Source organism: Citrus clementina, unplaced genomic scaffold (genome assembly GCF_000493195.1).
Source record: "Citrus clementina cultivar Clemenules unplaced genomic scaffold, Citrus_clementina_v1.0 scaffold_4, whole genome shotgun sequence".
Taxonomy (NCBI): Eukaryota; Viridiplantae; Streptophyta; class Magnoliopsida; order Sapindales; family Rutaceae; genus Citrus; species Citrus x clementina.
In genome coordinates this window covers 25,226,962-25,288,546 of record NW_006262274.1, presented here as the reverse complement: position 1 = coordinate 25,288,546, position 61,585 = coordinate 25,226,962, and the positions used below count along the sequence as shown (strand labels likewise).

At 34.9% G+C, this 61,585-nt stretch overlaps 11 protein-coding genes across 24 annotated transcripts; 5 read left to right on the top strand and 6 right to left on the bottom strand.

Annotated features, from left to right (window-relative positions):
* Positions 1-91: 91 nt before the first annotated feature.
* LOC18044657 (vicianin hydrolase) lies at positions 92-3,044 on the bottom strand. 2 transcript variants are annotated; one of them, XM_006438983.2, is made up of 11 exons: positions 2,828-3,044; positions 2,538-2,607; positions 2,387-2,445; positions 2,207-2,282; positions 1,921-2,086; positions 1,404-1,775; positions 1,095-1,318; positions 925-956; positions 681-783; positions 473-575; positions 92-327 (listed from the first exon to the last, which is right to left on the bottom strand). In XM_006438983.2, exons 1-11 carry the CDS (start codon positions 3,011-3,013, stop codon positions 126-128), a joined length of 1,593 nt encoding a protein of 530 aa, XP_006439046.1. In that variant the 5' UTR covers positions 3,014-3,044; the 3' UTR covers positions 92-125. The 2 variants fall into 2 exon arrangements, with proteins under 2 accessions (XP_006439046.1, XP_024042436.1); XM_024186668.1 differs by having other exon boundaries at positions 1,404-1,724.
* Positions 3,045-8,286: 5,242 nt separating this feature from the next.
* Positions 8,287-11,607, bottom strand: LOC18044656 (box C/D snoRNA protein 1). 3 transcript variants are annotated; one of them, XM_024186666.1, is made up of 6 exons: positions 11,469-11,607; positions 11,021-11,265; positions 10,488-10,689; positions 10,041-10,109; positions 9,773-9,905; positions 8,287-9,597 (listed from the first exon to the last, which is right to left on the bottom strand). In XM_024186666.1, exons 2-6 carry the CDS (start codon positions 11,253-11,255, stop codon positions 8,971-8,973), a joined length of 1,266 nt encoding a protein of 421 aa, XP_024042434.1. In that variant the 5' UTR covers positions 11,256-11,265; positions 11,469-11,607; the 3' UTR covers positions 8,287-8,970. The 3 variants fall into 3 exon arrangements, with proteins under 3 accessions (XP_024042434.1, XP_024042433.1, XP_024042432.1); XM_024186665.1 differs by having other exon boundaries at positions 11,021-11,274; positions 11,473-11,607; XM_024186664.1 differs by having other exon boundaries at positions 11,473-11,607.
* A 2,681-nt stretch (positions 11,608-14,288) lies between these two features.
* Positions 14,289-18,168, top strand: LOC18044655 (probable serine/threonine-protein kinase DDB_G0276461). Of its 4 annotated transcripts, XM_024186662.1 has the most exons (9): positions 14,289-14,466; positions 14,731-14,812; positions 14,981-15,471; positions 15,662-15,827; positions 15,913-15,963; positions 16,060-16,242; positions 16,380-16,473; positions 16,653-17,425; positions 17,509-18,168. In XM_024186662.1, the coding sequence occupies exons 3-9, from the start codon at positions 15,008-15,010 to the stop codon at positions 17,857-17,859; spliced, it is 2,082 nt and encodes a 693-aa protein (XP_024042430.1). In that variant the 5' UTR covers positions 14,289-14,466; positions 14,731-14,812; positions 14,981-15,007; the 3' UTR covers positions 17,860-18,168. The 4 variants fall into 4 exon arrangements, with proteins under 4 accessions (XP_024042430.1, XP_006439043.1, XP_024042431.1 ...); XM_006438980.2 differs by lacking the exon at positions 14,731-14,812; XM_024186663.1 differs by lacking the exons at positions 14,289-14,466; positions 14,731-14,812 and having other exon boundaries at positions 14,885-15,471; positions 17,515-18,168.
* A 71-nt stretch (positions 18,169-18,239) lies between these two features.
* Positions 18,240-21,412, top strand: LOC18044102 (G-type lectin S-receptor-like serine/threonine-protein kinase LECRK3). Its single transcript, XM_006438976.2, has one exon. The coding sequence runs from the start codon at positions 18,859-18,861 to the stop codon at positions 21,244-21,246; it is 2,388 nt and encodes a 795-aa protein (XP_006439039.1). The 5' UTR covers positions 18,240-18,858; the 3' UTR covers positions 21,247-21,412.
* Positions 21,413-23,657: 2,245 nt separating this feature from the next.
* LOC18044101 (myb family transcription factor PHL5) lies at positions 23,658-26,014 on the top strand. Its single transcript, XM_006438975.1, has 7 exons — positions 23,658-24,104; positions 24,193-24,343; positions 24,432-24,508; positions 24,615-24,645; positions 25,435-25,495; positions 25,665-25,746; positions 25,844-26,014. The coding sequence occupies exons 1-7, from the start codon at positions 23,658-23,660 to the stop codon at positions 26,012-26,014; spliced, it is 1,020 nt and encodes a 339-aa protein (XP_006439038.1).
* Positions 26,015-26,189: 175 nt separating this feature from the next.
* On the bottom strand, positions 26,190-28,302 carry LOC18044100 (protein SRG1). Its single transcript, XM_006438974.2, has 4 exons — positions 27,970-28,302; positions 27,146-27,393; positions 26,704-27,028; positions 26,190-26,607 (listed from the first exon to the last, which is right to left on the bottom strand). The coding sequence occupies exons 1-4, from the start codon at positions 28,231-28,233 to the stop codon at positions 26,368-26,370; spliced, it is 1,077 nt and encodes a 358-aa protein (XP_006439037.1). The 5' UTR covers positions 28,234-28,302; the 3' UTR covers positions 26,190-26,367.
* A 796-nt stretch (positions 28,303-29,098) lies between these two features.
* Positions 29,099-33,750, top strand: LOC18044099 (protein EMSY-LIKE 3). 2 transcript variants are annotated; one of them, XM_024186661.1, is made up of 10 exons: positions 29,099-29,429; positions 30,562-30,770; positions 30,863-30,972; positions 31,059-31,314; positions 31,390-31,611; positions 31,692-31,760; positions 32,138-32,380; positions 32,465-32,533; positions 32,638-32,701; positions 33,311-33,750. In XM_024186661.1, the coding sequence occupies exons 1-10, from the start codon at positions 29,402-29,404 to the stop codon at positions 33,355-33,357; spliced, it is 1,317 nt and encodes a 438-aa protein (XP_024042429.1). In that variant the 5' UTR covers positions 29,099-29,401; the 3' UTR covers positions 33,358-33,750. The 2 variants fall into 2 exon arrangements, with proteins under 2 accessions (XP_024042429.1, XP_006439035.1); XM_006438972.2 differs by having other exon boundaries at positions 29,104-29,429; positions 31,062-31,314.
* Positions 33,751-35,103: 1,353 nt separating this feature from the next.
* Positions 35,104-38,835, bottom strand: LOC18045544. Its single transcript, XM_006438970.2, has 3 exons — positions 38,446-38,835; positions 37,785-38,295; positions 35,104-36,492 (listed from the first exon to the last, which is right to left on the bottom strand). Exons 1-3 carry the CDS (start codon positions 38,772-38,774, stop codon positions 35,491-35,493), a joined length of 1,842 nt encoding a protein of 613 aa, XP_006439033.2. The 5' UTR covers positions 38,775-38,835; the 3' UTR covers positions 35,104-35,490.
* A 1,924-nt stretch (positions 38,836-40,759) lies between these two features.
* LOC18045543 (protein N-terminal asparagine amidohydrolase) lies at positions 40,760-43,621 on the bottom strand. Of its 5 annotated transcripts, none has more exons than XM_006438968.2 (9): positions 43,438-43,621; positions 43,114-43,287; positions 42,966-43,030; positions 42,792-42,891; positions 42,638-42,676; positions 42,342-42,533; positions 41,868-42,046; positions 41,505-41,624; positions 40,760-41,130 (listed from the first exon to the last, which is right to left on the bottom strand). In XM_006438968.2, exons 1-9 carry the CDS (start codon positions 43,501-43,503, stop codon positions 41,025-41,027), a joined length of 1,041 nt encoding a protein of 346 aa, XP_006439031.1. In that variant the 5' UTR covers positions 43,504-43,621; the 3' UTR covers positions 40,760-41,024. The 5 variants fall into 5 exon arrangements, 3 of the variants coding, with proteins under 3 accessions (XP_006439031.1, XP_006439032.1, XP_024042494.1); XM_024186726.1 differs by having other exon boundaries at positions 41,025-41,126; XR_002906108.1 differs by having other exon boundaries at positions 41,040-41,130; positions 41,407-41,624.
* A 2,393-nt stretch (positions 43,622-46,014) lies between these two features.
* On the top strand, positions 46,015-48,634 carry LOC18045542 (RNA-binding protein 33). Of its 3 annotated transcripts, none has more exons than XM_006438964.2 (7): positions 46,016-46,502; positions 46,642-46,697; positions 46,836-46,878; positions 47,198-47,275; positions 47,665-47,778; positions 48,005-48,081; positions 48,208-48,634. In XM_006438964.2, exons 1-7 carry the CDS (start codon positions 46,086-46,088, stop codon positions 48,314-48,316), a joined length of 894 nt encoding a protein of 297 aa, XP_006439027.1. In that variant the 5' UTR covers positions 46,016-46,085; the 3' UTR covers positions 48,317-48,634. The 3 variants fall into 3 exon arrangements, with proteins under 3 accessions (XP_024041727.1, XP_006439027.1, XP_006439026.1); XM_006438963.2 differs by having other exon boundaries at positions 46,642-46,715; XM_024185959.1 differs by lacking the exons at positions 48,005-48,081; positions 48,208-48,634 and having other exon boundaries at positions 46,015-46,502; positions 46,642-46,715; positions 47,198-47,361; positions 47,665-47,732.
* A 6,115-nt stretch (positions 48,635-54,749) lies between these two features.
* On the bottom strand, positions 54,750-57,045 carry LOC18045541 (homeobox-leucine zipper protein HOX11). Its single transcript, XM_006438961.2, has 4 exons — positions 56,386-57,045; positions 55,723-56,180; positions 55,467-55,546; positions 54,750-55,297 (listed from the first exon to the last, which is right to left on the bottom strand). The coding sequence occupies exons 1-4, from the start codon at positions 56,822-56,824 to the stop codon at positions 54,949-54,951; spliced, it is 1,326 nt and encodes a 441-aa protein (XP_006439024.2). The 5' UTR covers positions 56,825-57,045; the 3' UTR covers positions 54,750-54,948.
* Between the last annotated feature and the right edge of the window lie 4,540 nt (positions 57,046-61,585).

The following is a 61,585-nucleotide window of genomic DNA, read 5'->3' as shown; positions in this document are numbered from 1 at the left end:
TTTTGTCAAACAGAGTATTTTGTGAATGTTTTGATACACTTTTGATGGCAAGTTCAAGTTTGAATCATCTTGTAATAATGGGGGGGGGGGGGGGCAAAAAAGAGAAAAAATTTGCGCTGAGTGAATCAAAGTTCATCAAAAGCGTTGGCGGGGGATTTAGGAGGAGCTAGGAAGCTCTTGTACCAAAAAAAGGAGTCCTTGGGGTATCTTTGCAAGTTATCCTTATGATCAACATAAACCATCCCAAATCCAACGGTGAATCCAGCATCCCATTCGAAGTTATCCAAAAACGACCACGCATAGTATCCCTTCACATGCACGCCCTCCCTGCAGCAATTTTTCAGTTTGAAGTGATATTTCCTCAATACATTACTTAATTAATTAATTTTTACCACATAATCCAAGACCGACTAACAGTACTACTTCTTCATTAATTAATTAATATATAATAATTTATTCAAAAAACACTCACTTGATGGCTTCCAAAAGATACCAGAGATGCTCTTGATAGCATTTTATTCTCAAATCATCCTTGCGGGCCTGAGCCTGCTCTACATCCTTTGCATCAGCAACTCCTGCAAAATTTATAATAGGAAACATTTTACATTTATATATACATATAATAATTATAATCATAATTATCTAATAATTAGCTATGATAATGTACTTTTTTAACTTACCGTTCTCAGTGATATAAATTGCAGGATTGTTGTATTTACTCTTTATATACAGCATGAAATCTTTGATTCCCTTGGGGTAGAGGAAAATCCATGGCAAAGTTGTCTGTAAAATAAAATTAAAAATAGAACAAGCATGCATATATTTATGATAATCAGTTTTTTTTTTTTTTCCTTGGATGTATATTATAAATAAAAAGTAATTGCTGTGTGATTAAAAGCAGAGACAAAGGCAGAAAAAGTATACCGGTGTACCAATGGGATTACCATCTTTGTGGGCTGCGGGAGGAATGAATAATTTCGTGATTAAATTACAATCATTTGCATGAATTAATAATAATAAAATTTGCAAATAAATATAAGTTTAATTATGGATGGATGGATGGATGGATGGTGAAGCCTGCAGAGACTACTTACTTGAGAGAGTGACTCGGCTATCTGTGGAGTAACTTATTGTGTCGGAGTTGGAGGTTGAAGAAGAAGAATCTTCAGCGTACATTGGTGCGTAGTAATTTATGCCAAGAAAATCATACGACCCTTTGAGCATCTCGGATTCGGTTTTACTAAAATTGGGCAGTCGACTCCCCACTAAAGTTGTCATCACCTCAGGATACTCACCATATGTAATTGGATGAGCGAACCTGCAGCAACCGCAATGAATACTGTTAATGAAAGAAATCTCAGCTTAACAGGTGTACATGTAGGGCCGTGTGGTGCCCGCCTCACCATCCGAAGAGAAAGTCTAGCATCCTGGAGGCCGCCTCTTGGTCAGCAGGTGATTCGGTTTTCGGTATGAACCATTGAGTCACAATTGTAATTCCAATTTCTCCCTTCTGATGACCCTGATACTTTTCCTTGTACAATTTGACAGCAGTTGCATGGGAAAGAAGCAAATTATGAGATACGATGTAGGGCTCTGTGGCAGAGTCACCGGCTGCACAATTACTTCCCAAAGAACTTGAACATCGACCCGGTGCATACACACCAATTGTGTACCCACCAATGCTGATTGAATTTGGTTCTGCCATTGTCGCCCACTGCTTTACTCTGTCACCAAATGTCTTGAAGCAAAAGTCAGCATAGTCTCCAAAATCTTTCCTGTTGTTGTTGTTGTTCATCAACAATTCAATATTATGATCATCATCATCTCATTCCATTAATTAATTTCACTATCTAGTATCTGCAGAGCTGAGCTAATCAATTAATTAATTAGTAGTGATTTTACAGGCGACCAACTACTTACACTATCTCGGAGCTTAAGAATCCACCGTATTCATCTTCTAGCACTTGTGGAAGATCCCAATGGAACAATGTCACAAATGGCTTAATACCATTTGCAATAAGCTCGTCGATGAGATTATTGTAGAATTGGACTCCTAACGGGTTCACTCCTCCGCTAATTTTCCCCTCTAAAAAGGGAAAAGAAAAAAAAATATCAATATCACGCATAGGAATGGGCGGCCTATATAATTAATTGGCATTAATTTGGAGTATTGGAGCTGGAGGAGTGTGAAATGAGAAGATCTTACTGGGCAATAGTCTTGGCCATGAAATGGAGAATCTGAAAGAATCCAATCCAGTTTCTTTCATCAATTTTATATCCTCCTGAAAGAGATCAATTCTTGTTTAATGTATACGATCCTGACGATCAGTTTTATATGAATTTGGATTTTTGAATTTTGACTTTTGAGTCGATCTGCCGAACTTACCTTGTATCGATGATAAAAATCAATTGCAACATTTGCATTGCTACCATCATGGATTTTTTCTGCAAATACACGTATCAGTAAGACAGGTACTTAATTTGCTTCTGATTCTAAATGAAAAGTAAATGAACTAGACAGGTTAGAAATGTGAAACCTGGGTGATTGTTGGCGAAAGTATCCCATATACTCGGACTTTTGCCATCTATATTTACGTTTCCTTCTGCCTGAATGATTTTGTTTTATGAAGGGAATTAATTAGCATGCAATAAATGACTAAGCGGCTACACGCACACACATAAATTAACTCAAAAGTAAAGGGGAGAGTTATATATACACGCACGTATGCACGAATGTGTTCTCTATATTTTAATTTTGTAAAATTTCAATTTCACCAATATTAACTACGTACAACAAAGCATGTACTGTAAACGGATAAAGATATACCGCGTAAGCGGATGTCCCGGCTCCAAATATAAAACCGGGCGGAAAATTACTCCTGTTGATTGGCATTTGTATCTCTTCTGCTTCTGCGGCACCATCAGCACTGCAACTGCGACTGGTGGCCAACACTAACAAGCCAGCGAGGGCCCCGATGCTACATATTAACAATAACTGATTTTGAATTGCCATGGTTCATGCTTCCTGCTCGCCGGCTGCTCCAATCTCTCTCTCTCTCTCTCTATATATATATATTGAAGATATTTATATTCAGAAGCAGTCCCTTTTTGACAGAAAATAAAATACTCATAGCTAGGATTCATTTAACTTTTGCAATTCCATAATCTGATTCGCTTGGAATTGCATGCTTGTCTTCAAATATCAAAATTATTATTTTAAAGCAGTCGGTTCTTGACTGAAAAATGACTTCCATTATTTTACTTTTTTATTTGTCAAAAGCTAGCCACCGCAGCACTTTACATTACATATAATAATTAAAGGAAAAACAACGCTACTAATAAAAAGCAAGTTATCAATTTACTTTGCTCTGATATCGGCACCACCGATATTTTTGCTTTTTGTGTCAAACTGTTTTGCGGCTTTTACCCATGCAACCGTTTAAATACTAATTTTTTGTCCACTTAAATATATAATTTTTTTTTACTAAATCTAATTGTTTATATAATTGCCCAAAATATAATAAAATTAAGGTTTTACTAAGTTACATTTCAAGTAACTTACAATCCATGTACAAATCAGTAAATTTATATCACCAGTTTTGTATTATTTTACATGGATTATAAGTTACTTTAAATATAACTTAGCAAAACCCTAAAATTAATAATAATGATATACTTTCTATAAAATGCAATTAGTTTATATTTCAACAGATGTGATATATATGTTATGTGTCGTTCATTAAAAAAAAATATTAATGAATAAATTTGACTTGTTTTATTAAATATCTCTAAAAGAATGGAAAAACACAAATTATATATATCTAACCAGTAGATTTAGTGAGGTGAGTCATAACTCTCAAAGCCCGCATAAAACTAATTTAACTTTCACAAGTTTATTTTTAGTTGGATACAAAGGGAAAAAGCAGATCATGGGTTACTTGCTGGCACTTTCCTTCTCTATGAAAACGTTCAAACTTTTTTGAGTGAGAAAAAAAGAAAAAGAAAAAAGAACGTTGGTACGAATTGTTCAATGAAAATAGAAAGATAATTTGAATACTTCATCCTTTTTTGGTAATTTTTCATCCTTTTGTGGTAATTATATATCACGCTAAACAATTGATTAAATCATCGTAAACATTTTGAATTTTCAATAAATTAGTTGTCTAAAAAATCAAATCAGATTAGAAATAAAAAAGCAACATATCTAAGGTCTCATTGGAGATTGAGGTTGAAACTTAATAAGTTGTGTATTTTATAATTTTTGACAAAACTAGTGTTTGGTAAATTTTGTAGAAGCCGCTTATTTTATAATTTTCTATATTTTGATAGTAAATTCTAAAAGTAAGTAGGTGGTTACTTTTATAAGTAACTTATTAAATAAGGCACGACACATTTTTTAAATACCTATTATAACCTTTATAACCTTATTAATTTAAAAAAAAAGACAATTATGTCTTATTTTCTCATAAACACTAGTATATAAATCATTATATATCATATTACGGCCACAATTAAATTAATTGTTGTATGTTCTATCCAATATCAAAGTTTTGATCCAACAAACTTATTTTTTATTATAAGAATCAATAAGTCTTGTATATGATTGCGTAAATTTTCTCTGAATTGTGAATAATTTCATATAAAACTTAACTATGATTTTTAAAATCACAATTTCATAACCATGGCTTTTAATGTTCAATCTATTTATATAAAAAAATTTCCCGGAAAGGGAAAGCTAGAGTGACTAAACTTTTTTATTTTCTTTTTCTTTTCCTGTCAATTATTTTACTTTAAACCATAATATCAAGTCTTGTTCTTTCTTGATCTTTCTCTCCTTATCTCCAATAATATTCTAACATGTAGTTTATCTCGTGTATGAACAAATTTAATAAAGTGCATATTCATTTCCGTAATAATGTTCCCATACAAGATTTATTTTCAAATTGATAACGTGTCGAGCAAAAAATTAATAATTGCTTGCCTTGCAGCCCAAGTCAGAACTAAAAATAGAGAGGGAACATCAGCGTAACATTAATCAGTTGTGTGTGTCAGCTAGTGTACATTTGCTTGCCAGATTTAATTTAACCCTAGAAATTGCTCCACTCCCATCATTGCTTATAGCAAAGAATTTGGTTTGTCGAAACATATTCAGCCGGAGCCAGCGAAACTCAAATGTGTAGGATTGCCTTTTTTTCCCTAATTAAAAATATTCATTATTTACTTTCTATGTAAAGCCTTGCTTTTCCTGTGATGCATCAAGTTAAGCATAAACTATCAGGCTAATTTTCTAATCATATCATTACTGTACACCTAATGGCCACAAAAATTGTCCATATTTGGCTCCCCCCCAAAAAAAAAAAATTCCTTAACTTGAGCTGGCCTTTAGTACTGCTAGTTTCATATATGCGTGCTTCCATTTTCGATATCATTGAAAATGGCAAAACAGAGTTCATACGCAGAGCTGCTTCTTAAGCTCATCAACTCCATCTTCATCATAATTAGCCTAACCACACTGCTGTATGGATTCTTTTGTTTATTCAGGTGGAAACAATCTTTGACAAAACTACACCTTTGGAAACCAAAATATGAGATTCCTGCTCGAGTATTGCTCGCGTTCGATGCATCAAAATGGCTGTCCGATAAGCTTCCTTCGGCATGGTAAATGGATACTTCCCATGTGATTATGTAATTTATAAATGCATCAAAAATTTATAATGCTGTGTTACATTTTGCAAATCTACATATTCAGGTATATATACCTTATACTAGCAATGGGTGCACTCCTTTTTCTTATTTCCTGTCTCGGGTGCGTAGGAATTGTAGCGAGGAGCCCTTGTTGTCTCTGTTTTGTATCCTCAACTATTTGAGAATGTTCGTCTATCATTTTCCATCGTCAATTTCAATATGTACATATCTCGTTTTCAGATTTCTGGCTTTCTGAATCGATAAATTCCTTAAGAATAATAATTAGTATTCTCTTCTCTTGGTTGTCCTGGTCCTGGCACAACTACTAACTTCTGCGTTGGTGTTGTTGGGTCATAACTCTAACAAGGTAATAATATTTCTAGCTGCTATTATATTATATTGCTTTTTCATTTATGTCTTTCTGCCTGCTGAACAAGATTTTTGAAACCTTTAATATAACTATGTGTACAGGATTTTCCAAGCGATAGAACTGGTAATTTACATTCAACCTATCAATTTTTGGACCGGAACTGGAGATTCGTCCGATGGATTGCTCTTGCTACTCTTACTTTGGAGGTAACATACATCGTATTAATTATCAGAAAAAAATTTCTTTTGGCGAAAGATATGATTAATCTAACTACACATATGTGACCTTGTGATCATTTTCAGGTTATTGCGCTGTTGCTGGCTTTATATTTGCGATATGTGAGCCAACAGGCATCATGTCACAGTCACAGACGCGACGAAGAGACCATAATCCATTGTAATGTTGTACGACAGCAGACTGGCAAAAAGATCAGGAAGAGCAACCCCGCAACAAAAAACCATTGAGTTAATTCCTTTAAGTTAAATTGTCTTTAAGTTTGCATGTGGAAATTATCAATTTGAGGAAATAACGGTTCCTTGAAAATTAAGAATATTTTTTGCTTTCCTGCTTCTATGTATTCACTTAAAATTGTAAGTTTGCAATAACGACTCCATTGGGGTTGGGATTTCAAATACGCAATTTAAGTTTGGCGTCAAAATCTCATTTTCCGGGTAGATTCTTCCGGGTGCGCACCTTCATCTCTACAACTAATATGTATAAAGCAAAGACTTGATAGTTATGTAATAGCGTATGTGAAGTTGGCCAAGATGGGAGGCCCCCGGATTTTCTTACTTGGACTTGAATAATCAAAATAGCGGCCGCAAAATCGACTATTAGCAAGAATGTGACGAGGAACGATCTGTCTTTGTCTCTTTGGTGAGGATCATCTTGATTTCAGTGAAATGAATGAAATATTCAGATCGGCCTGGACAGTGTTTATGAATTGCCACTGCCTGCAAATGAAACAGAATGTAAAGCATCTTGCTTCCTTGATGGTAATTGTGTGGTTGTGGTTCTCCAGGACGCCATGTATGACAAGGGAATTGGAAGGCTTTGGAAGAAGAAAATGCCACTTCAAATGGGAGATTGGACAGAAGTGGCATGAATAGAAAAAGTTTTTTTTTTTTTCAAGCAGCTTAAGTCAAATAGCTCTTCTATGCATCCCCCCAAACCTATTGTATGCGGAAGCCAAGTATAATAATCCTCCCAGGCCTCGCACGTTCCCCCGCAATTTTCATTTTTAATTTCCATGGCCACAATTTCAGACTTTCAGTGGTTATCTTCTCCACGTACAAAGAAAACTACTATAGATCCCCTCCCAGTATGAAAATAGAGTTTTCGGCAGTTTTTCACATATATACAGCTTGAAGAAGCCGTGCGGGGGTTCTTTTAGCACCGTTTACACAGGGGTATTAGCACCTGGTGACAAAACTAACATTGGTGTCAAGAAATTAGACAAGGTGGTGCAAGTAGGTGAATGCGAATTTTAAAAGTAAGTGAAATGTAATTGGTCAAGCTCACCATAAGAATCTGGTTTGCTTGCTTGGATACCACATTGAACAAGAATGTCGACTTCTAGTGTATAAGTTTATGCACAATCGCTCTATATCGAGCCTCCTCTCCGAATGTCTACGGCCTACCTGGCAACAAAGAATGCAAGACTGCATCAGGGATTGCTGGAGGACTCGTGCACTTGCATGTAGAATGTAGCACACAGATTATCCACTGTGACCTAAAGCCTCTTGCATGGTTATTTTACAGTCGAAACTTCCGATTTTGGACTTGCGAAGCTTTTGATGATCAACCAAACACAAACCCTTACAGGGATGAGGGAAACTAAAGGGTATTTACCGCCAGAGTGGTTCAGGAACATGCCAGTAACAGTGAAGGTAGATGTTTATAGCTTTGGAGTTATGCTGTTGGAGATCATTAGTTGCAGATGTGTGGAAGTTGAGATGGAGAATGCAACAATAATAACACTGGCATTAAGAATGTTATAGCAAAGGGTTACTGGAATATAGTTTGTAATGATTGCAATATAGTTTGTAAAAGAAAAGCCACCATTGAGGCCATCACTGAGGGTTGTTGCACTAATGCTACAAAGCATTCTTGAAGTCCCCTCACCGCCATGCTCTTTTGCATTTGCAGTTTGATGTTTCAAGTCATACCCATTTTCTGTAACCCTAGATCAGAATTGGCAGTTCTGCTATATCACAGGTTTCTGTGTGTAAATAGCACAAATATTTGTATAAAAGAACTTAGCACCTTGCCGGTTCCTTCAGGGCGTAGTGTGCCAATATGAATGTTACACTATTTTCTCTTCAACGCGAGTCTACAGAAATTTAGGTCTTTGTTTACTTCAAACAACAAAACAATGATGGTGCTAGAATTAAAATAATACAATACCGAATTTACAATTAACTATTTTGTCGTGTATATAAATATTGAATAATGCAAAAGTTTCCTATTTTCGGGCACTCTGCAACAGCACTTAGGGGAGCAACTCAACAGAAAAAACAACCATGCCAGAAACTCATCATCCTGTTGGCAGAAGCATTACAAAATGCCCACAACCTCTCATTTGCACTGGCAACTAAGAAATTCTATACCAACCAATAATTTATAGAATTTGCTTAAAACATCTTAATTAGAGACAGCTATCTCATTCTTAAACACCACATTTGGGATAACATGTGGTGCATGCATTTGATAGCTTTCTGCTAGATATTTAGGAAAGCATGAGCTGCTTCATCAGTCATGCCAACAACAGATCAAGAAGTTTGCTTCACAGCCACAGTCAAAGTCCTATGCACACAAACAATTTGGGTCCAAGAAGCAAGCAGAAGACTTAGGAGAGACGTTCCTTTCAAACTCCATCTTTTTCTATTATTTTAGAGGAAAGCAATGCCGATAAGCTATTCAGCAATCTCCCCTTCCTCCAATTCCTCCTTTGCTAAGTAATCTCCCCTGGAATTTCTAAGAGCTTCTATTTCTTCTACATTTTCTTCCTTAGCAAATATCCCATCCAAATCAAGAAAGTCATCAGGATTTATTTCAGCAATGATGTCTGAGTATACATCTATTAATCCTTGATCAAAATCAAAGTCAATTTCCTTAAAAACTCCTTGTTCCTCGGTCTTAAGGCTAGACTCTGAACTGTTATCTGCTCCCACTTTTGACAACAAAGGTGTATCCAAGTTATTTGAAAATTTCCTAGAAATTCCATTTTCATTGGGCATTTGGGACACTGGATTTGTATTTGGATTCTTCATAAGATCAAAAACCATAGGATCTGAAGTACTAATGTCTTCTTCTATTTCCTCCTCCCTGAAGGGTACACCTTTTGGGCTTTCACGATCATTGCTAACAGGATCCTTGAGCAGGCATTTATGAGGAACAGGTGAATCCTTAACAATCTCAAAATCATAGCTGGGTGAAGGAAGGAAAACATGAATAACAGGGTATTCCAATATAACTACATTGGATAATTGCTGTCTTATTGGAGCCTTTATGTCCAACTCCTTGAAAGGTGACTTGGGCCCCTGCATTAACAGCAAAATTATGAATGGTAGATCTTGTATAAACAGGAAACATCCAGTACAAAAGGTTCAAGAATGAACTGGGTTGGAGGGGATTTTGGCACCATCACTATCTGTGAACAAACACAACTCCAATGGGTACAACCAGGAAATATAAAATAAAGGGAGAAATGAAAACCTTAGGAAACTTGCAAATAAAAAATTTGATTTGGTCCAGCTGCTCCTCACAGAATTGCCTTAGCTGATGACTCCAAGGACCTGGTTTTAGATGATTCTCAATTACAGAGCAAAGGCTCCTATCTTCTGCCACTCTGCAACAGCACTTAGGGGAAGCAGTTCTTTAAGGATATTGCACTCAAGCATGAAACCAAACAGGTAGTTCAAAGAGAAAGAAAAATAACATAACAAAATAGTTTCCCAGAACAGGAGATAGTAGGAAGACTCACCCATGGTCGAATAAAACAACATCTGTTGAGTGGAACCTCCACTCAATTGTCCATGAGATGAATTTCCTCCTGAAACAAATCATAAAAAAGATTTGATTAGCTCCTAATCGGAATGAGTAACTAGCTCCAAATAATGGCTTCTTAGAATTTACATTTCATTTACATCCACACTTGAGAAACAACATAAGCACATTAATATTGTTCTAATTTTTAATAACAAAATAAAGGACTTTGAACACTAAAAAGGAGTAACAAATGCAGAGAACACAAGGATTAAACATGAATATTCAACCACGAACTTCAGGCAATGATTTCTTAGCAGAAGCTAACGATTGCAAATGTACATCATATTTAACAAAATATAATGTAGTAGCTAACCATAAATTCAACAGAGACTGGATGTCTCTTCATAGGCACAACCTTATATATCGAACAAATTACACTCACCTTTGGTCATATCGGGATTGATTCTTTTCCCTCTTTGTCATTCCACTAGGCAGAAATAGCAGTTTTGTCTTCCGGCTTGCAGCAGCACTCCTAAGACTTCGAAGATAGTTTGGTAGCTTAAAGTAAGAATACCCACACAATTTACCCCGCAATCTCCGGGCAGATTCAGAGACTCTTTTCATTTCCTCAAGCAAATTATAATCTAAGGAGAGAAATTTTCACAGAATAGAAAGTTATTAGAATTTCTTAAAAGATAACAAACATTATCAAGCATATTACAGTCCATCACCCATGAAAAGGGTAAAAACCAATGACACAAATTTTAAGGAAATAATCTACAGAAAGACCTGTGCATATCCTGATCCAAATAAAAAATCACATAAAGTTTTTAAGCAATAAGGAAAAGGGAATCGAAATCACAGTTTAAAAAAAAAAAGAAAAATTCATCAAGGGCTAGGAATCTTCAGCCTTGAACAAATAAAAGAGGGAACAAAAGCCAATGAAATTGATAAAATAACGGTGAAAACATGTACCTGAAAGAAGGATGTTATCGTTGAATTGAGAGAGAGGAACGAACTGGGTGACATTGCGGTTGCCAGAGCAGCCTGTTCGTTGCTTGTGAGCTTTGACGCATGCAAGGCTACACGTGCGAATAGAGCAACCCGGGCACTTGTACTTTGACACCTTGTATTTGCACTCTTGGCATATGGCTGCTTCTTTGGCTTTTGGGTTTTGGTTTGTTGAAGTAGGCCCTTCTTGGAACTCCATTATTCCTGAGCTGTGTTAGCTTAGTCAAAGTTTTGCACAAGTCACTCATTGTGTTTAAAGATAATAAAAATGCAGTCACATAAATTCCATAACTGTAAGTCATAAATTAAATTCTAGAATTTTGTCTCCAGAAGAAAACGTAGCAACGCACTGAACCAACTAAGCCGTCATATATAATTTTTTTAATCCCAAAAAAAGAAGGAAAAAGGAAACTCAAGAATAAAATCGCGGATGGCGCCTTGAAGGAGCAACGGAGCTTCGAACGGCAGTAGCAGTGGGGTGCAGTGGCGACGTCCTTGCACGGCTAGCTTCGTGAGAAGAAAGAAGATAAGCGACCAGGGTTTTATTTTAATTCTCGACTGTTGGTCTGCGATGCAATGTGGTGGAAGCTCTCTCTCTTTATGGGGGCGGGCTGGTAAAGGTCGAACTTGGGTCACTGGTTGTTCCTGGGCTCAGATTGAGTCCAGATCTATTCGGCCTATTGGCCCATTTCTAATACCAATTATGAAGAAAATGGAATTTTATTTAACCTCACAAGTTTTGACTGTGAAGGGAAAATAAATCTTTTAAACTAAACCAAGCACGGCTCGTAGCGCGTTGGCAACCCATGCACTCAAGGAATTTAGTTCTAACTTGTTGGGTTTTCATTCCCTTCTAAATAAAATTAGATAGAGGTTTATTTGTTTCTCCATCGTTTAGGGTAGAATAAATATCTTTTTATTAAATGAGGGCATAACTTTGGGCTTTGATATAATAGAATAATTAAAGATAGTCTCGATCAATTTTTGATTATAATATATCAGTTTATATATATATATATAAACTAAACCAATTGCACATCATATGTTTCCACACCTCACCTTATAATTGACTTGAATTACTTTTCAAGTTATCATTTGATTGACTTATGAGTAATTTAGCTAGATCTAAATTCCATAATTGCTATGTGCTACTTATTTATCAGATTATAAATTTATAACTTATAAAGTTTTTTTTATACCTAATAAATAAATATCACATCAAGATAGAGAGCATGGTACCTAATAAAGAGAATTAAAGGAAAAAAAAAATAAGATTTTGATACAAATTTTACATCATTGACTTCATGCAATCCAATAATAAATGAATTGATATCATTAAATGTTATTTTAATTTTTAGTATCCATTGTATTTGACTCGAAATGTGTCAGAATTTAAATTAAAATAGCTTCATCATTTTTTGTTAAATAGTGGTTGCACCGTAAAATGGGAAAACAAAAATTAAGAGTGGGCAAAATTAGGTTAGGATCAATTCGATTGGGTTTTTGATCAATTGAGTTGAAAAAATTTATCCAAGCCTAATCTAAAACTATAATCTTATTCAATTTAATAATAATATAATCGGATCAGACAAATAAAAAATTCAAGTTTGATTTCCAATCGAATCGGGTGGATCATGTTTTGTGTTTGAAATGTTTGATTTTTATTGAAATTAAAATTTTTTAAAAAATCATGATCTCTAATCTCAATGTTCATGCCCACTATATTACTAATTCTAACTAAAATCATGGATAAACTACTTCTTGTTGTTGTTGGATTGTATTATTAAGCATAAAAAATTATTAAATTTAAATAAATTTGAAAATAATTATAAATATGATATAATAATGTACCATGAAAAAAGTAACTTGAAAGAACTTGGCGATGATGGCTGCTGGTTGAGATGGAAGCAAGTTGTAGTAACTGTTTAGGTGCAGCAGATTGCATCTACTTGGTATCTCGTAGTTGCACTGGTGAGCCGGTGGTTGCCGGCTGCTGCTGAGTGTGCTATTTATGCTGTGTTTATTTTTTGGAGTAAGAGTGTGGAGTGTGGATTCCTACTCCGTGGGTCCCACCTAATTTTGGTGGGAGTGGGAATCCCACTCCCCCTCTTCCCTTTTTACCCTTATAATTAAAATAAATAAATAATATTTAATATAATAAATAATATCATATTTATTAAAAATAATAATTATAAACATATTTATTTTATTAAATTTAATAAAATAAAAATAAATATTATATTTATTTAAATAATAATATTATATTATATTATAAATTAAATTCATTAAAATAATATTATTAAACATTAATTTTAATAAATATGAATTAATTATTTAATTAATAATAATAAATATTTTATTTTAAGAAAATATTAATTTTGTACTATATTATCAATAATAATGTTTCATTTGTGTTGCTATCATTAATAATTTTTATTCACATAATTTAAATTAAAATTAATTAAAAAATTATGATTTACATAATTAAGAATATTAATAATTATTATTAATTTAAAAATATAACAAAATATTTATTTTATTTTTTAAATATATTTTTTTATTAATTTTTAATTACAAATTATAATTTTTTAAATAAGGGTAAAATTGTAATTTAAAACTATTTACTCTCAATTCAAGACAATGTAAACACATAAATTGGATTCTGGTTTCAATTCCATTCTCCAATTCCAATGTAAGTAAACAACCTATTCTCACTCTCACTCCACATTCCAAATTCTAGAATTCCCACTCCTCAAGATTTCCACTTCAATCTAAAATGTAAACGCTACTTTAGTAGTGAGCTTGTTATGTTGCTGTGTCGACTATCGTGCTTGTGTTGTGTGCAATCTATGTGTGCGCGTTAAGTTCATTTTAATTTTGGATTTATTTTTTTTTTGTGTGCCAACCCAACTTGATCAATTTAGGGTTTAACCCAATTTGATCATGATTCGATTGGATTAAGTCAATTAGTCAAATATCACCCGGTCGGATTAGGCAAGTAATTCGATCTGACTAAACTCGGATTTTTTTTTTTTTTGGGATCAAGTGGGATTAGATTGAGTTATTTACCCGGACATTGCAAATAAATAAATAAAATTAAAAAAAACAAACCAATGAGCAAGCGACACGTACTCAAAACGAAGGTGCGGTGAGATTGGGAGTGACCAAGCGGAAGCGGGTAATTCACGTTCCCCATTTCCCACCGAAAGTCCCCACTAGTATTTTATTTTTAATACTCATAAAATAGGTTTTAGCTTTTTGGTCCGGTCTGTACAGATCAAATCGAAAACAAAATCACGTAAAACAGAAGCAAAAACTCAGATCTTAAGCAAGCAAGAAACTCGGTTCCGTTACTTGTTTTAAAAGAAAAAAATTCTAATTTTGTTTCTTTATCCATTCTATTTCACCAGGTACATTTTCTGGGTCACTATTTTTATTGTTTATTGTTTCTTTTTCTGTGAATAAATTTCGGTTTATAAAGTTTGTAGATCGTGGGTATTTGAGTTTTGATATGGGATTCTTTCAGATCCATTTTTTATGTCTTGTATAATTGATTCTTATCTTCTTTAAGTTCTTTATCGTTAGATCTAATGTTGAATTTCCACCCATTGAATTTCTTTCCACCCAATTGAATTTTATTGAATCTTGCAGCTCATTTGGTCTTCTACTTTTAGTGCTAGATTTGTGTAGATGATATCATCATTGCAGTGAAAGCTATCCAATTCATTTGAAATTAATGGGACATTTAATGTTCAGGTTGAACTTAACGCATAGTTCAAGTTTTTATTTATTTTGTATGCACTTTTGATGTGGAAAATTAATTTTTCTTATGCTTCTTGTTAATATAATACTTTTATCAAAGAAAAAAAGTTGGAATTTTTATGACGCATTTGGGCTTCTATGTGGCTTCTGTTACGTATGCAGTGAATTTTGGTCCAAACGGTTACAATTATGTGGAGGTTCAAACCATTTATGCAAAAGGAGCCGACTGGTCTTGAAGGTCGCTCTATTGATGTTGGCAATCTTAAAATTCATGTCCGGAATGTCATTGCTGAGGGGGGATTCTCTTGCGTGTACTCAGCTCGTGATGCTATACATATGTCAAAGCAGTATGCTATGAAGCATATGATATGCAACGACGAAGAGTCGTTGGAATCAGCAATGAAGGAAATTTCGGTGATGAAATCACTCAAAGGACATCCCAATGTGGTCACACTCTATGCCCACACGATCTTAGATCTGGGTAGGACAAAGGAAGCTCTTCTTGTGATGGAATGCTGTGATAAGTCCCTGGTTAATGTGTTGGAGAACAGAGGTGCTGGATATTTTGAGGAGAAACAGGTTTTAACAATCTTTAGAGATGTGTGCAATGCAGTCTTTGCTATGCATTCTCAGTCTCCACCCATTGCTCACAGGTAATGTTAGCTTTAACTTGGATCCAGTTTGTTATCAATCTCAAGATTTATGTTTACTAATTACGTGACCCCTAATTTTCTTTTGTTGAAATTCTCATGTTGTGAAGATAAACACTTTTTTCCCCAACTCTATCTCCTCTCCATATTTTGGTATATTCTTCTTATTCATTGTTTTTTTTTCCCTCTCCAGAGACTTGAAGGCTGAGAATCTTCTTCTGGGCTCTGATGGATTGTGGAAGTTGTGTGATTTTGGTAGCACGTCAACCAATCATAAGCGTTTTGAGAAGCTTGAAGAGATGGGAATTGAAGAAGATAATATCAGGAAGCACACAACACCTGCCTATAGAGCTCCTGAGGTTTAGTGAAAGCTTGTGCTAATTTTGAATTTCTAATATCTAATGGTAATAGTATTTGATTCCTATCTTGCTCTTATTATATTAGATGTGGGATCTGTTTCGAAGAGAGTTAATAAATGAGAAGGTTGACATATGGGTAAGTCAATTGGACCCCATAATTCAGTGCAACTTTAAAAATATGTACCATTAAAGCTGCTTGTGGGAATCGAACTTGACCTGTCAATATTTGCAGGCTCTTGGATGTCTCCTCTTCCGGATATGCTATTTCAAAAATGCGTTTGATGGGGAATCAAAATTACAAATCTTAAACGGGAACTATCGCATACCAGAGTCACCTAAATACAGCTCCTCTGTTACAGATCTAATTAGAGACATGCTTCAAGCTTCACCGGATGACAGACCAGACATCACGCAGGCAAGCGCTTTGCTTGATTGGCCATTCATCTCCATGAACTTAGGTTAGTTTTAGAATGCTATGTCCATGCCATTGTAATGTGCAGAGATTCTAACATTTTGCTCACTGATGTTGGGATTTTCTTCCCATGGCGACAGGTGTGGTTTCGTGTTAATGAGCAGTTACCTGTTGGGTTACAGAAGTCATTGCCTGATAGGCCACCTGAAACGCAATCTGCTGTTGCAAATGAAGGTAAGGACAATTTTCTATAGGTGCTTATAAGCTGCAGCACTGAGCATGTTAACATAGTCTTTTTTCCTTGTTAACTTTCGAATTTGACCTTCAGAATCAGTTGTGAGCCTAAATGAACTTTAAAAATAGAATTTTGATATGTTGATAAGTGCTTTTTATAATTTTTTATCACAATTTAGCAGGTATGTCAAAGCCTATGAATAGGTCTCCTCCAATGCCTCAAAGAAGTCCACCACCTCCACCTTCATCTGTAGACCCAACCAGAAATATATCACAGCCATCAACTACTCCTGCTGTGAGTGGAGGTGGGGGGGTGCTTGGCGCTTTCTGGTCTACTCAACATGCAAAGGACTCAATTGTTGCTGAAGACCAGAGCAGATCTAAATTTTATGAAGAACCAACTATCTATAGTACATCAGGACATAGTAGGAGTCAATCTGATAACCATCCCGTGAACCCTAGCACTGTAGAAGAGGAAAATATACAGAATCATGCCATACGAAGAAATGTGCATGGTAAATCTCACAAGCCTGAGGATGGGCCTTCCAAAGATATCAAAATGAACTTTTTCCAGAAAGATACAGATACTCGCATTGAGAGGCCAAAAACATTGAAAACTGAGAGCACAGCTACTTTTCAAGATGAGGCTTTTAACTCTTTTGTTACTGAATTTGATACCAATAAGCTGAACTCTGCAATTAGTAGTAACAAATCAGAAAAGGAAGAGGCATTACAGAATGAAGTAGAAAGGCTGAAAGGGCAGTTGAAACAAACCAACTTGGAGAAGGCTGAAATCACTTCCAAATTTGAGAAGCTGTCTGCCATTTGCCGATCTCAGAGGCAGGAGATTCAGGAGCTCAAGCAAGCTCTTGCTGCTAGATTGCCTTCACCAAATAAAGATGCTGCAATTAATCAAACCTCTCCTGGAAATGAATCGTTTGCGACGCCTCCGGTATGGTTTTCATTTTGTATATATAATAATATTATTTTATATTCTTTTGTTTTGTTCACGTCCTGATAGTGTTTTGCTTAAAGCTGCAGAGAGAGAAGATTGAAGGAACAATTTGGGAACTGAAGTCTGAGTGGGGTACCCCAAGTCCAGAATCGAAATCTTGGCAGGCTTTTGCCGAGGATCCTAAGCCACAGCAGCAGAACACGGCCCAATCTGTTAGAACTAGAAACGGTCACCTTAACAAGCACACTGCTCAATCGACTTCTGGTTTTGACTCATGGGGTTTTGGAACAGAGAGTTTCACAGCTATCCCTGCTGCCAACAGCCAGAGATCGAAACCAATTACTGAAGGAAATAGTTCTCAGAGCATTGGTCGGTCAAAGACCACAGAGAACCAGCCATCTGCCCAACCAGCTGGATGGGCTGGTTTCTAATCTAAGCAAATCCGGGTGGTGCTGGTGAACCGTGATATCATTTTGCGTTCCTGGTTGGATTTTGGAAAAGATAAGGAAGCCAGAAATAAATGGTTTGGTGGTCTCATTTCATCTAGGAGTGCTTCTTGTTGTAGATCCTTATGCCATTGAACATTTGAATGTGTTTCTCTGATCTAAGCTAAGCTGAAGACTGCAAATATATGTATACTTTCTGCATGTCTCAATTGTTGTATGTTCAGTAAGAAACATTTGCTTTTGTTTTCTGTTTATGTTATTGGTAATGATTATCTGGCGCTAATGATTTTTATAGCTGCTTTTTGGTATGTATATTTTGTGATTTTCTGTTTACTGTGTTCTCTGCGTCCAGTAGATGAGTAGCTGCAGCTGCAGCAACAAAAACACAGCAGACAAGTCTGCAGTATTTGGGAATTCTCATAGCTTCTCTTTTTTATGTATATTTGTGGTTCATTTGGATTGCTCTGCACTTGGATTTGCCCCTCAGACAAGTGTCATGAATAGGTTGGGTAAGAATTTTATGCTCAAAATTCTAAATATAAGCGGGGTGAAGAAAATATGTAGAAAATTCAAAGTTGAAGGAAGTTGGGAGCCTAAAACTATTCATTCACCGAGCAATACTGAGTCCAGTAATCGAAGGACCAGGTCAACACTTCATTTTTCCTTTAGTTAGAGCTTGTTTCACTGCGTGTGCATGTTGAATAGTCTTGAGAACTTGGTGCGAAACTGATCAATTGACTTGGGACCCGACTCAAGGTCATCGAAATTGATAAAATCAGATGTAATTGGAAAATCGTTGAAAGGTCTACAACTACAAGGGCGTTGAAATGGTAAGAAAGAAAAGAAGAATATTGAACATTGACGAAACAAACGTGAATGAAGCGTCAAAATAAGGAAGGTATGGAAAATTCTTATACTAAAAAATTCTATATATTCTTGACCAGGGGTTAGAGAACTCTTGCATGGAAATTCAATCCTGTGTTGATGGCAATACCTTGTGTTCTTATTCATCACGTCTCCAGTCTCTTGTTGCTTCTTGCTCTGCTTTTTCCAGGAGTTGCTAAAGCTGCAAATATTAACTTAGAATCCTCCCTTCTTGCCACCAAGGATTCTAATCCCTGGAGATCCCCTTCAGGGGAATTTGCCTTTGGATTTCACCACATTGACAATCAAGATGTCTTCTTGCTAGCCATTTGGTTTGATAAAATACCCGAGAAAACCATAGTCTGGTCTGCAAATGGTGATGATCCTGCACCAAGAGGGTCTCAAGTCAAGCTGACAAACAGCGGTGAGCTAGTACTCTATGACCCACAAGGACATGAGTTGTGGCAGAAACCTAAAGACGGTAGTAAGTCCAGTTGGGCTACAATGCAGGATGATGGAAACTTTGTGCTTCTAGGAGGAGATTCTAATCCCATATGGGAGAGCTTCAAAGAGCCTACTGATACACTCTTGCCTGGGCAGATACTGAATAGCCCTATTAATATCACTTCTCGCAGAACCCAACATAATTATTCTACTGGGCGCTTCCGGTTCCTCTTGAAGGAAAATGGAAATCTTGAGCTTTCCTCTGTGTCTTTGACAACTCAAGTCGTTTATGATGTTTACTGGAGTTGGAACAGTGAAGCTTGGAATGCTGATTCTCAGTTGATCTTTGACAGGGCTGGATACATTTACATCAAAAAAGGGAACCAAAGAATCTACAACCTGACAAAAATAGGAACGCGTTCCATGCAAGATTTCTACATCATGGCTAGGATTGATTATGATGGAGTGTTCAGGCAGTATACACATCCCAAGTATGAAACAGCTTGCAATTTCACCTGGAGAATGGAGGAAAGGATTCCTCAGGATATCTGCGTTGCAATCACTGGTGATATTGGAAGTGGGGCTTGTGGTTACAACAGCATTTGTGCAGAAATAAATGGGGAGCCCAAATGCTTGTGCCCGGACAATTATTCTTATTTGAACCAATCAGACACATCCCAAGGTTGTAAACCAAATTTTCCACTGCCAAGCTGCCAGGATAATGGTTGGGAAACAAAATACAATGAGCTGGTAGATTTTAAATCATATGAGAACACAGATTGGCCATTATCTGATTATGATCTTCAGATTGGAAATGGAGTGAACAGGCAGACGTGTGAACAGTTGTGCCGCGAAGATTGTTTCTGTGCCGCTGCAATTTACAATGGTGATTACTGTTGGAAGAAGAAATATCCCCTTTCCAATGGAAGAAGAAGCGCAAGTGTGAATAGAATAGCTCTAGTGAAAGTGCCTAAAGTTGATGTTTCAAAGCTCTTGGAGAAGAAAGACCAATCAACTCTGGTTCTTGTTATATGTCTACTACTTGGAAGCTCTGTGTTTCTCAATATCCTTCTAATATTCGCCATTTCTGTTGCTGCTTACTTGTTTTATCATAAAAAACTGTTGCGGTCAGTTTCAAGTCCCTCAGCAACAAACGTAAGAAGCTTTACTTACAAAGAGCTCGAAGAAGCAACCAGAGGCTTCAGGCAAATACTGGGCAGAGGGGCTTTCGGAACAGTCTATAAAGGGGTCTTGGCATCAGACTCTAAGAGATTTGTTGCAATCAAGAAGTTAGATAAGGTGGAACAACAAGGAGAGAAGGAATTCAGAACAGAGGTGAGTGTAATTGGTCAAACCCACCACAAGAATTTAGTTCGTTTGCTTGGGTTTTGTGATGAGGGAGATCATCGACTTCTGGTATATGAGTACATGAGTAATGGCTCTCTGGCAAGCTTTCTGTTTGGGATAACAAGGCCAGACTGGAACCAAAGGGTACAAATTGCATTTGGCATTGCAAGAGGCTTAATGTACTTGCATGAAGAGTGTAGCACACAGATCATCCATTGTGACATAAAGCCTCAAAACATACTCTTGGATGATTATTTTACACCTAGGATATCCGACTTTGGATTGGCAAAACTTCTGTTGGCAGAGCAAACTCAAGCAGCTCGAACAGGCATAAGAGGCACAGTGGGGTACTTCGCACCAGAGTGGTTTAGAAAAGCCTCAATAACAGTTAAAGTTGATGTGTATAGTTTTGGTGTGTTGTTACTAGAGCTCATTTGTTGCAAGTCCAGTGTTGTATTTGGTACAACAAATCCCGAAGAAGCACTGATGGATTGGGTTTATCGTTGCTACATAGGAAAAAATCTAGACAAATTGGCAGAAAATGATGAAGAGGTAAAGAATGATTTGAAGAGAGTAGAGAGGTTAGTGATGGTAGCACTTTGGTGCATTCAAGAGGATGCTTCTCTCAGACCCACAATGAAAAAGGTTACACAAATGCTCGAGGGAGTCATTGAAGTGTCTGTGCCCCCATGCCCGTGGAATTACAGTTCATCTTGAAGTATCAACTGTCAGCAGAGTTGTATTTATCACTTGGCTTTTCTCAGTTATGAATTGCGTTCGATGGCTTTGGTTCATATATGTATGGTATGGCATATTTGTAAGAAGACCTTGAGAATGAATTTCCATTTCCGAAATATATCATTTAGAGAAACGACTTTCTCCTTCTCTCTGATCATATATTTACTTAAAGCATTTTGATGTAACCAATTTCTAATTAATTTAATCAAGTAATCGACCTGTTGCTTAAACGTTACGTGAACGATGAATTATTTACGAAGTTTGATGTATATGACTTGCCGTCCGTCCGTGTTTATACATCTAAAATTGAGAGTTATCAAATCTCAAACCCACTTATAAAACTCTTCCTCTTATGTGTGTGTCTGTAGTTGCGTGTAGGGAAGACGGTATGGTTTATGATATTTGCCAAAAGTTCACAACAAATCCATTGCAAAGGGTATTCTCTCTCTTCTTGACTGAAAAATGTGTACAAGCTCAATGAAACCAGCACAGATGATAAAAGAAAGCTCAGAAAATTACAGTATCATAGAGGCAGGCGATGTAGTTTTCGAAACATTAGAATCAACTCAAAATCCATTTCAAACATATATTATAAATCATTTCCAGAGGGTCAATACTTGTACAGTTCCCTTTTAAATTTTTTATTTTTTGGTTATATGAAGTGTCAATACTTATATAGTTCCCTTTTACAGGAAAAAGAAATGAACATATAAGTAACGCTAGATAATGAAGGGGAAGTGGGAAGAGGGAATGGGGAACTGGTTCAGGAAAAGAGAGGATTCTGTTCCTTCAATTAAATAGAATAGGAGTCCCTTAAGCTTGCAAATTGGCCACCAAAAACCCCTGAAATGCACCCCCCGTTAATATTGAATTAAACGAAACATGCATGCTTCGATGAGTCGATCTCAAACTCAATGGTGCCCCGACATTCATACTTTAAGCTGGTAAAGAGCATCAAAATTTCGGGAAAATGATGCTCATTCTAGCTAGTTGCTCATGCGCGTGGCGTAATTAAGCCAGACCAATTTGTAGATCCTGCTATTGAGTGCTAGCTGATGATGGCAGAACTTATTCCCATATAAATAACCACCAATGGCAATAATTTATACATACAGGAGGTTTACAATTTCTGGAAGTGATACCAAGCTTTTGCTTTTGAATCCCATAAGCATGAAAGCGATACCTAACGGTTAAAATTTTTGACAAAGAAATAACCCCATGCATAATAAGAAAATAGGTTTAATCTGTGCAACTAATATACATCACAGTATTCATCCAACAATAAGACTAGTATTTTTAGCTGCTTAATATGCAAAAATTATTGACTAATAATAGTAAGTAATTGTTTTGACCTGCTAACGTAGGAATTTGATCGGTCAGCGGGAAAGTATCAATCTAATCGCTTGAGGCCAAATTACCCTTTCGATACATATAGCATAGGTGAAGGCATATGTAATATGCTGTCCCTTCAAACTTCTAAGGGTCATTTTTAGATAGTGTCCACCTAAATGGAACCAAAAGAAAAACCTTTGTTTATTAGTGGATCTCATGCTTACCCTGATGCAAAGAGTCGTCTTCATCATCACGCAAGAATTGTTTGTTTATTATCGGTGTCCCTCACAATTGATAAAGTTATTAAACAATTTGCTTGAGCCATTTTGGAAGTATCGAGTACTCCCTTGTTTAATTAGATCATGTTCAATTTGCCGCGTACAGAATGATGATCGTAAAATACAATGCTTAACCTATGCATTCTGATTAATTTATAATGGGATTCACAATGTATGCGTAACACCGTTATAACTAAGCCAACTTTCCCAGATACTACTGATAATGACAAGAACTTTCCTAAAATGTAAAACAACCATGAAGCGTGTAGGATAGAAAATGACTTGTAACCTACCAAGTGTTTAAGATCAGTGATGATTTGATGAGCAACAAAGTCAAGATTTATCTTAGTAAATGGCTCGTTGTAATGTATGATTATTTTTGGAAGTGATGAATGATCAGTTAATTATATGCTGTAAGTGACTAAGTTAGTTTGGAACTTCGGGTGTATCAAACGCAAACAAGATTAATGTTACCTTTCTCTCTGACTTGGACTGATTAAATAAGATCAAGCATTGATGTCGACACCTTATGCTGAAGCTTTACACATCAGATATACGGAGAAAGAGTCTCCTAATTTCTTTTATAAGTAAACGAAATTCATACCTTACTACATTTTGTTGCTCCTCCTGATCAGATCATGTCTTCGACATCTTCTATGCAATAAAAATAAAGAAAGAAAGAAAGAAAGAAAGATTAAAGTTAGCGCCATTCTGAGCATTCATCAACATATAAATTGAAAGCTAGCTATACAAATTTATTTTTGGTTGCATCATTTTAAAATGAAAACTGAGAAGAGAAAGGTGCTAGAACAGAGATACAGTTATAGATCTTCACAGGAACAGCTGCCATGCAAGGTGGGACTCAGCTTCCATTCTCAATTACCCAACGTAGAGGGAGAAGGCTCATTCAAGCTAAATCCAGGGAGTTGTAATGCATCTGGATTCATTTGTTCTAGCAATTTCGCAATGCCAAATTCAGTATTCTATGCAGCTGAGAATTGCATGGACTTTTCACAAGATTTGGACAATTTTGATCTTCAATCATCCGTTAAAGTTCACCTGCAATACAATCAGAATCCCAGTTTACCTAAAAAGCAGCCGCATCAAGATGCTTATCGAAATTCACCAGCAAGTGTTTTCTCATTTATGCAGGACCCGGCAGAAGAAGAAGCCTCCCTGAACGAAAGACAAAAATGTGTTAGTTTCAGTGAATATCAGAAGCATCAAGTTAGTACATAAATATGTGCCCTTGTTTGTATATATATATGCAGCTGCAGGTTGAAGGTGGTTTAACTCCTTGCCCTTGAACTGCCAGATTCTGAAACCAAGCTCATATCATGTTCAGACTCACCATGAGAAGCAGGCTCCCAATACTATGACTAGTCATAGCAAAACCAGAATAAGATGGACTCAGCATCTTCACAACCGATTTGTTGAATGCGTAGAGTTTCTTGGTGGTGCTGAAAGTACTGCAAAACCTTTTTTTTTTTTCCCCCAGTATCGGACTTTATTTATTGTGTTACTACTCATCAAATTTTGGGTATTTGTTTGTAGAGGCTACTCCTAAGGGAATCCTGAAACTGATGGACATCGATGGATTGACCATCTTTCACGTTAAAAGTCACTTGCAGGTTTGATTTGTTGTTTAAATATTTTATGGCTGTCAAATATAATCATAACTCAAAGCCCTTAGTTTTTTTCTTTTCTTTCTTCTCCTTTTATTTTTTGTATTTCCAGAAATATCGAACGGCAAGGCACATTCCAGAAGGTATATTATTTTCAAGTCCCTGATAATTGATATGGTTCTTAAACTATAAATTTACCTGTTTGCATTTGATTTCATCCTTGTCCATGCCAAATGCCAGTGCCTAAACTTCATGAATTTTGACGCTTTTGTTGTTTTGCATCAAATATCAACATTGATTGGTGTCACAGACAAGAACAATTAACCTGACATCATAACGAAAATATATATTTCCAAAAAATAAAAATAAAAAAGGCCATTAATATGCCTTTTTGAAGAGTACTTTGTGTATACTTGGACCCAGCATATAGATTATTTGATTCTTATACTTTATATTCGGAATTCGCATAGTTAATTCAGCTATCGTACGATTAATGAAACATGCTTTTGTCCCATGACATTTTGTTGGCCAAATGCTATATATTAAATGAGCTGATGTAATTGTCGATCTTCCCTTTAATCTGAATTAATTAGACCTCAAAAGAACAGGTACTCGCCAGTTAACGAAACTAATATATCATTTCTATTTTGAGATGACCATCATGGGAATAGGTTTCAGCACAAAAGGGCTACTAGATTCTATTATGTGAAGTAAGACATCCATAAAAATCATCCATTAATTACCTTAGGCCTATCAACCTGGGATTTTCAGACACAACAATCGTCTTCATATTAGACCCTAATGTAATACTAATAGAATTAGCCGGGCCGCCTTAGAGGCTCAGTTAGAAATGGGGGGAAAAAGTTACGTCTCAGTAAATTTGCTGTGCATTTTATGCTTTAATTATATATGCGTGTGAGTTTCGTATGCAGGAAAATCAAAGCGTGAGAGGACAACCGACCTGAATGCAATAGTAAGGCTCGACTCAGAATCGTAAGCTTCCGGTGCTGATCATACATATATTCTCCCTTTAAATATCTCAATCCTTGCATTGACCTCAAGTCATATTCCTGTTTTCAACAAAGAGAGCTATAGGGAAGTGATATCTACATGTATGCAATGCAACCATCTAAAAATTCTAAATATGCATCCTTGATCTCAGCTTCATTAACAGAGGCATGCAGCTTGTGGAAACATTGAAATTGCAGCTAGATGTCCAGAAGCGCTTACATGACCAACTGGAGGTACCCTTTTATCCCTATTGTGATTAAGGAATTGATACTGATATATGTTCACCACATTATAATCCCTTAACAGTTCTGTTTCACTTGTCTGGGTTAGGTCCAAAGAAATCTACAGTTGCAGATTGAAGAACAAGGGAAGCAGCTTACACAGATGTTAGACCAGCAACTAAAGCCAAACAAATCTCTCGTTGATTCCAACAACGTGGATATCGAGTTGCAAGATAACCAACCAAATGATCTCAAAGACACGCGTCCCTTCAACATATAAGGTTTCAAGGATGCCCTTTATCCTTGCAATGTGGTCCCTAGTTCATAATGTACATCATATCACCAGATAAATTTATGACATGTTTACATAAATGCTTTCTGGTAGCATGTACCTGCTTCAGACAACAAGGCCCATCCATCGAATTTTGTAAATCAAACACTAATTAATATAAAGCTTGAAAAACAATACACTTTATTTTCTAGTGTAACTTGTCTAAGTGTTTCTGCTACAGTAAGTTGATATCCAACTCATATTACATGAAAAAACACACGATATGTCAACATTATTTCGGTCAAAACAAGAAAAATCCCACACCTGTGGCTGGTGACTTGGATTAAAATTCATGGGAGATATTATAGTTTTAGCATGTCAATGAATGAAACATCAAGCCTTCGATTGTAAAACATGTGCCTGTACTCCGCATATGTGAGAGTTCTGTATAGAGGTGGAGTTCCTGACTTGGTAAATTCTTTGGCAGGTCCAATTTTTACTGATGAACTGGGAAAGCAGAATGTAGTTATTGACCGCCTCTCCTTGAATCTATTTACCATAGCTCTGTGATCTGGTGCTTTGTAAATCCCATTGCTCATTATCTGCATATTAATTGGTCTAAAACCTATTAACCAAGAGAACTTGGAAGTAAACTTAACACGATTCATTTACTGCCTCTCTTTTGGGCTTTAACATACCTCCATGATGTGGCCGATGTTTGCCACAATTGCACCATCTACAGGTATAACGGTGACCCATTGTCCATCCTTTAGGACTTGTAACCCTGGTATGTTGCCACACTCGAGCAAGAGAGTAATCCCAGAGTAATCAGCATGTTGTGTAATCCCAATGACCCGCTCAGGTTCGGGACAAGGAGGATACAAAGTCGTCCTCACTTCATACAGTCCTTCTTGGTATGCATCAGAGATTTCTTGAGCCTCAAGCTCAAGTGCCATAGCCATGGACCTCACTAAAGAAGTGGCAACTTTCCTCATCTCTTCAGAATAAGTCTCCAAAGTCTCTCTAATACACAGAATGTCTTTTGTCAATAAGCATATTAGAAGACATCACTCTAGCAAAAGTCTTGACTTCAGTATGAGTTAATTCTGAAGATTATTATTATTATAAATTATTATCAACCTGAATTTTGGGGGGTTTTCAGGCCATAAATCTAACTTCCTGATTTCGTGGGGCAGAGTTCTGAGGAAGATCATGTCATTCCAATCAAGTTTTTGTTCTTCTGAGATGACAAATGCTTGACCATAGCCTTCAAGACTTCCTGGCTTCTGCCCCCGGCGCTTCTTTTCTTCTAAAGGAAGATCAAAGAACTCTTGAGCTTGCTTCTTCATGTTCCTCAGCGATTCATCAGCTGCTCCATGGTTTATCAACTTCATGCATACAATCGAACCATCAGTTTCCTTGACTTGTGCAGATTCTCATTATAATTTAAGGAACAGATTAACAAGACACTAAAAGTGAACTTGTGTTGAGCGAGTAAACATAATTAAATCTTACTGCTATAAACAAATACACACGACACAAGATTCTTAACAGCACATATCAGTATAAGGTCCAACTTCTTAAAATAATTTATTCAGTCATTTGCCAAGACCCCAAGAAATATCTATATCCCATCAGCCATGTTGTCTAATAAGTTCAAATGCTCATCTGCACTGTACTTACATATATGACAAGTAGGATAGATAACTAATTTACAATGTTTAGGCATAAATTAAACTTGTGTGTGTTATATCCAGTTGTGGTTTTATGTTACTGGTACTAGTACTACATCAACACCAACAACAAGGGAACGTAATTCAAATCAAATGAGGTGATGATGGTTAAGTTGATACTGAATTAAATTAATAAATGCGATGTTAAACTGTATTACAGACGAGTGGAGAAAACAAATATATATGGTGGCTGAATCTGATGAGCGATGATGATATAAGTTAACTAACTACCTGGAATAGGCCCCAGTGTTTGCAAGCAGAGTGTAATCTTCGTAACTCTGCATCTTGGGAATCAGGGTCGACTAACTTGTTCATATCAATCAACGGTACACGATTGGAAGAGGGATTAACAGTGATGACGTGGTCACCAACCACATGATCTCTTATGTACCTAGGCGGCACCGCTTCGGGCTGTTGGATTGCAAGCTCTTGCACGCTTGGAACTGGGAGACAGCATTCAAGGTTGAGTGTTGCCGCTGCTGCTTCAGCTTCCATTTCTGTTTATTGATTAATTACCCACTTCTAAAATGACAGCAGCAGTCGTTATATTTTCATTAGCTTTCCAATAACCCGTTACCAGACTGGCTTTGCATGATGTCATGAGACAGATAATAAGACAAGACATGCCTCGTTGGAAAAAAGACAGACACGCACTGTAGAATACTTCAAAAAAAAAAAAAAAAAAAAAAAGAGGGGGTAGAATTGTAGAAGTGGACTTTTCTTTCATTAATGGGGGTGGGTGAAGTAAAAATTTCTCCAAAGTTTGTGAAACTAGCAATCTAAATTTTGTGTCCACAGACTTGATTTAGGGTTTAGGGTTGGATGATATTAATTACACTTTTCTTTCATTAATTACACTTTGTAAAATTAATTTAATGAAAATTTAAAGATAAAGTGAATCGGACTTTTTCAAAGAATTACTTTAATTTTACAATGTTATTTGATTATCTTGTGAGATTCTGAAATTGTTTTTTTTTTTTTTTACGAAATTAGATTTGTCATCAATTGTGTTATATAAAATTAACGGATTCTTATGTCCCATCGATGCATAATGAAGTAAGAAATACTTTATTTAATTTTTCTTTTACTTATTCTGATTATTTTGTATGAATCCTTTAGCGTTTTTATGAAATTACTTAATAATAATTTTCATTTTGAAAAAAAAAAAAAGACCGCAGCTTGATTTTTTTTTCCTTAATATGAAATAGTAATTTGAATCTTTTTCTTATTAGTCATCAAGCTCACTCTCCTCATTAGCGCGTGGTTCTGCAGCTCCTCGAACCAAAATAGGAAATTAGAAAACCGGACCTCAAAAGCTACACTAAATTCTAAATTTTAATAAATCACTTTCAAGTCCGGTTTTTTTTTTGGGTGTTTTTGTTATTTTATTGTAATATTTTTATTTTATTTTTGGCAATTAAAAAAATTAACACTGGAGCTGAAATTTCACAAAGCCTTGTTCGAACTGGAAAAGCAAAATTTCAAGCGAATCTACGAAGCTAAACTCACAGCACTTGGTGATTTTGTCTCATTGGAGCTTAATTGAACTCAAATCTCAGCGAACCCGAATCTGTGTCTTCGTCTTCTAGTAATTTTGCTAAAAATTTTCGCTTTGGTTGGTATTTTGAATCGAAAAGGCGTCGTTTTTGGATTAAAGCTGGCTATGGACTACGAACCGTACGATAGCAGTGGTTAGTTCACTCGCAATGATCAAGTCTTTTATCTTTCGATTTCTGTTGTCGAATTCAAGTATTGAAGTGAGTTATTCGCTGAGTTAGGGTTTCATTTTTTTTTAGGTCTGTTAATTTTGATTTTTCATGACGTAAATTTGTTTAAAGGGTTAAAAAAAAAAATTCTTTTTGAGCTGTAATTCTTGATACCAGCTTGTAATTGGTGATGGCAGTGATGATAATTAGTAAATTTACGGTTTTGAGCTTTAATTAGTTGGTTTCTTGAGGATTTTGTTTGTGTTGAAAGTTTGAATTGTTATTGTCTATTATAAGTTTGAAGTAGATTCTGGTATAGAGCGTGATCAAGGGACTTAACATCTCATTGAGATTCCTTTAATCCTTTCCGCGAGCGAGCGACAGAGGTTCCAGTACATGCTTTTGCTTTGAATTTTTTTCCCAAATATGATTAGAGATTGTGATTTTAGGTTTTTGAACTGTTATTATTTAGTTATGGTCGAATAAAACCATTGAATATTTTGGTCACTAGTAGTAGTATTTTGATTGCTTAAGACTGTTTTTAGTGATAAACATCTGATTTTTTGGTGTAGATTGCAAGTTTGAAGCAGTTTTTGTTATAGAAAAAGCTTAAAGAACTTGGCATTGACATTACGAACCTATTTTTTCTCTTTTTGTTAAATGAATGGGGATTATTACAGATGTAACATTAGATTTATTATTCTTGTAGTTCATTGGTTGACAAAGCTTTGTTTTCCAAATTTTCCTTCAGAAAAATGTCATTCTGATTACTAGAATGAGTAAATTACTTTGGAATTTATTGCTACTGCTTGATTTGATGGAGATTGAGCACTTTTTTTGCTGTGTTAATAAAAAAGAAATCAACAGTCAATAGTGAGTCATAACTTAAGTTCTTTAACTTGTAAAACTGCAAGGTAGTTCTAGTGTCTTCCCATTTTCTTGTTTACTACTAATGTCTTTTACAAAATTATAGGGATTCGTTCCTGAATCATCATGAAAGTTTTATTTTCAGACATTTTACTCAATGTAATGATTTGTTTGCTTATAAATTAAAACGAGTTCAAGCACCATTGTTTCCTCTCATGGTTGAAGTATATTGACATGGAAATTATTGCAGGAACCGATGATGATCTTCCTCCATCACATCAGAACAGAATCCCGAGAGGGGGACGTGTTGCAGGAAATGGAAGACCTCCTGTGGGTTCTGTTCCATACCCGAGGATGCATGGTGATGCTGATATGGAGACTCAAATTCATCAACTTGAACAAGAAGCATACAGTTCAGTTCTGAGAGCTTTTAAAGCTCAAGCTGATGCCATTACTTGGGTACTTTTGTAATTTTGTTTTCATGAATCTAATATACGTAAATTTCTCTGATCAGGTTTAAATGACTGCTACATGAAATGTATTTTCTTCAGGAGAAGGAAAGCTTGATAACAGAACTTAGAAAAGAGTTGAGATTATCAAATGAGGAGCACCGGGAACTTCTCGGCCAGGTCAATGCAGACGACACAATACGAAGGATAAGGTCTGATGGAGTTCAGTATTGTTTATTTGAGATTTTTGGTAGCTTTGATCTCTTTTCTCTTTTAATGGGTCATCTTTTGGGGTCAGTAGGGAGTGGAGACAAGCAGGCGGGCTTCAACCTGGCATGCACAGTATTGGTCAAGGTGTTCATGATCCAATACCCAGTCCTACCGTCTCTGCATCTCACAAGAGGCAGAAAATTACCCAGTCGGTCCCTTCTCAATCTTTTGGTGGGCCCTCACCATCATTTCACCCACAGCCAGTCACCACATCACACCAGCCGTCTTCATCGGCTGCTAAACGAGGACCTGCAACAGGATCCAAGGGCAAGAAGCATAAACCTGTGAGTTAAAAGCAATCAACTTTGGAGTTAAACAGATCATATGGTTTGTTAATGATTTCTGTTTTATTTCAACAGGGTTTGCCTGGTGTACCCTCAATGAAGTCCATGCAATACCCTTCCTCAGGTCCAGCTGGAAGGGGTCAAGTCGCTAATAGGGCGACTTCAGGTGCTGCCCTTGTGAGCGAGCCCCCAGATGGAGCAACATTTGACCCATTAATTGGGAAGAGAGTTAGGACTAGGTGGCCTGATGACAATAACTTCTATGAAGCCGTTATAACTGACTATAACCCAGTTGAGGTATGTATCACTCTTGATCACCTATGAAATCAAATCTAGAGCAGTTTCATAGCTGACTGTTTCTTCCAAATATTTGTCAGGGACGACATGCACTGGTTTATGATATTGGTACTGTGAATGAGACCTGGGAATGGGTCAATCTCTCCGAGGTACAGCTGTTGCTTCAATCCTATGGCTAATGTTGCCTACTTATTGTCTAATATTGATGAGTATTGTGCTTCTACAGTGAAAATCTGACCTATTAAATTATAATTTAAGACACTGTAACTGTTAGCTGGATCCAATTGATGGAAAGTATGTTTGATTTCCTTATCCCTAGATTGACTTAATTCACTTGATGGTGAAATATTATTTTATGAAAGTGATTACTGTATATGGAAATTTTATTTTTTACCTTATAGTTTCTAAGTTTGAACATTTTATCTAGTGTAATGAATGAAGATTATTATTATTATTAACGTCTGCAAATAATATGTTAGTTTTCTGAGCATTGTATTTTATGTGTGTATCTCATCTTCTGATGCAGATCTCTCCTGAGGATATACAATGGGAAGGCGAGGACCCTGGAGTATCTCGCCGAGGAGGTTATGGTGGATCAGGTCATGGGATGAATAGACCTGTTGGCCGTGATAATGTGCCAGGTGCTGGAAGAGGTAGGGGTGCTGGGAAGGGTCAATCCAGAAAAGATTTTCTGCCGTCCCAGAATGGCATTGGAAAGAAGGCTCCAGATGATATTCAAATTCGTCACACTGCTAGTCTAATTAAAGAGGCAAGCGAAAATAGTTTGATCTATATAAGGAACTCCCATTCTGTTGATTTCTGATATATTTTATTTTTTATTGAAATTGGACAGGTGGAGAGGGTATTTGGTGCAAATCATCCTGATCCAGTTGAGATTGAGAAAGCAAAGAGAGTCTTGAAGGTTGGAAAAGCAACCATGTCTTCCTTTTGTACCCTTTTTTTCTCATTTTCTTTTTTTTTCCCAAAGCAAATTGCATCAACAATTTATTATTTTTCACAATTCAGGAGCAAGAACAAGCACTTATTGATGCAATTTCAAGGCTTGCTGATATTTCTGATGGTGAAAGCGGTACTTCCCTTTCCTTTCTATATCATCTTTAGAGTTTTCTTTCCAGCTTATTACAGGCATGCCTGATTGTCGGGGGCTTCAATCTTAGATATTCTATAGCTGACTTTGTTTTCTGTAGTATTTGATCATAAAATGTGTGTTGCTTAAAATGGAGTGACCTCAAATTGCATTGGTGACTTTGCACATTGAGAGAGAGTAGTGTCACTGATAAGTATATGCAATTGTTGCATTTATCATAGTTTCGTGCAAAATCATCTATTTGTATTCAATTTTTGTCATACCTTTTTAAGGTTCTCATGATTCATTAGGTTTCATCAAAAGTCGAGGGAAAAAAACAAAAGTGAAGTCTGGTTAGGTGCAAATAGTTTTGAAGACACATTTTCTTTTCTATTTCTTTCCTGGAATTTCTCAAGTTATTTGCATTTTGCACCATTCGTAAAACTGCCAACATTTTATCATTTATATGATGAGGAAATTGATGTTCTTTTTTCGTGTAAAAGCTTATATATTGGTCAAGACATAGTTAAGGAAACAGTTGGGGCTTTTTTAAAATAAAAATTAAAAAAATTATTCCATTTCGTGATGATCTTGATCTTTGCCTGCAAACAGATGAGAGGGGCCATCAGTTCTCAAGAGGTCAATCAATGGGAGAATGAAAGAAATTTGTTTTTGGTAGGAAGCAGAGTAGCTATACTAAACATGGGATGATGAGACAGCTGGAAAGAACACTTATGGTGGTAATAAGATTGATAGAGAACAAATCTTTGACGTGTTGGAGAGAGATACAACTGATTTCTTGTAGATCAATTTTCTTGTATAACCGCCGTTTTCTTATTTTTGGGCTTGTGGCTTATGATAGGTGTAACTGAAAGATGGGAATTATTTATGGTAGCTGGGTCTAATTTCTTTATTTAAATGACTAGGGATGTCGCTCAAGGTCCAAGGGAGGCCGATGCGTGTGTAACATTATATTATTAGTGATTTTTCTGTTGCGATCATGCTCATGTATAAAATTTTGATTTATTAATGATTTTTTCTTTTTGGCTTTAGGGTTTAATTTATGTATGGTATGTGTAATTTTTCAAAACAATGAGACGTGTTAAAAGAACAAAAAAGAAAAAAAAAATGGGTAGAGTGGTTCAGCAAAAATAATATGCAAAAAAACAGAAATGGTGAAATAATGGAACAGATGTGGAAAAATAATATCACCGCTATTTTGTTTTCACTTACTAAAAAGGGTGAACCTTGTTCTTGTTGAGTTGTTACGCTATTAGTATTTTGTGATGAGTGAAGCAAATAGAACGGAAGAAGTCAGCAGATTGTCGACTTATTTCTTGATTAGCGAGCAGGTTCGAAGGCAATCCCTCACTGGCATGCAATTGCAAGCCATGCCAGAATACGTAGAGATGGAACACTCGACTTTAGATATATTAAAAAAATAAATAAATTTATTGATGAAAATGTTGTCAAGAAGAAATTTGGCCGGAGTTAGGATCGTTGGCCTTGCCGATGGCATCTCTGGTGGACTCTCTTCGACTTTAGTAAATTAGCAAATTCTGAATGGAGCATCCATATACGGCTATGCTTATACTTATGCTAATTTTATTGGATTAATTAGATTAGATTGCTCTAGTGTCTAGACAAGTAGTTCCATCGTTTCTGTAGGTATCAGGTGACTGTAAGCCTTTAAGATGGACGATAATCTGGGTGGTAGGGGCATACGCAATATTGTAAGAAGTAGGATCTTCCCTTTACTTTCGATTTGTCAGCAGTGTGTTATCTACAGCAATGTGTACAAACTCAACATCTTGTTTTCTTCTCCTATCCGTTCACAATGAAGCCCTAAAGTTAGAAAGAAATGCAGCAATTCTTAGAGCAAGCATAGATTGACAGGAGTGCTCTCTCCGAAGCAAATCCCAACATAATTAATTCCTTACAGCAAGCACAGAAAGAAATGCATGCAGTGTACTACCTCGTTACCCCATTCCCCAAACAACTCAACAAGTCTCTGTTTATTTTCCTGCATCGTTTAGTGAAGCAAGCAAAAACTTATCTCGGAGTAAGTTCAACTTACTAAGCAAACACAGAACTGCACAAGAGAGACTTGCCTCCAGCAAGATCAGTATTCATGGTTGGTTCTTAACGAAGGCTTACCATTGCACCCTCCCATAAACCCATTGGTTTAATCCTATAAACACTCTGAGGTGTAATTAGTTATATTGTACGCATATTGCTTCGCTTAAATTATAAACAGCATTATTCTCTTGTGCAGTATAATATATATCAACTAGATGGGTTAAAAAACTACACCTCATGTAGCACGAGTACTTTTGCAGCTAATGCATGGGCAAGACAATTTTTTCAACTTACTGAATCTTATATAAACCTTAGTGGCAGTTGTACATGGCGGACGAGCAGTCAAAGATTGTCATCGAGGAGGGAGAAAAGCAAACGAACAGTAAAAGGCTCATAATGAAGCCTACAACATTAAATGAATGTTGAATTCCTGACTGTCAGTATATGCTCAAGTTCACATGAAACTGAACCTCAGACTGTGCCGCGAAATTTGGTTGCACGTATTAATAGACGAACCTGAATGCCAGAGTTTTTCAAGACAACTTAGACAAGAGTAAAAGAATAATTAATTGGGTAAGATCACTGCAGCTAGCGCTAAGAACCCCTAAAATCAACACTATAGCATAAATTAAAATACAAACACAATATACAACCAAAATATTGGCATTTCGCGTTGGCAGTTTGGGCAGACACAGAAAGGCACAACATGGAAATCACCTCTTAGTCCTTTTACTTTGGCGCTTGGCAAGCACCGCCTCCTTCCCACCAGTATCCCTCCCACGCTTCCCTGAGGCCTCTGGCATCTTCCTTGGAGGCCTCCCAACACTTTTCTTTGAAGGACTAGACGACTCTTCCTTTGCTTGTTTTTTATCAGAACTTCTTAACAAGATCCTCTCTTTCTTTCCACTACTGTTATTAGTCTTTTTCTGCTCTTCACCGCCTTTACTCCTCTTCACTGTATGCACTGGAGAGTTCTTCTTGATTCTTTTCAAGAAATCCACTACACTTTTCTTTTTGTCCGATGTTTCAGCCTTCTTCTTATTATCTGTTTTGGGAGTTTCTCGTTTATTAACAGAACCAGAACCACCTTTTGAACCTTGGGCGGCTGTTTTCTGTTTCTTGTTACCAGTACTAGGAGCAGGAGGAGTCTTGCTCGTGAGGTTCCTGCTGCTTCTTCTTGAGCTTCTTGCACCAGTTGTTACAGGCTTCTCTTCTGTTTTCACCTTTAATAAGCTTTGTTCAACGGGCGACGGCTGCTTTACATCAGTAGCTGGTTTCTTAGCGCCATCACTTGGTTGTTTTTGGTTGTCGCCTTTTTGAGCAAAGCTAGAAGATGGTTTAGCTGAAACTGAACTGCGTTTACGACAAACGATAATGGGAGCTGATGCTTTCTGTTTAGCAAGCAATGAATCGGATCGTTCTAACAAAGGTTTTGTCTGCGGTGGTGGTGTTGGCAGTGGGGGGGCTTCTTCTTGTGAAGAATCAGATTTATGGGTTTCTTTCCTGATTTCATTTGAGACGAGGTTTCGAAGCTGATGAGCTGCTTCTGATTCGAGGGAAGCCTTTGGGAAGTAAACAATGGCATTGTTGAAGAGAAGCAAGAGGTCTCTGTAGAATGTGAGTATGCATGCAGAATAGGAGCCTCGCTCGACTCTTGTTTGTATTGTTTCTAAATCCACATGCTGTCTGACTAGCTCCTTGTACTCGTTCGACTCCTGCATGCATTGCACCCAGCAATTTGCAAGTCAATTAGAATAATTATTAAATGTGCTAGATCGGGTAATGGGCCGAAAAAAGATTTGGGTCTAGTCACATGGGCCTTTCGGAAAACGGAAAAGTACGGGCTACGTAAGTGGACACAAGGTTGTCCTTTTTCATTAGGGGTAGGTGAATCATGATATGGTAGACGGGCATCGCTTACCCACGTTGCAATTTGCATGTGAAAGCAAAACTAGTTGCCCCAAAAAATAGAATGATAATAAATTGATTAATTAAATTTTTTTTAAGAAAAAAGAATATCTATGGGCAGATAAAATAAAGTATATGGTCAATATTTCCATCCATCCATCCCATAGAAATGTTGCCCCCGCATATATTCATTTTATAATATTAACAAAGAAGGAAAGTAACAGTAAATACCGTGATGAGAATACAAAGAATATACAACACTTTGTTGGTCCAGAAACCAAGGACGATTAATAAGTTTTTTTCCAATCAGACAAGACTGACCATATCGACCTTTGCACGTGCAATAGTAATGTGTAAAAACAAAAAACAAAAAATGGCACACTATATCATTAGAGATAAAATAAAAATTAATAATAAGATTAAAAAAAAAAAAACAACACTACAAGATATCTTTTGTACCAAGTTTTATGTTCTTTTAATTACATATAATGTTATTCTTGCATTGTGCCGTGTTTCATCTAACTAAATGTTTCCCTCCTCTATATCTTCCCATTCCCCCCCCCAACCAAAAAACAAATACTTATCTCCATATGTATTAAAAAGAGAGAAATAATATACGGATGGTTGAAATAGGGATTTTCGTCCTAGAATTTTCTTAATATTAAAAAGAAAAGGAGAGAAATAATTCAAAGCATGACACATCCTTGAAGCAGGGATGGGTACTAAATTTATTGAGAGGCAATCTAACAAATGCTGACTAATATTATATATATAACAAATAAATTACTTAGGTGAAAGAAAAAAAAACGAAGTTGACAAATTTGAGTGAGTTAGCTAGCTAGATGCTTTTATCTTATGCCACAAGAGAAAGAAAAAATTTAAAAAAAATAATAATAATAATGAAAAAGATGGTGGTCCCAAATTATTGGACGCTCATGACCAATTGATGATGATGACATATGGATAATAATTTTTCTTTTTTTTTTCTTTTTTTGGTTTAAAGAAAAAAGTTGAAATTAATAGTTTTTTTTTTTTGTTTTAAAGGAAAAATAAAACTATAGTAGAGAAGAAAAGAAAACATACAAAAAACTCCCTGTACCTGGCTTTTAAGCCGACGCTCGAACAAGGATGATAGATGATGATTGTGGGTCCTAATCAAGTCCAACAAGCGAATCAACGGTTCAGATTCGGCGTAGGTCCCTTCGATAATATGGCCGCCAGCAGCAGCGGAACCCCTCTTCCTTTCCGTCCCAATCCCAAAACTGGCGGAGCTCTGCACGTCGCTGCTCAACGGAGTGACGGAGTCACCTAATTCCCCCTTGGACCGGCTCAAAACCGGAGACTGACCTCCAGCGGGCTCCGGTTCAGACTTAGGCAGCAAGTGTTTGGGGTTGAAACCGGTGGAATTGGACTCGTTGACAGAGCGGTTGGATTCCTCTTCGGCCGGGGAAACAAGAAAGCGATTATTAAAGACCTCCTTAACGGGCCGCCTCTCCGATTTTTGGGGGTCGTCAGTTTTGTCGTTGTCGTTGAGGGAACGAGTTTTCTCGATTTCAAGATCTGGTTTCTCTCGTTCTTCTTCCAATTTCTTAACTTGAAGCTGTAAAGAACTGTTCCAACAACGAAAAGAATATATGTCACTCAGATCTAAACGCACTAAAAGATTTTTTTTTTTTTTTTGAAAAAAAAAAAGAGAAGGAGAAAGAGAAAGAGAAGAGAAGAGAGGAGGAGATATATAAATATAAATAAATAAATATTACAGAATGGAAAGATCACAACGTTGAAGCTCTCTCTTCAACTCGTCGACGCGAACTTTGCGCAGGTGTTCGAGCCAGGGAACATGAACATTATGATTGTTATTATTATGAGGTTGAGGGTCGTCGTTGAATCTGCGTTCGAGGTCGCGGTATTTTTGTTTGCAGCATTGAGGGGTGGTGAGAAGGTGGGGGAGAGAGGTTTTTGTTTGGAGTTCCACCGAAACTGAGTCCCAGTTTTTGAAACCGTGTCGTTTAACGGCGCATGCTAGCACCAACTCCTCCCACGTTCCCCATGTCTTCTTTCTTTGTTCTCCATCACTACTCATAGCCATAGCTTCCTGTTATTATTATTATTGTTATTATTATGTATTTATTATCTTGTACTTTATGATTCCGTTTGGTTTGGACGTCTTCTCTTCTTTTTCTTCTTCTTATACTACTCCTCCTCCTCCTCCTAATCCTAATCCTAATCCTAATCCTAATAATAATAATAATAATAATAATATCCCTAGTTGTGCTTAAATTTAACATCCCTCCATCTTACGCCTTACTCTTTTTTCTTTTTTCTTTTTTTTTTAATAAAAAAAATAAAAATATTTATATTTATATTTATATTTGCTAAACCAAAACAGAACGCCCACTAAAATATAGAGTAACTAGGGTTTTTCTCTTTCTTTTCGTTACGATAACAGTAGTACTTATGAATGTTGGTTGTATGAAAATAGTATTATTATATAAAAGCAGTAGAGAGAGAAAGAGATAGGGAGATTTATTTATATAATCTCTCTGCGAACTTAAGACCTATTTAACCTTGGTTAATCCCTATTTTTAACAGGATGTATTAATTACTTGCGTTTGCCCTTGTCTATTCCTTTCCAGTTGGTAAAAGGACAGGACAGGTTTGGTTACGTTTTTAACCTCTAGAGTTCTTTCTGACTTAAGCTTCCCTCCGCTCCTCCTCCGCCGTTCAACGTTGAAGTGGGGGGGGCTTTTAACGCCCCCTAAGAAAATCCTTATAATATTATATAATGTATTTAAGTATTTGATTAACTTTTCATTCAAAATAATTAGAAAAAGGAATTTAATTTCTTTTTAGTTATTTAGATAATTTTGGGTAAAGAAGGGTTTTATAAGAAATTTAAGAAGGGGTATCAAGAGAGCCTACTCGATGTCGTATCAAAAATCAATTCACATTACGGGCCTGGGCTGCTCCTGCTATATGGGCCAATTGGGCATGGCCTACGAAGACAACGACTTCCGAATGACTCACGATCGACTAAGCCGATCTTCTGCTTGATTTACGGAAAAATCCGGCAGGGGATTTTGTTTTATCGTGGATTCGTGGTACCTGGTGCTTGTTTTCTCATCCATTTATAGGAGGCCAAGGCTAAAATAAATTATTGAATAAAATTTCGATACTTGTAGCAAATTTTTGCAGGTTAAAATAATTTATTTTGAATCCTCTCTAAACCCATGCAAAAAAAAAATAGATATTATTAGTCTCGTGAATTTAGGACTAATTTGCTAGTACTTACAGCCAAATACGACCCCGAATTGAATTAATACTTTTGTCCTTGAAATTTGTCAGCTCCTGCCTGTTTTATATGGGGCCAAGGGCCCAAGGCTAAGCAACATTACGCGTCAGTTCATTAATTGACTTGATTGCCTTAATTTCAATCAGTTAACTTATTTAGTCTATTTGTTTTCTCACTTTAATAAAAAAATTTAGTCATTAACTTTTTATGCTCATTTTTTTAACTTTTTAATTAATATAAGAAGTCTGAATGACATTGTTAAAATACATTCTCTGTAGTATATCTATCTAATCAATTTTTTTTCACTCTTATCTAAGTAAAAATTAACTAATCAACATTATTATTCATTTCTATAACTTGTAATAATATAGTAGTACTGTAGTAGACTATTAATATTTTTATCCTTTTTTTTATTTTCTTCAAACTAGTATTATTTATCTAAACTACAATAAAATTGACTAAAATGTTTTAATTTAAAATATTAAATAGTTGTATTCACTTAAACATGATTTATGTTATCATTAATATTATCCTATTTATATTCTTTTATATGTTTATTATTTATTTTAACACTTAAAATTTATAAGAACACAAATGTTAAAGTGTTGGTTTTAGATATTTTAAGTAGAAAAAAGAAAAAAAACAAACAAATTAATCTTATTTTCAAAGATTAAAAAAAAATGTCAATTAAATTCTGACATTTAGTTTTATTTAGAATTCAAACTAATTCAAATCTATTCAAATTTCAAATTTAAAAAAAAAAATAAAAAAACAAATGCCACCTTAAGTATTCTAAAATTAAGCTGAACATGCTAATAGCAAGCACTCCTTCCTCTAGAATAAAGGGAAGAGCTGGTAACAACTAGTTGGTTATGATGTTCACAAATCCCAATAATCATATCTACTACTCCAAAAGCAAACAATGAGCAGAAAGAAATGATAAAAGGAAGCCTGTTTGGGAAAAGAAGTTAAAATCCTAGAATGATAACTTTCAATTTGTCTGGATTCGGCCTACATAGAAATGCAGGATTTTTTTCAAGTAGATTATCAGCATCTTCTCCACCCTCCATCAGCAGCCCTCTGAAAAACACGTGGCTGCTTCCAAGGGAAGGTTTCTCTCCAGTCTGGGCGTTTAATCAAATAGTTCCACTGCCTGAAAAAAACAAAAATGCTTCAAATTTTAACTACCAAACTCAAGCATGCATGCACCATCATACTTGATACTGATAGCTCTTTCCAAAGTTCAGCCAGGCTCTTTCTTCCATCACCGGAGAAATGAAAATGTGGGAATGGAAGATAAAAGTTCATACAAAATAAAATTGTGATTTTATATATTCCTTGTCATAGACAAGAAATACATATGTTAAATGATCAACATTAATCTTGAACATTCTCATGAACATGAGATCATCAATTAGAAATTACTCACATGCTGTGTATTATTCATCCTGACATCCAAATCCAAATTCAATGATCCAAGGTGTTTGGGAACTCCCGAGTCAAGGATTATTCTTAATATGTCCATACCTTCTTAAATTTTCCACAAAATCTGGGCCCTCAGCAGAAGGCGAAGTAGAGCATCTACGAAGGATTTCCTCATCAGAAAGTTGTTGCAAGCTCATAACGATATGTAATTTGCGAACGGTCCTGCAACAGTAACAAAAGGAGCATGAAGTACCAATATAGATGTGAGGCAAATCATTAGCCATTTGACTTTGGGAAGTATGTTACAACAAGTTATGGGCCTGTAGATGAAGTCAGGTCAGGCCAGTATTGTAAGAGTTGATGAGCATTAATAATTCAGATTATTGCTTTCAACTGTGTTTCAAAATTTAGAAATGTACTGAGCAGAAGAAACTGTAAGCTTAACCATGAAAAACAACATTCTACCAGCGGCAGGGGGCAATTACAAATCGATCAGTTTGAGTGTCATATGTCTCCAGTAACTTGCCATTCCAACTTGTGTCTTCATAAGATGAGGTCACTCTAATTCTCCTAACGATTTCATCTGGACATCTTGAAGTCCCATCAAAACTGGCTGGGCTCAGAGATCCTGTGCAAGTTTCTACCTGAAAAGGTGAAAAAGATACCAGAATCAATATTCCCAACAATGCTAGAAGCTTTAATGGAACAAAGGAACAATCACAGCATCTTTTCTCCCAAACCATAAAACTTACATGTCATATGTTACCAGGTGGAACATAAATACGTTTCAAATACCATTTAATAAGATTTTGCACTGACATGAGTAACAAGGAATTTCATTAAAGAGTCAGAATAGCTTTCAAATTCAGTTTGAGTAAACATCAAATCATCTGACAAATAAAAGAAAAGGAGTTTAGATTGTTGCAAGCACATACTTACCAAGAACCCATGAAAAATGGGGTATGCATTTCCTTGAGAGTCCCGCTTTGTGTTATGGCCAAGAACATGAAGAGTTTGAACGTGGAACTTTTCTTGTCTCCTCTGCAAAGTGTCAACTAGTTTTCTGCACAAAGGAAGGGAATAACCATCCATGTCCGAATAGCATTCTGATATAGTGGTAACGTTGGCATGCTGCATACAAAGGTCAATACATCTCATTTTAATCATTCTGCCCCTGACCAGGATAATTACGTGTCTGGAAAATTTAAAACAAAGTAGGGGATCTTGGGTCAGACATTGGGTGAAGCATCATCAAAACCACCAATTAGGTACACCTGCACAATATAAACACCCCCCCCCCCCCCCCAAAAAAAAAAAAAGAGCCTTCACTTGGTAAACTGAAAATCATTGATAAAAGCATCAAAATTCAATTGAAACAGAGGAGAATACATCTAACTCAGCATCTAGATCATGATCAACAACGAGCGATAACATCTGGCAAAGGCCAATATCCACAATCTCAGGATTATCCATATGGGCAATAGAGGTCCTGCAGTTGAAATAGAAAAATCAGAATTGAGGAATGCAGACCCAAGCCAAAAATAGAATATTTTCTAGACTTACATTCGATTTCTGCGGTTGCGAATGACAAGTCCAACGCAGGTTGTTGCTTCATCGGTGCCAACATACTAAAACAGTTGTTCAAACCATTATAATCGAACGGAAAAAAAAAAGAATAAATGTAAAGAAAAGAACATAACATAGTACATACATCAACAAGCGCAGGGTCAACAGTTGCATATTCTCTCTGGAAAACATAAACGTATTTGGAAGGCGATGGGGTCTCACTAGAAACAGAGACTTTTGTCTCCTCCATACTCTTGAATGAATGTGAAGCTGATACCAGAACGGGGTGCTCCAGTAAAGCAACCAGGATATCACTCCCCTGCACCAAAAAAATTAAAACAAAATCCAAATTTTTGTTTTGTTTTGACAAATAAATAAAAACAAGCAGAACAAATTTTTGTAGATTTTTCTTTTGAGGGAAGGGTGCCATACAAATAATAGTTTAGAAAGTGTTGAATGAAGAAGGTACCTGAGATGATGACGACGACCACGATGAATTGTTAGTAGAAAAAGGGAGGCCGCCAACAAAGATCATGACTTTATGATTTGTATGGAAAGAGAAAGAGAGAAACACCAACGCAACAATGTTCCGATCTTCGTTCAAAGATCAGCCAAGAACGATTATAGATTCGAGAGCTTTTAGACCACCAGCGACTCACTGCTACGAGTCAATTAATATTTAATTAAAGACAAATTTACTTAAATAGCCCTAATTTTTTTTATTTTTCAAAATTGACCCCTCTAGGCTCTTGCTTTTTCTGTCAGAATGAACCAAATACCTAAGTTTTGTCTAGACGGGGCAGTCAGCGGGAATATTCAGCAGTGGAAATTTTATTATTCGGAGTGCGAAGTGATATTGAGGATAAATTGTTTACTTACACGGAATGAAAGTATAGAATAGAAATTAAAATTTAATTTATATATTTATTTTATTTTAAATTAAAAATAAATAGTTTTAAATTATAATTTTATCCTTATTTAAAGAATTATAATTTTTAATTACAAAGTTAATAAAAAATATGTTTAATGAATAAATATTTATTTATTATATTTGTAAATTTATAATAATTATTAATATTCTTAATTATGTACATCACAGTTTTTTATTAATTTTAATTTTAATTATATAAATTAAAAATTATTCCTAAGGGCAATATAAATGAAACACTTTTATTATTAACATAGTACAAAATTAATATTTTCTTAGAATAAACTATTTATTAGTATTAATTATTAATATTAAATAAATGTAACACTATTATTTTTAAATAAATATAATAATATTATATTTTCAAATAAATATGGTATATAGTAATATTATTAATTCTATATTAATATAATTTTATTATTTTTAAGTAATTTAAACTTAGAAGCAAACCAAATTATTATTTAGTTAAATATAATACTATTATTTAAATATTTATTAAATATAAGTATAGTAAATGTAATAAAAGGAGGGGGTAAATATAAAATGAAATATTATTTAATTTAATTTAATTTAATTATATTAAATTTGAATATAATTATATTAAATTTGAATATAATTATATTAAATTTATTATTATATAAAATAATAATATAAAATTATTTAGTACAAAATTAATATTTTATTAGAATAAACTATTCATTATTATTAATTATTGATATCAAATAAATATAGTACTATTATTTTTAAAATAAATATGATAATATTATATTTTCAAATGAAGATAACATATAGTAATATTTATTAATTCTCTATTAATATAATATTATTATTTTTAAGTAATTTTAACTTAGAATTAATGTAAATTATTATTTAATTAAATATAATAATGTTATTCAAATAAAACAATATTATTTATTTTAGTTTTATCAAATATAAAATATTAAATTAAATAAGAAAAATGATAGAAAAGGGAGAGGTGGGAGTGCCATGGGAGTTTCACTCCCACTCCCCACTCTAAAAATGGGTGAGGCTATGGAGTGCGATTCTCAATCTTTCCTCAAATGATTGAAATAAACACTAAAGTGTGAAGAATCTACACTCCTCACTCTCACTCTAGAAAGTAAACACAAAGTAGCGTGGGGATACGGAGGAGATTGATCTTGGTATAAGGTCTCGTGGAGGCAGAGTTGTGAGAAATCACTTGCATGACTGGAAGCCAAGGATCCAACAGACACGAACGTTAATTTGATGTGAGAAAATATGGAAGCCATGGATCAACAACACTCTAGCTTAAGACTCGGCATTGAGAATTTTCAAAGGAAGCTAGGAGGGTATTATTTATAATTTGTATGTGATTTCATTCTTGCAACAAAAGCATGCATTAAACACGCGAGAAAGCAATAACAATTTTTACAATATCAGCTTAAGAGATTGGCGGATAAAACCCACCGTTCAAAACCTGCCTTAAATATTTCATCAAGATCTGGAGATAAAACCTACCTTTCACTATTGCAGTGGTCTTTCGCTTTTGATGTATCTTGAAAAATTTCCTGCTTGGTTTTTATGGTAGCCCAAATTTCCCATATCCAAGCTTGAGTACTTGAAAGAATTAGCAGGGTCCTTGAAGCTGGCACTATCAGTTCCAAAATGTGCTCGAAAGAATTAGGAGATAAATTTCAAAAAACCTAAAAAGGTTTTGGGTTAATTATGTAATTTTCGTTGTTTTTCTTTTTTTTTTTACTAAAAACAATTGCATCTTGTCACAGAGAGAACCCAGAAAAGTTTTGTCAAATACGCATAGCTCTTCTTTATTGGTATAATTTTATTTACTCAAAAAAATTAATGTAAAAGATATTTCTAGACTTCTCAGTAAAGATGAAATAAGCGCTTCTGAGAATTCTGGAATTTAAGTCATTTTAATAAAAGGAAATTTTGAAGCTTATAAATTACATATGATAAATAGATATTTCCTTTGAATCATAGCGCTTTTTTGTATTAAAAAAGAAAAGAAAAAGAAAAATCATAATTTTAAACATTTGGCGCTTACTTTGAATTTTGTTTTAGTTTTGGGCATGTTCTACTTATTGTACATTACATAATAAAATAATAAAAATAAAAAGAGAGGCCTTTAACAGTTCAAAAAATAAAACCAAAAAAAAAAAGACTAGAATTTTACCAAAATCCCCGCCATGACGACTAGTAACCCCTTTACAACGGCGACAACTCCGTCGCAGGCGCCGCCACAGCAACACATGTACCAAAATCAGCGGCCAGCAAACCCTAGTCATTCACAAGGACAAGCACAAGGTCAGGGGGTTGTTTACCCAGTTGCTTCATCTGGGCGCGGTTTTATTCCAAAACCTATGCGACCCTCTGATCAGACGGTCACTGTGGCCAATCACGGTGGGTACCCACCCCGTCCTAATCAACTGCCGCCTTATCCTCGGCCTCATTTGGACAATCATCATCATCCTGTGCTCCACCACCACCAACACCACCACATGATTAGGCCGCCGCCTCTGAATAATCAACAACACCAACATCCTCAGATTAGCAGCAATCCTTCCCCCATCAGGGGAGTACCAGTTTCTTCTGGCCATCTCAAGGTCTTTTTTTTTTCTTTTGGGTCTTTGTCTTTTTTAATGCATAGGAGGATGAGTAATTTTTAATTTCTTTATGACAACCAGATACTTTTGTGTCATGCAAATGTTTAAATTTAATCTTCAAAATTGAATTTCATTTCAGGTTGCTCCATCATCATCAGCATCACTATCCCCTGTGATTCCTCCTGACTCTAATGGGTATAATAAACATTTGAGGTGATGTTGTTGTCTGGTCTATACCCTATGACTGCCTCTATGATTAGATACATATCATCATCAATCATTATCATTGTGCTCTAACATTCATACTTCTTTCACTCTGCTTTCTTTTTGCAGGGATAACAGTGATGAGACTTTCACCATTGTAAGAGATAGAAAAGTAAGCTCTAAAGTCTAAACTTAGCTTAGCGTGCTGTCTGTTTGGTTTTTAACTTGAACTTTTGAAACCTCTTGTTCTATTCATGTATTTGGATCAACCATGGTCTTTGCTGTAATTGTTTAATGCTTTTTTTTTTATAACTACTAAAGTCGGTTAGTTCCTGCTCGAGAAAGTTTGCTTTTTACTAATATGAATCCATTGATCTTATAGGAAATCCTTTTGGCTACTTCCCTGAACTAAACTTAGTCAATGATTCTAATATTTGCCTTTGATTGTAATGCAATTTCTGATATAAGTAATCTTTGTTTCATATTTGTAGGTCAGAATCACTGAAGGGGCTTCTCTTTATGCACTTTGCCGTTCATGGTTGAGAAATGGGTCTCCTGAGGAAACTCAGGTTCATTTCATTCTACTTCCATGGCAGGATGCTTATCCTATGGTTTCAAGTTTTAGGTTTTGGTTGAGAGCATTAGTATTCAAAAAGTAAATCTTGCATTAGTTTTGATCATATGATTCTGCTGATATAGTTTCAGTATACAGAGATTGGTTGTCAACTCAGAATCTTTGTTTAAACCCTTGCAAATATTGATTTTGATATTCAAGACTAGTTTCTAGGCACGCTTGGACATGAGACATTGATCTTTCACTTTCTCTTGCTTTCAGTTTCAGAATTAGATTTAAATGTTTTAAGACGTATGAGCACTGTATATTTATTTGTTTTCAATCTTTTGATCTATTGCATTGCTTGCTTTTTCATAATGCCTTGTGTCTTAATTTTACTACCAGCCACAGCATGCGGATGGTGTAAAGTCTCTCCCGAGACCTTTGCCTATGCCTAGAGCTGATGCTAATATAGCTAAGGAAAAGGAAAGTGAAGAGGATGAAGACGAGACCGATGAGGTTAGTCTTTGCGTAAACATTGGTCTTAGGATTATTATTGACATTATTTTAATATTACAGAATGAATTAGAGTATGAAGCAGCAAGGCTGAACTTCAATTTAAACAGCAACATTTTTTGAGTTTTCAAGGGACACATGAAATGGAAGTTGAGAATATCCTGTTATTGCAGTTTTCTCTCCAAACTGAAAATTCAAAATGACTTGAGTTTTTCTGTTTCAATTTTAGGATGAGAATGTTGATAGACTTTCGGAAGAAGATCTATTGAGAAGACATGTTCAGCGCGCTAAACAAATTCGAGCACGGTATGTTTCTCCTTCATTTTTGTGGCTTCCTTGAACTGTAGTTTTCACTCGGAAACAGATTTTCCAAGTGTGATTGCTTTTGTCAGAATGCCAAGGTTGATTGTTATATTCTTGTTTTGCCTTTAGGTTGAGCAATGAACGTGCCAAACGAATTGAGAGGTACAAAACTAGGCTCAGTCTTCTTCTGCCCCCGCTTGTTGAACAGTCCCAGAATGATGCTCATGCTGGAAGCTGACACAACCAACACTTGTATCAGTGAACATTGCCAATGATAGGGGATTAAGCAATATCGTGGTTTCTATTAAGCTAGGAACGAGCGAGGCACTCAAATTTTGTAAGATGCTTGGAAGATCCAAGTTCAGGTTAGGCCATGAGGAAAGCTGTGTGAGTTGTTTGTAAATGGATGTAGAATCCTGGGTTTTGCAGTAGTGTTGCATTATCGTGTAGCCTTGAAACAAAATGAAAAATGTTGTTTCACTGGTTGATAATTCAAAGTTAGAAATGACACGCACTCTCTGAGAGTAATATTCTGATTTCTGCGATTAGACCTGAGCCAGACTAGATGGTTAAAATTGGTGAAATGACTTTACTATACTTTGCTATCCTACCTGAAGCCTTGAAATTTTTCTTTGTTAAATATCCTTAACTTATGACACATTATGTATGTACCTTAGAAGCTAGAAGTTGGGTTGGCAACAACATAAAATTTGGAGAACAATGAACAAAGATTGGAAGATTTGTTCAGCCATCAAAAAGGTATGGCTACAATAAGGAGACCAAGCTTGTAGCCATAAGTATAACACCTTTAAATTTAGACTGGGGCTGGGTTTAGCAACTGGGCCCAACTAGCATCTTTTAGTTTTACACTTTTTATTTTGATTTATTTTGCATTTGAGTGGAACAACTGGCACCCCTACAAAATCCTCTCAAAACCCTCTTTTAATCATAATTCACTTAATTTCAAAAATACCTTTTTTTTTCCCTAAATAAACAACCTTTTCATTTTAAATCATTCAAACTCTCTACAAAATTCAAAAACACTAACTTTTCAAAAATATAATTATTAATGTCAAATAAATAAGAAGAAAAGATTGGATTTTTTTTTTTCAATCATGATGGAAATTCCAATAAGATACATCTCAACAACAAGTTTGAGGCTCCTGTTGGCGATTTTGGATTGGCCAAGGTGATCGACATGCCACTGTGAAGTCAATGTATGCTATTGCAGGTTCTTATGGCTAAATTGCTTTTGCCTTTTATGCTCCCCATTTCTTCTTCAATATCAAATGGATTTAAAAAAAGAGAGAGAGCGAGAGAGTGAAGAAGAAGAAGAAGAAGAAAGGAGCTGTTTAGTGAAGAACAAACTGAATTTGTGCGCAGTACAGTACTTTTTTATTTTCCAGGTCATTGGCTACTTGCCAACCTTGAAACTCTACGATGACACTTTACCATCAAGATTATTAGCTACAAAAAAAATCAAATTAGAAAGGAACAGAGAGCGGCTAGATAAAAGAAGATACGTCAGGGGTTTGAAAAAATAAATATGGGTTTTATACAAGTAAAGATAATTCTATTAGTATTTTTCTTTAAATGTCTTTGTAATAAAATAGGATTTTATAAGATTGATAAAGGGTGCCAAAACTTCAACTCTTTGCATTTTTATTGTTGTTTTACTCTTTTACCCTCAACCACTAATCGTTTCTGAAGAGGTAGTTTATGATGATTTTGCTTTGAAGTCCATCTAATATCATTTAACACTTCTCTTATTGACTTATTTATTCAATTTATGCTAATAACTCTTTAATTGGATTAGTTGGGTTCTCGTTCCCTAAATTCTAAGGTAGAGAGTTTGAGTCTCCTTTATGACCATGGAGTTTATTATAGTTCAATTGTATTGAACTTTGATATGTTGGTTTGATTGTAAATTTAAGTAGGTTTCAATTATTTTGAAATTTGATTGAATTGTATATAATATTAATAAAAAGAAGGTTTGATAATAGAGCTGGTAAAACAGGTCATTGATCCAAACACGACTTATTTAATAATTGTGTCAAAATTTTGAGATCTAAACTTGACACAAAAAATAAATGGGTTATCTAATAACACGCTTAATATCTATATGTTTAACAAAATCTACATTAAACACATACATACACACAAACACACACACATACATTAGAAATATTCCAATATGGAATTTTGAAATGTGGAAAAGTCCAGAAAAACACATAAACCGTGCGGTTTAAATGTTTTAAGTTTTAAACCTCTTAAACACCACGGTTTAAAAAGCCTTTCTGGACTTTTCGCACACTTTAGAATCTTGGACTAAAAAACTACTAATTTTATGATGTTATAATTTATCCATGCCTACCAAAATATTACACATTGTATACTATTGAAGTTTTAATTATATATAATTAAATAATATTATATGTCAATATTATAAAATATACATGTTTACTAATATTTTATATATTTGTACTATTGAAGTTAATCTAAATAAAATTTTATAAATGAAATACAGTATATATGCTCATCCTTACAAAAAAAAAAAAAAAAATTTGAGTTTCGATAGCAAAAACCTATAAATTAATTTAGAATAAAAAATATAATCGTGTCATTGATCAAGTAAATAAGTCAAGAACTTTAACCCTAACCCGAGACCGAAAAAGTTCATGTCGACTTGAATCCAACTCATTTAATAATTGTGTCAAATTTAACAACTCATACCTATTTATTTGTATTATGTTCATATTTGATAACGGGATCGTGTCAAATTTTATCAGTTCTATTCAAAATTCTGACCTAGACAAGAAATAAAAAAAAGTATAAAATATTGGGTGATTAGAAGGAAAGAGAAATCGACATGCTTGAATTCAAATTTATTCAAGTCGAAATGTTTAGCCCACCATGTAAGTTGGAATTTGAACAAATAAAGAAATATGTTTGATTTTATATGTGTTGTTAAATTACATAATAATGTAACTTATATCACCAAAATAGTGATTTCCATTAACATAAAAATTGTATCAATTAAACCATATTTAAGTTCGTAGGTACAATTTTTTTGGTAATGTAAAAAATATAATTACGCAACAACACTGAGAATTAAACCTCTAGTGGAGGGGACAGTGGAGTTTCTCGAAACTTGCGTTTTGTCCAAATCTTCAACCAATTAAAGTCAATTAAGTTTAAAAAGATTTGATTTGAGCCAACTGTTGCTTTAAACTAACATTATCAATAACTGGAGAGGATTGCTGATTTGCTATGGAATCGAAGTTGGTGAAAAGCAGTGACGTCACACCACCGACCCATAATAAATAGCACCTATCAAAATTCAAAACTCCCAACTTTTTCATTCAATCACTTTCATAATTAAATAATTATACAAGTTAAAGTAATCCACACGTACAATGAAATGACACACCAACACCATCATATATACATACGTACACACTGCAGACAGACGAGGCATGAAGTCATGACTCAATGAGCTATTAACATCTTATCTTCTTCAATCAATGTTCTTGTCAGTCTCTGATCACTTCCGATTCCGGGGTGTTGGTTTCTTACCTTAAATCATTGTATTTTGTTCATGAATTCAACGGATAAGATAGACATATATATTTGGGTGTTTGAAAGGTGTCTTAAAGTCAATTACAATAATTTATGGGAAGTGGTATACATTTAATATATATATATTTTAATATAAAATAAAATAAAGAGCTTCTTCCTCCCTCTCCCTCTCCCTCTCCCTCAGCCAATATGGCAACCGGCCGCCGCCCCCACTAACCACAAAGACACGTCTAAATCTAATAATACATTTCTATTTTTCGTCCACTTTAATTTGTAAAATCAAATTCAGAAATGAATTAAAGGTGTTTGCTTCAACGCATGTGCCTTACTTTTCCATGATTGTTCATCATCAATCACATGAATCAAGCCATAAATCGATCTTGTGGACTAGGACCCTACTTTGACTGAAAATGATGACGCATATTAATTGCAGGTTAATCGAGACTGACTGGTCATTTATATAACCCTAACGAGACTGGTCATCATCCCACCTAATGCGAGCGTAGAAAACCAAAACAACAGCAAATTAATAAGCATGCAAATACGTACCCTGTGACCATAATATTAAGTCCGTCCGTCCGTCCGTCCGTCCGTCATAAACAATCTTTGACAATTATAATGCATGCATCTCAAAAGTAATCAAGTGCCGGAAGAATGGAAAAAGTACTACTTGTCTTCTACAATCTATACATCCATCTCTATGTATGTATATGTACATGTTTCTTTCATGAATGGAGCAGGTCTTTTAAAATTGTTAATTGGCAATTAGTAAAGTAAAAAATTAATTATGTCTTCTTGTGGTTGATACGTGATATGGATAAGAAATCATCAGTGATTGCGAGATAGACACATAACAGCAGCGCACCAAATTATTGGACGACATGTAACAATGGTGGTTGAGCTTTCCATTCCTTTTGACTTGATATTTCCCAATAAGGATTTAGCAAATGGGTCCATGGTCGGTTGCATTTTCGTATAATTAATTATGCTTCATATTAACACGAAACGATAATTATAATAATTAATTATCACCGTCAATATTTATCATCTTGATTGAGATTTTTGTCCAGCAAATATCTCCTGAAAAAAATATTAAGTTTTATTAATCACACCGAACCGAATTGAACCAAATTGAACTAAAATATTTTGATTTGGATTCGTTCGATATCTAAATTCGGTTCATAATCAATTCAAAATGTTTTAGACCGATCAGATTCGATTCGGCTCGGTTTCTAGGCAGAAGTAAACCGAATTGATTTATGTCCATCCTTACATAAAATTGGGATGCTCAACTGCTGGTCTTACCTACTGAAATGTCTTTCTAATTAAATGGCGAATCTTTTAAATGAACATCTTACGATTAGTCAGACCTGTTTCCCATCATAACCATGACAACTCGAGCTGTAGCCACCACAAAACCACATTGCAGTTACCCTTTTGGCTTGGGCACATCTGTTCGCTTTATTGTGAGGGCCCACGTGCGATGCATGCCCTTGCACGGCATAAGGGCAAGAGCAATGTACTTTGTTGTGTCCGAGGCTGAGAAGGAGAGAGAACCCATAATTGGGCCTGGAAAAAAGGGGGTACCCCACTTGAAGGGACACATTGATTAATATGACATTCAAGTCCTTCAGAGTCACACAACCCAACCCAACCCAACCCCACGCACGCCCACCCAAACCCACGTCTCTTTCTGCCCTTTTTCTTTTCTCTTAGGCTGACATGTAATTAATTTGGATCACACATTTATTAGGAAACTACCTTCAATCAAGTGCTATCCAAATTCAAATCAAGTCTATTTATAACACAATTAAGTTTCTAACCCACAGATGTTGAAAAAACAAAATATACACTTGATAACACATTAATAATGAAATCCCTGCTTAATTAAATATAGAGAGAGATGAGCCCCCAACAATTTCAATTTCAATTTCAACGTAAAAAGCCATCCGATCCTTTTTTATTTGAACTTCTCTGCTGATGCTGAACCAAAATAATAATAATTATGTGTTAATAAATGATTAATAAATAAAAATATTAAAAAAATAAAATTTATTCATATATTATTACTATATAGGATCAGGTTACTACTATATAGGATCAGGTTACAGTGTAACTGTGGTACCGTAGTACAGTTGCATCCAACCATTAGATGCACTTAGATTAGTGGGGTCTACTAACATCCAACGACTGAATACAACTGTAGCACTGTACCACAGTTACACCACAATATTTCCCCTACTATATAATACATAACATAGGATTTCTAAAAACTCAAAAAAATTATCTTTAAAACCTTAAGAAAACTCGAACCAACCATTTGGTCTTTAACTAAGTGATTAGAGTTATTCTCTTACAAGTGAGAGAATAGTAATTTAAACACTCACAAAAATATTATGAGAGTTTAATTTCCTTCTTTAAATTTGAGTAAAGACGATCTTCTCTTTTTCGAATGTCTCTTGAATATTAGAGAGGATAAAATCCGAATAATACCATATAAGATTTAATGTAAATTTAAATAGTATCATATAAAATTTAATGTAAACTAATCATAATAATTGTTTGATTGTATATATCAATTATAATCTCATGTATGAGTAATAATATCATGTAATAATTAAAAAAAAAAAATAACTCAGAACAGGATCTCTTGATGCGCTGTGCTGCGCATGCCGCTTTTGAGTCAAGTTTGAATCAACATGTTGGCTTGAAAGCTTTGAATGAATGAATGAATGAAATGAATGAAATCTTTAGTAAAAGTGCAGACACACTCAAAAACAAATAAAAGTCCTCCCTTTCTTAAAAGCATTTGCGTTGAGCCTTTGAACCTTAAAACGAAACATACAAGCCACAACATTACACACACATACCACCAACGGCTACTAAGCTTTGTAACGTACAACATTAATTAATTAATTTTATTAAGTACTCTAGTAATTCTCTTTCCATATTAGTTAATTAAAGGAAATATCAATCAAACATAAACATATGGAAATTAAATTCATAAATCCTTTCTCAATCCCCTAATTAATATAATCTAATCTAATAATCGCTGCTAAGCTAATTGAGATCTTGTTTTCCGATAGTCACGATGACCAAACAAACCCATTTTAATTTGCGCATCAGAAGACCACCGTGTTCTTGTGTATTGTGCATTGTGTATGTACAAAATAACAAATGAAACCAAAACTAAAAAAGACCAAATAATTAAAATTTCATACCCAAGTGCAAAAAAAAAAAAAAGAAAAAAAAAAAAAGAAACCATCAACAAGGACATAAATTCAAATAGTATTATATTTGTCCATCGGTTGTTGTTGGTTTGTGATGAGAAAAAGGAACGAACATGGGCCTACTACTGAGAGGCGACGACCCAGTACTATTACTAGTTGCTTTAGGCGGTGTAGTGGTGGTGGTTGGGAGAGGAGGAGGATTAATATTGGTGGTGGCTACTCGCTCACAAGAAGGGCACATGGTGAGTGTGGTGGCTGGTAATTGCATGTAAAAGGGATTATTGCCAGCAGTACTCTTCAAAGCTCTTAATTCTTGAAGCTCCTTTTGTAGCCGTCTATTCTCTTCAGTTAATGTTTCACAGCATCTCTTCAAGTACTCGCAATCCACCTCGGTTTGCTTCAACTTCGTCCTGCATTCATTCATTCATTCATTCATTTATTAATTGTAACAACTAATTCAATTAATTAAATAATAACCACAAAAGTTGAAAACACAAGAATGACCATTCATTTAATTTAATTTTGCAGTAATGAATGCTGAATGGAATGGAATAGAATCAATAAGACAAAGGTACGTGCCTTGCTCTTCTGTTTTGAAACCAAACTTCTACTTGGCGCGGACGAAGATTGAGCTGCTTTGCCAGTGCAAGCTTTTGCTTCTGCAGCATATACATAGGTGAGGTGAATTAATACACACACACACACACACACACATATATACAAGAAATAATAATAACATTAACAATAACAATAATAATAAAATGAAAGAAAGAAAAAGAAGTAGCAGGTAATTAAGGTGTATTACTAGCTAATTAATACTAATACACATACTTACAGGAGTAAGAGTGGTATGTTCTTTGAAACTTTCTTCAAGGAAAGCAGACTGTTGTTTAGAGAGCCTGAGTTTTTTTCTAGTGCTGCACCCATTTTCATCCTCCAGCTCCGAACAACCATCAACCACCTCATTATTATTATCATTACTTGCTCGAAAGATATCCCCGCAGCTCTTCCTAATATTGTTAGTCCCTCCGGTTCCAGTAGTACTGGTATCGTTATGATGATGGTTACTACTGTGGATACAAAAATCCATCTGAGCGCTGCTGGTAGTGTTCAGTGAAGAAGAAGACAAAGCCCCTGCCCCATGGCTCCCATCCCCGTCTTCTGCTTCTGGTGATGATGGGTCTTCATCATCATTATGATGAGGAACAAGAAGATCGAGAGGAGCAGGGATAGCCATAGGCAACTTGTTCGCATCCCTTGCCATTTGCCCTGAACCTGCCGCCTCTGAACTCCCTAGTCATTTTATTTTTAATTATTAACAAATTCCAAGCATCAAAATTCATATTAACAAATAACATAGTATATATAAATTAAACACAAAATAATTAATTATATACATATTGGATTAAATTTAAAAAAAAAAAAAAGAAAAGAAAGCAAAGCAAATTAATAAATCAAATGAAAAATTTTAATGAATGTTCTAATATATATATAAAACCTGCAGAGGTCCAATTAGCAGCAGGGAAAGAGGCAAGAATAGAAGAAGGCGTTGGGTTACGAGGGAGAGGGAGGACGACTGGAGTGTTTGGTAATAGATCAAGCTGCTGTATAATATTAGCTGTCTCTGCTGTTGGTGTTGGTGTTGAACATCTTCTTATTTCGGCAGAATCCACAAGCCTTGCTGCTGCTGCTGCTGCTGTTTCTGTTTGTTCATCTTCATGATGGTGATGGTCTTCGTCTTCTTGTGTTGGTTTTCGGTTATCATCATCGCCGTCTTCTCTAACAGAACTTGTAGGACCGATTGACAACTCCATGCAAAACCCTATGCCTTTGTTACTACGACTAGTACGGGTATGGGCAAGGGTATGCGATTTCTCCATCCATTCAAATGGCTTGGAAGAACCTGCAGCATCTCCTAAGCTTAAGCCAAGCTCCATTCCCTTTCCTTTCCTTACTTCTACATAACATATATATATATGATATATAACGCTTCAGCTAGCCTTCAGCACAAATTAAGCATATAATTAACGACAAGAAGAAGAAGATTGGATGAGAGAGAATAAGAGAAGAGGGTTGTTTAATCAATTAATGAGTGGGGCGCTTCGTACTTAACTTGGATTGAATGAACGAACTTGCTAGAACGTAAAAGGAGTACTCTCTCTCCTTTTATAGAGATTCTAATCCTATTGAATAATAATAAATAATATGAAGTCAGGTTATTTGTGAGGAACTGGTTTGCCCGACAGAACACCCCACCGGGGTTGACAAGGCGCACGTGGCATCCTGCGAATATCTATTCTATGTCTCTCTATGATCTATCCTCACCCTGTTGGATTCTCTCTCTCTACGGCAGTGGGAGGAGAGGGCGTGGGACCAGCTTCTAAATTTCTTCAAACACCAGCGCGGCCCCACTTTCGTGCGACGCGCGTCATTGTGCATTTACCATACAAACAAAACATTTGCAACAAATAACATACGCATCCCCAAAAAAACAGAGCTAAAAAGCGTACATATAAAAATATTATCTTAATTACTTCCAAACACAAGTCATTTCTATTCATTTATTTTATCTTTATTTACATCTCATTATTTTATTTCTTTTGTCTTTATTTCGATGCATGTAAAATCATTGCCCTCGCTAGTCGCTATGTAATATAATAATTAAATTAAATTAATATACATGCATATTTAGAAAAGTGAACCCACTCGCGCTCTTCACTCACTGCTTTTCCACATGACATAAGCTGCCTTTCTTTTTTTTTCAGTTTTGGAATTGGGTTTTGTCTTATCCTTCTTAGGGCAGAGATTAATTAAATAAACCACACTTATATTAATCAAAACCTTTTTTTCTAATATCAGAATATTAATTTTTCTTTTAAAAAGTTATGTATAATTTTTCTCCAATAACAATATTTTTATTTTAATAAAGTGAAGATACAATTAATAAATAAATAAAATACTTATTCCAATGTAATAACAGACAAAAAAAAATCTTGAACATATTGAAATAAGTTTCTTTAATATTTTAATACTATACTCACGTTATGAAAGTAAAATTGTTCTCGTTAAAGAATTGCACATATATACATATGTATAATTATTCTTAAATAAGGATATTCTTACTTTGTTAAATTGAGAATGTCAGTAAAAAAAAATTTAAAAAATATCTCAATATATTAATAGAAAAAAAACACAGTTTTAAATATATTGAAATTTGTGGTTTTTTATATTTTATTAATATCCTCGCTTTGGATGTCCTTAATAGAAAATAACTCTCTCTCTCTCTCTCTCTCTCTCTCTTTATATATATACTATTAAGTCATATGGTCTAATAAATTTTTTGAATTTTAACAAAATTTAATATCTTGGACCAAGTTAGTATTCTATATATATATATAAAAAAAAAACCAAATGCAGATGCTATTATTTTTTTTTTTCATGCGGATATATTATTAAGTCATATAGATTAATAGCGTGTTTGCACTAATTTTATTAAACTATATATCTTAATAACGTGTCCTAAAAAAAAAGAGCACCCACATAATATATATATATATATATATATATATATATATATATTCTTCCTCGCAATTTTTTTTTAAAAAATCAATCAAATATGGCATGCGATATTGTCTATTATTATTTAATTTACTTAGCTGCTGGGCGGTAGGCTATTACCCACCAAATTAAATGAAAAAACATTTATTTATCTTTTGGCGACAGCCCACAAATATCATGCAATATTGTACGTAATTGTGGAGACTTTTCGAGTTATGAATGATCATTACCATCATATCTAGTAATAAAAGTGTTGTTCCTAATTGACCCCTTGTATAAAGATAAAATAAAACATGCAGAATTTCGCTGGCTCTGTAATCCTTATCGCCATCGGCTGCAGTCTGCATGCATCTGTCATTCAATGTTTATCGAAGACCCAAAGCCGGCGGCTTTTACAAATGAAAGTGGTTTTTTTTTTTTTTTTTTTTTTAAATATATTCTTTGAACGACTTCTTGTGATACTTGAAACAACATGTGCCTCCCTCAATTAATCGGTCTCCATTTGAAAGGAATTCTATCTGGAATGCCAATTTTCTTACAGGGTTAATTTCAAAAGGGAAAGAGAAAAAAAAAATCGGTTACTTATATGGCTCACACAAGTTCAATCATATCTATGATTATCAACAAATTAAATGTTATCATATGTTAAAATGATTAACACACAAATATTTGCTTGTGGTTGTGGGTGGCGTTGGTATACCTTCAACTTGTGCTTTGTATTCATCATTTAGAATCATGAACTCCTCCGTCGTAAAGAAAGTAATTATAACCGACAATTTATTGCTCTTGCTGGCTCATGCCTGATTAATTGATGGCTGTGATTACCGAAAATAGTCATTTTGAGAGAAGGAGTTTTTGAATTTTCTAATGTAACGAGATTATTATTATTATTATTATTATTATTATTATATATTCTTGTCGCACTTTAAGTTGACAATTCATGTTTGTTCAATAGAAAATATACAGTCGTCGTTATTAATTTCTGGCCAAAAACATATTTTTCCTCATGTATGTGTATGTCACACAACAATTTATAATGTTTTTCGTCCTATCAATCTTACACGACTGATGTCATGCCTTTCGATGCAATCAAATTACAATTAAACAATAATCTAATTAATGCTCGAAATGATGGCATCGTTAAGCACGATGATTTAGCATACCAACTCCAATTAAACCATATCCGGCCTGCTGTAAAAAGAACTAAGTAAGAGTTGCCGACCCACCAACCAATAACATACGCTGTGTCACGTTTAAAACAGCCGTTGGCTCAAGGGATAGCGTATAAGAAGTTTAAGCAGCCCGTCCGGTTGGAAATCAACGGGCACTGGGTATGCAGTTTGAAGAGATTTTACGCGGACTGTTTTATTTAACAAACTAATAATAGTGATAATAATATTAACAAAAAAAATTAGAAAGAGGGAGTGATAATAATATTTGGCCATTTATAATTAATGACTGCTTTCTTACTCTGGTTTTTTATGTGCTCAGGCATTTGTCAAATCCACTTAGATTTTTTCAGCCCCCTTAGCTTTTTGCTTATCCAAGACCAAGGATTATCACTTTTAGGACAGTTTTTGCCTTCGGATTGCGTTTTTGCTTTAGGTTTTGTTGATAATATTTTAAGCATGCGGCTTAACGTTATTTAAGAGTTCGTTTCTTGGAAAAAGGGAAAAAATATGCTTTGGCTTTGGATATTATTTTATTAGCAGTATTGGCATCGTTCAAGGCTTTTCCTTATTGCCCATTGTTTTTATGAACTATATGTACTTAAGGCTAAAGAAAGAAAGATTTTCGTAAAAATTTTTTGAAATGAGACAATGGTTCACGTGACATGATGTTAATCCATTATGAGCAGAAAAAGAAGAAGAAGAAGATACTGTTACTCTTGTTCTTTATTATATTAATTAATGCAATTATTATTATTATTATTTTTTTGGGTAAAGGTAATGGATGGTTATATAAAATTGTTTAGAACTCTGACACAGTTGAGTGGTACACCGTATACCAGAGGTGATAAAAATTACTCTTGTTCTTTATTATTTTCAACTTGTGTTCTTTTATGATTATGGTTCTTATTTCAAATGATTGATAGAATAATTATTTTTCATCTTTAATATTATAGATTCTTTATAGTTAAGAGATTATTTGATCAAATTTAAGTTTGATAAAATAGTGATTAATTACTAATTGAATAGTGGTAGATTCTGAAACTTTGATGACCTTTATTGTATTGAATTCTCCATAATTTTAGTTGTTTTCTTAGTTTTCTTAGTTTAATTTCTTTTAAAATTAAATTTGCTCAATTAGATTAGCATTATTATGGGTTTAGATTTAAATTAGACTTTTCAATTTATAACAATCCTTATAGGTTCAACCTCGTTGCCACTATTTTATTTCTAAATATCCGTACACTTGTGAGTATGTTAAAATTTTGCACAACAATTACTAGAGTAAACTCATATTCGTCTATTTTGATACCATTGTTACTTTTCACCCAAGCATATTTAAACACTAAAATTCTAAATTGACGGTAATCTAGCTCCCATATCTCTCGAATGACGCTGTAGAAAGTCATATTTGAAAAAAATGGATTATTATCTATAGCACTAGAGATTTGCAAAGTCTTTGCCATCAAGGTGATCCTATTATTTTGAACAACTCGAGCCTCATCCATTTCTTTTGTGTATAATTGACAAGCACTTACGACATATCTAGAACACTTCATTACTTCTGAATGATGTCCTTGTGCTATCCACCTCAATAATTCGAAAATGTCATTGTTTGAACTATTCAACTGTTGTTCAAACCTAGTGCAACAAAAGAATAGGTATTGTCAAAAACTTAAAAAAATAAAAACAAAATGGTATATTTATTTAGTGGGGACATAATATGCCATACTCATAATACAAACTATAACATTGAGAACAACATTAAGAGAAATTCTAAGAAAAAAAATCTAAAATAAAATTTTACCAATGAATTCCACTCCAACCTCAACCCCCATTAAGGCAAATTTTTTGGGTAATTTTGTCAATAAATTAAATTTTGAAGATATCTGTTAAAATATTTTAATTTTTATTGTTCATGTGCTCTCTATCATAATAACTTAATGTCCAAATGAACCCTTGGCAACGCCC

Bases quoted from the DNA above. Each gene is read 5' to 3' on its own strand.
- LOC18044657 (XM_006438983.2), bottom strand. From the start codon at position 3,013: ATGGCAATTCAAAATCAGTTATTGTTAATATGTAGCATCGGGGCCCTC. The intron at 576-680 runs GTAAGTTAAAAA...TAAATTTTGCAG, and splicing joins AATTTATATCACTGAGAACG to GAGTTGCTGATGCAAAGGAT. The intron at 328-472 runs GTGAGTGTTTTT...AAATTGCTGCAG, and splicing joins TATCTTTTGGAAGCCATCAA to GGAGGGCGTGCATGTGAAGG.
- LOC18044656 (XM_024186666.1), bottom strand. From the start codon at position 11,255: ATGGAGTTCCAAGAAGGGCCTACTTCAACAAACCAAAACCCAAAAGCC. The intron at 10,690-11,020 runs GTACATGTTTTC...TTCTCTCCTTAG, and splicing joins CGATAACATCCTTCTTTCAG to ATTATAATTTGCTTGAGGAA. The intron at 10,110-10,487 runs GTGAGTGTAATT...GATTTGTTTCAG, and splicing joins CAATCCCGATATGACCAAAG to GAGGAAATTCATCTCATGGA.
- LOC18044655 (XM_006438980.2), top strand. From the start codon at position 15,008: ATGTGGAGGTTCAAACCATTTATGCAAAAGGAGCCGACTGGTCTTGAA. The intron at 15,964-16,059 runs GTAAGTCAATTG...CAATATTTGCAG, and splicing joins ATGAGAAGGTTGACATATGG to GCTCTTGGATGTCTCCTCTT. The intron at 17,426-17,508 runs GTATGGTTTTCA...TTTTGCTTAAAG, and splicing joins AATCGTTTGCGACGCCTCCG to CTGCAGAGAGAGAAGATTGA.
- LOC18044102 (XM_006438976.2), top strand. From the start codon at position 18,859: ATGGCAATACCTTGTGTTCTTATTCATCACGTCTCCAGTCTCTTGTTG.
- LOC18044101 (XM_006438975.1), top strand. From the start codon at position 23,658: ATGAAAACTGAGAAGAGAAAGGTGCTAGAACAGAGATACAGTTATAGA. The intron at 24,105-24,192 runs GTTAGTACATAA...TTGAACTGCCAG, and splicing joins GTGAATATCAGAAGCATCAA to ATTCTGAAACCAAGCTCATA. The intron at 24,344-24,431 runs GTACTGCAAAAC...ATTTGTTTGTAG, and splicing joins GTTTCTTGGTGGTGCTGAAA to AGGCTACTCCTAAGGGAATC.
- LOC18044100 (XM_006438974.2), bottom strand. From the start codon at position 28,233: ATGGAAGCTGAAGCAGCAGCGGCAACACTCAACCTTGAATGCTGTCTC. The intron at 27,029-27,145 runs GTTGATAATAAT...TCTGTGTATTAG, and splicing joins GAAAACCCCCCAAAATTCAG to AGAGACTTTGGAGACTTATT. The intron at 26,608-26,703 runs GTATGTTAAAGC...ATTAATATGCAG, and splicing joins ACATCGGCCACATCATGGAG to ATAATGAGCAATGGGATTTA.
- LOC18044099 (XM_024186661.1), top strand. From the start codon at position 29,402: ATGGACTACGAACCGTACGATAGCAGTG. The intron at 30,771-30,862 runs GTACTTTTGTAA...TATTTTCTTCAG, and splicing joins AAGCTGATGCCATTACTTGG to GAGAAGGAAAGCTTGATAAC. The intron at 30,973-31,058 runs GTCTGATGGAGT...TTTTGGGGTCAG, and splicing joins GACACAATACGAAGGATAAG to TAGGGAGTGGAGACAAGCAG.
- LOC18045544 (XM_006438970.2), bottom strand. From the start codon at position 38,774: ATGGCTATGAGTAGTGATGGAGAACAAAGAAAGAAGACATGGGGAACG. The intron at 38,296-38,445 runs GTAATATTTATT...TTGTTGGAACAG, and splicing joins CGTTGTGATCTTTCCATTCT to TTCTTTACAGCTTCAAGTTA. The intron at 36,493-37,784 runs GTACAGGGAGTT...CAATGCATGCAG, and splicing joins AGCGTCGGCTTAAAAGCCAG to GAGTCGAACGAGTACAAGGA.
- LOC18045543 (XM_006438968.2), bottom strand. From the start codon at position 43,503: ATGATCTTTGTTGGCGGCCTCCCTTTTTCTACTAACAATTCATCGTGG. The intron at 43,031-43,113 runs GTATGTACTATG...CAACTGTTTTAG, and splicing joins TTGACCCTGCGCTTGTTGAT to TATGTTGGCACCGATGAAGC. The intron at 42,534-42,637 runs GTCTGACCCAAG...CTTTGTATGCAG, and splicing joins TTGATGATGCTTCACCCAAT to CATGCCAACGTTACCACTAT.
- LOC18045542 (XM_006438963.2), top strand. From the start codon at position 46,086: ATGACGACTAGTAACCCCTTTACAACGGCGACAACTCCGTCGCAGGCG. The intron at 47,276-47,664 runs GTTCATTTCATT...TTTTACTACCAG, and splicing joins GGTCTCCTGAGGAAACTCAG to CCACAGCATGCGGATGGTGT. The intron at 48,082-48,207 runs GTATGTTTCTCC...TTTTGCCTTTAG, and splicing joins GCTAAACAAATTCGAGCACG to GTTGAGCAATGAACGTGCCA.
- LOC18045541 (XM_006438961.2), bottom strand. From the start codon at position 56,824: ATGGAGCTTGGCTTAAGCTTAGGAGATGCTGCAGGTTCTTCCAAGCCA. The intron at 55,547-55,722 runs GTAAGTATGTGT...TATATGCTGCAG, and splicing joins AACATACCACTCTTACTCCT to AAGCAAAAGCTTGCACTGGC. The intron at 55,298-55,466 runs GCACGTACCTTT...GAATGAATGCAG, and splicing joins TTTCAAAACAGAAGAGCAAG to GACGAAGTTGAAGCAAACCG.